The 71,650-nt window shown below is 42.6% G+C and overlaps 2 protein-coding genes and 1 long non-coding RNA gene across 6 annotated transcripts; 1 reads left to right on the top strand and 2 right to left on the bottom strand.

Annotated features, from left to right (window-relative positions):
• Positions 1 to 13,744: 13,744 nt before the first annotated feature.
• Positions 13,745 to 46,164, bottom strand: Spmip4 (sperm microtubule inner protein 4). Of its 4 annotated transcripts, none has more exons than XM_085691079.2 (10): positions 46,146 to 46,164; positions 44,787 to 44,944; positions 37,728 to 37,904; positions 33,524 to 33,595; positions 31,658 to 31,687; positions 28,831 to 29,012; positions 28,431 to 28,519; positions 18,598 to 18,772; positions 18,175 to 18,266; positions 13,745 to 14,976 (listed from the first exon to the last, which is right to left on the bottom strand). In XM_085691079.2, exons 2-10 carry the CDS (start codon positions 44,918 to 44,920, stop codon positions 14,158 to 14,160), a joined length of 1,770 nt encoding a protein of 589 aa, XP_085547205.1. In that variant the 5' UTR covers positions 44,921 to 44,944; positions 46,146 to 46,164; the 3' UTR covers positions 13,745 to 14,157. The 4 variants fall into 4 exon arrangements, with proteins under 4 accessions (XP_085547205.1, XP_048296289.2, XP_048296290.2 ...); XM_048440332.3 differs by lacking the exon at positions 46,146 to 46,164 and adding an exon at positions 45,643 to 45,974; XM_048440333.3 differs by lacking the exons at positions 31,658 to 31,687; positions 46,146 to 46,164 and adding an exon at positions 45,643 to 45,974.
• On the top strand, positions 45,929 to 46,894 carry LOC125404436 (uncharacterized). The gene is made up of 2 exons (XR_007233274.3): positions 45,929 to 46,025; positions 46,373 to 46,894. It is a non-coding gene; the product is annotated as an uncharacterized LOC125404436 (long non-coding RNA).
• An 18,680-nt stretch (positions 46,895 to 65,574) lies between these two features.
• Positions 65,575 to 69,099, bottom strand: Npvf (neuropeptide VF precursor). The gene is given in 4 exon segments (XM_048440140.3): positions 65,575 to 65,770; positions 65,772 to 65,819; positions 67,121 to 67,500; positions 68,929 to 69,099. Coding segments are annotated over 4 exon segments (609 nt in total). The 5' UTR covers positions 69,067 to 69,099; the 3' UTR covers positions 65,575 to 65,727.
• Positions 69,100 to 71,650: the final 2,551 nt, after the last annotated feature.

Genomic DNA, 71,650 nt, shown 5'->3' with positions numbered 1-71,650 from the left:
AAATATAGTGCTATATAAGGTCATTTAGGGACAAATGACAGAAATTCCAAAGTCACTCAATATTCCTGAGAGTATTGGAAGTTCAGTTACATAGTATGTGGTGATCTGATCTGCTGGTGTTTTTGACCCACAGATGTGGAATCCGTAGGTAGAGAGATCTGACTGCATTTTCAGTTTTTGAACTGTCCTAACTTACAATTCCTCTTTCTCTGACACAACACCATACACCCACATCTTCCTATATAATGGTAGAACTCTCAAGCCGGGCAGTGGTGGCACACACCTTTAATCCCAGCACTGGGGAGGCAGAGGCAGAGGCAGGCGGATCTCTGTGAGTTCAAGGCCAGCCTGGTCTATGAAGAGTTAGTTCTAGTTCCAGAACAGGCTTCAAAGCTACAGAGAAACCCTGTCTCAAAAACAAAACAAAATAGGTAGAACTCTCAACATATTCAATACTTTTTGTAGCTTTTCGGGGAACTCATTAAGCATTCAAATATAGTCCTCACATTCCTTATTTAAATTATCCATCTGGGTTAATATAGGGTTATTTGGCAAACTCTCAGAAGTTTTTTAAATTCATGTCACAGCAAATCCATAGACATTCAATATGTCCTCATACCAAGTCCTGATATTTATTGCCTTCCGGATTCTTCCAAAGAAGTCATGGTTCTCCTAGTATCTTTTCTTTGTGTCTCAGAAGTGACTATTCTTGGTCTATAAAGGAGTTGGCCGACCACATGATTTCCAGGAACACCCTACTACAGATTTTGTACACCAGTGACTCAGTTGACCAAGCGAAGGGATTGACATCATACATGTTATCCCTTAACACTGCATTAGTAGGATGGTGGTGCACACCAGTAACCCCGGCACTGGGAAGGAGGGAAGGAAGACTGGGAAGACCAGAGTCATCCTTGGTGAGTTCAAGGCCAGACTGGGTGGCATAAGGAGACCTTGTCTCAAACAAATAAATTTATTCCCACAAGAAAGAGGATAGAAGGGGCTGGAGAGATGGCTCAGTGGTTAAGAGCATTGCCTGCTCTTCCAAAGGTCCTGAGTTCAATTCCCAGCAACCACATGGTGGCTCACAATCATCTGTAATGAGGTGTGGTGCCCTCTTCTGGTCTTCAAGCATACACACAGACAGAATATTGTATACATAATAAATAAATAAATATTTTTTAAAAAAGAAAGAGGATAGAAAATAGACAATGCAATATTTCTTTAGCTGAAGAAATTGTGGATAAGAATCTTGTTTCTGAAAATTGTGGAGAGATAAGGGAAAAGCAGCAGTTGGGAGACAGAGGCAGGTGGATCTCTGAGTTCAAGGCCAGCCTGGTCTACAGAGCAAGTTCTGGGACAGCCAGGGCTACACAGAGAAACCCTGTCTTGGTGTGGGGAGCAAAAACAAACCAAACCAACAGTATCACTCCTTCCTGTGGTAAAGAAGATACGGTAGATTCTGTGCTGCTATAGTCTCACTACTTTTAGCCTATGAAGAGCCATAGCATTTACTGTTTACTCAGTATGCTCAAGAGAAGACTGGATGCGCAGCTTAGTGGAGGGCTGGTCTGGCATTAGGAAACTTTTGGGAGGGAGAGGCAGAAGGCTCAGCTCAAGATCATCCTGGAGTACACAGTAAATTCAAGATCCACTTGAGACATAAGAAGTCCTATCTCAAAAGACCAAACCAAACCAAATCCCCCTCATATACATAAAGCACAAACAACAGCAACAAAAAGCCAGCGGAATTGAATTATTTGAGTAGGAGAAAGAAAGTGCCTATTGCTTTATGTCTATAGCTCTATCTACTCTATCCCTTAGGAAGGATAGAGGCTGGTAAGAGCTATAACTGTTTTAAAGAGATATCTCTCTTTCTAACCATATAATGGATTACAGATTCTCAAGAATATAAAAAAATTGCTATTAAAATCCCCCTCTCCTCAGCTGGGCAGTGGTGGTGCACACCTTTAATCCCAGCACTCAGGAGGCAGAGACAGTTGGATCTCTGTGAATTCGAGGTCAGCTTAGTCTACAGAGTGAGTTCTAGACAGGCTCCAAATCAACGGGGAAACCCTGTCTTGAAAAACAAAACAATAAAATCCCCCTCTCCTCAATCAAAGTATGCAACTGAGGTGCAAGAAATCTGCTGGTTGAAAGCAGATAATGTGCTCAGTCTGTACTGATTATGGCTGGTTTATGGACTTGGGCTGAAATGAAAATATCTCGGGCTGTCCTAGTGGCTCAGGGAATCAGAAGTACAGCTTAGAGGAGGGGGCCAGGAGAGGTTGGAGTTCAGAGAAGGAGTCCAGGAGGGGTCAGAGCACAGAGGAGCGGGCATGAAAGGGTTAAGAGCTCAGAGGAGGAGGCAAGGAGGGGTGCGAGTAGCTTTGGCAGAAATGACTTAGGTAATGCTGCTAGACTTGGATCTAAAGTATCCAGTATAGTTCTTCACTGGCAAAGTGAAGAATCAGATTAGTTTTGTCTGCCTTGGATTTAGTAATACGTGGGATACAAAACATTTCCCTCAACTTTGAGGACGAGAAAGTGGAAAGGTTATAAGAGCCAGTGAGGATAGAGAACATCAAGGAAACTATATACGGCAGAAGACACAGCAGAACTGATATACGTACAAACTCAGAGACTGGCAGTGTACACAGGGTCTGCAGAGGTCCAAGCAAGATGGGGTCCCAGCACCCATCCCTGATAAAGACGCTATCTCCAATTGGAAACCATTTGCAAAGGAAAAGTTAGTTTTCTCTACTGGAGGCAGCAGAGTCTCACTGGGTATACAAACCACACTTCAGGCCAGACCCTATGCCCAGCAGTAGATGGAAATTCAAAACCAACTCATTTTTGGAGAATTTTGTCTCCCAATGCTTTGGGCACTTTTTACCTTATTGCTCTTTTATTTATATGTTATGGCTTCTAATTCTGTGGGGTTTTTATTTTTTGTTTTGTTTTTCAAGACAGGGGTTCTCCGTAGCTTTGGAACCTGTCCTGGAACTAGCTCTTGTAGATCAGGCTGGCCTCGAACTCATAGAGATCCGCCTGCCTCTGCCTCCCGAGTGCTGGGATTAAAAGTGTGCACCACCATTGCCCAGCTCCAGTTTTGTGTTTTTATGGGTTTTCTTTGTGTGTGTTCACTTCTCATGCTTATTCGTTCTCTCCCACCCAGCCCTGTTTGTTTTGTTCTATTCTGGCTTTTAATTTGCCTGTTTGTTTTCTAAAGAGAGAGAAGGCATGGAGTTGGAAGGGTTGGGGAAGTGGGGAGGATTTGAGAGGAGAGAACAGAGGGGAAACCGAGACCAAGATATGTTGTATGAAAAGAAATCTGTTTTCAGTAAATAAAGAGAAAAAAGAAAGAACGTTTTCCCTAAAAATTCATAGCTTCAGGTCACCATCATGCAAGTTCAAGATTTGATTTCATTGTTTCTGCAGAGTCTAAGAAAAGTCTGCCTGAAACAACAGGCCAGGTAGTTGTGACTGGACAGTGCATCTTGACGTCTAGGAGAGGGGAGCAAGGGCTCCAGGGGAATGGAAGTCTCAGCCCAGGCCCCGGAGGCTTCCAGGATCTTGGTGAAATTACAAACCATTCATCCCTCAAGGGTGTTTGTAGTTAATGGGTGTGATCAAAGCCTTATCAACAGGAGATTTGTTAATATCTGTACCATCTGTAGTGTGGAGCCTGCACTACAGGACCATTCACGAGCCGGGCAAGGGGCTGAAGATTTAAACACACAAAGACACGCAGACAGAGACATGGGTCATCCTTGAAACAAGAATTCCCCTTTTATAGTGTACCAGAGAAGCTTATATATGAACCCTTAACTGATAGCCACGCCCCAGCCAAACCCACCAGAACACTCCCCACCCCCGCCATCAGGAACTCCTGAGGGTCTCAAGCTCAGAGCAGCTGCAAGCCTAACAAGTTGTTTACAAGAAATTCAGGGTCTGGGTTCACAGCCCCCAACAAATATCACCATATAAGTAGTCACGTGGCTGAACGAGTGTGTGAGTGTTAGCTTTGTTCTTAAACTTTATTTATTGTACATGTGTGGGCACATATATTTAAAGGAAAACTAAAGGGCCTGAGCTCCTGCTCTAATCTTTGGAATGTAAATTCATCTCTCAGAAGCTCCAAATTCATCCAATGTAAATGCAAACATTTAAAAGATAGGATTTGTCTTCTGGGGTATTTGATATGGTTGGAATCATTTGATTCTGAGGAAAATAAGGGGAAAAAAACTCAAAACATCTTATTATTCCTTAGCAATCAGTTAAACAAGTGGCTCTCTCCTTAGGATTTGGACACGGTTTTGATATAGTTTCTCCTTCAAAGGTTCATGTGCTTGAAGCTTGCTCCACAGGTGGCAGTATTGGAGGGTGGCAGGACCTTTAAGAGGAAGGGGCTGATGGACGGATCACTTCTTCATCAGATCCCTGCACCTTCGTTCTATAAAACAGAAACCGAAATATAGCACACAGGTTAATGGGAAACTGAAACCAAGAATATACCTTGCAGGTTAAGTCTTCAGTTTATGGGTCTAAACAGTTCCTGTCTGTTCCTAGCCAAGAGATAAATCCTATGTCCTATGTCAAGTCCCTGCTCATTAAGGTTTCTGTCTGTAATTTCTTAAATTCCTAGTCTGATATTAACTGCTTGACAACACCCATTCACTTTATGTGAATTCTTCCTTTGGTGCGTCTTAGCCTTTGTTCCTCCCCTTTTATTGTATCATTTTAACAATAGATAACTGTTAAACTCCTCACCTTTTATGAACACCTTATCTCTCCTCAGCGATTAAGAGCACTGGCTGCTCTTCCAGAGGTCCTGAGTTCAACCATCTGTGATGAGATCTGGTGCCCTCTTCTGGCCTGTAGGGAAACATGCAGGCAGAACACTATATGCATAATAAATGGTAAATCTTTTTTTTTTTTTTTTTTTTTTTAAGGAACTTGGAGAGGCCAGTGCGGGCTGCTCTTACCCCCCACAACTTGACAAATGGTTGTGGTACATGCCTTTAATCCCAGTACTCAAAAAGCAGCTGGATCACTGTGAGTTCGAGGCCAGCCTGATCTCAGCGAATTCCAGGACAGCCAGGACTGTTTCACAGAGAAACCCTGTCTCGAAAAACCAAAGCAAAACAGAAAACCCAACTTAGGGGGAGACAGCTGGCTGGCTAGCCTAGGGAAACCCAAATACAGCTTACTTTAATTCAGACAGCTGTGATCTTGGTCTTTTCTCCTGACTTTTGGAATTAACAGTTCTCCAGGAGGAGACATCTGGGCACTAGTTGTGAGGGGTGCATTAGTTCGCTGCTGAGTGGATCAGTTCCTGAGAAAGCCAGTTATTATGAAGGAGCAAACTTGGTCCCTCTCACTTCCTTCTTTGCCATGACACTTCTTTCTTGTGCTTCCCACCATATGCTGTTTGCCTTGAGGCTCTCATCAGAAGCTGGTGTGTGTGTGCGCGCGTGTGGATTATACAAAGTAATGACAAAATGTCAGCTACTGTAACTCTGAAGGCAAGTCAAGGAGTAGAATAAGAAGAATGTCAGATGTTGGGTCTGGGGGTGTGCAAATAATGGGGACAGACTACTGAAGTCTGTGAAGCCAGAAGCAAACTTTATTCCAAAAATCACCAGGGGCACAAAAACCTTACCAGCTAGCTGGGACCACAAGCAGAACTCGGGCTTCTGAAATTGTGACAATGGGGGCTCGTTTGGGGCCCCTTTTAAAAGTAAGAAGTAAGCATTAGACACGGACAAAGGCATTTTTACCGTTCTGTTAAGCTTAGAGACATACTGCGTTTTACAATTTCCGCTTACCACGAGCTCAGTGGTGTTTACAAAGACCCTGCAGCATTATTGAAACAACTAGTGGTGCTTACAAAACCCTCAGCTTTCTTGACATAGCCTGGTTCCTGTAGCAGGGAGGTTTACAGTGTGAAGCTGAAAGTCACGTAGAAACAACTTATTAAAAGCTAACCTTGGTCCACAGCAGCTGCTGGCTGTAAAGGGTAGGGGTTTATTGTAAAAAACTGACTAATAGCTTCAGAGAGCCATTGTAAAAAAGCTAACCTTTGCTCATAGACAGAGCTGCTGGCTGTAAGCAAAGAAACCCATTGTTAAAAACTAATACCTATTTGCTGACAGTTGGTGTCTGTCTGTTCCCATTTCTTTAGGCTAATAAGTATATATTCCTATATTCCTGGACCTTTCATCAGATAGATACAAGGTTTCACTACTTAGATTCACTGTAGTTTAATTTCCTCCTTTTATTGTAAAACACAGCACATAGAGTTGGTTATATTTGGTTTATGTTTGATGGTATTAGTACAGGCATGTTACGCCGCTGGCCAACATCTGAGGATAGAACTTCTTCATTTAGCAAAACTGAAATTTCATAACCTGTTGAAATGACCAACTTTGCCAGTTTGACTGGATTCTGTAATATCCAGGTGGCCAGCCCTATTTCTAGGTATGCCAGTAAAGTACCTCCAAGAGACAGGCATTTCAGTCAGTGAATCGAGCAGGACAGAGTCTCTTTCATCCAAAATGGATGGGCACATGAGATGGTCGAGGGTTCGGAAGAAACAAAGAAGCAGGTGCTGTCTCCCAAGAGCCAGAGCGCCTTTCTTAGCTGTGGACAAGGAATTCTAGGTTCTCTGGCCTTTGGAGCTTTCCCCATTAACTCTCAGTTCTCAGCAGAATTGAGCTATTAGATTCCCTGGTTGGGGGCTCTCTGGGTTTGGAGTTAGCCTTGCTACTCACTTCTCTGGTTTTTCCAGTTTTCACAGAATTCCCATCATCCACCGTCATGTGGACAGTTCTCTGAAATCCTCTTACGTCTGTGCATGTCTTCCTCACTTTATCTCACGTCTGTGCACGTGTTACTCACTTTATCTCACGTCTGTGCACGTGTTACTCACTTTATCTCACGTCTGTGCACGTGTTACTCACTTTCTTATGCTTTGCTTTCTTCTCCCCTCCTTGTACATCCTGTGTCTTCTTCCTTTCAGATTCCAGGTTTGTGGCAACCCTGTTAGGGAACAAATCTAAAGATGCTAGTTTCTGTTTACTTGCTTGTTTTATTTTATTTTTTAAGGCATGTGCTCATGTGATGGCTATTCTTGGTTGTCAGTTTGGCTATATCTGGAATGAACTATAATCCAGAAATCAAAAGCATTCTTGTGATTTGGACCTTGAGAAAAGAAGGTAACATGCCTTTGCTCCATATCTTGAGACTGGATGACACACACCTTTAATCCAAACCTTGAGGAAGGCACATTTTTAATCTGGGTCACACTTTCTGCTGGAAGGACAGTGGAAGACGGAAGGGGATGTGTTCCTTCTTGCCCTCCTTGTCCTGCTTGCCCTCACCTTGTCAGCACATCCATTCCTGCACTGGCATCAGAGCCTACTTTTTGGGGATTCCTGCTTCTTGGGGACATACTAGGATCAGCTGAAACACCCAACCTAGTGGAACTGAGCAGCTATTACATTCTTGGACTTACTCTTTATAGCTAGCGTTTGTTGATCTGCAACCTGTAAGTCATTCCAATAAATTCATTATATATATATATATATATATATATATAATATATATATATTACACACACACACACACACAGAGAGAGAGAGAGAGAGAGAGAGAGAGAGAGAGAGAGAGAGAGAGAGATTCATTCCCTAAGTTCTGTGATCCTAGAGAACCCTGACTAATGCAACTCATTTCCTGTCTGTATGGTATATTTTAGTAGTCTCACAACGTATCAGTCTTTGTTACTATATATTTGTTAGGGTGATTTGAAATAGATGATCTTTGATGTCACTATTATAGTTATTTGAGAGAGTCAGAAAATACATACATACAATATGGCCCAATTGTGTGTTCTCACCACCGCACTGACTCACAGTTCCCCTATCTCTCTGCTTTCCAGGCCAGTTAATAACTCCACAGTGGGCTTTGAGTGTTCAAATGAGAAGCAGAGAACCACATCTCTTCCCTTAAAATTAAAGTTCAGACCTGATCAAACTTGGCAAAGCGTAATGACGGCGAAGACAGCCCAGCAGTCAGGCTTCCTGTGACAAGCGTGAGGCTGAGAATGGAAAAGGAACATTACTGAAGGAAAGAAGCTCACAGCCCTGCTCCAGCAAACACACAAGGAAGTGAAACACCTTCTCCTGGACATGGAGGCAGTTAGTGATCTAGAGCAATTCTCTTAAGCCAGGCCTAATCCCCTGTAAGTCATAACTCTTCGGGTTTATGAGTACTGAGTGGCAAGGAAGCTTCAGGTTTCCTGAAGCGAGCAGAGGAGGCTCATGAATTCAAGGGAAGTCTTTCTTAGTAGAAACTTGCAAGGTGAGGCAGCCAGTGCTGGTGTAAAGCAGCAGCCTGTCACCTAGAAGGCCTAGAGAAGTAATCAATTTCAGCGCTCTTAGCACTTTTTATGACAACCCACTCCTTACCTTTCTTTGCCTTAACCTGGTGATCTCTTGGGATTCCTTTACTCCTGATGCCCCTTGCTCCCTAAATTTTGCTTGGGTTAGGCCATTGGGAGGCACTGGAGACTTCCTTAAAGGCTGGGTTAAAGCTTCTTGCTGTTCCAAATTCTTTGGAGCCCTACTAACCCCTGGGAGTTCTCTTAACTCTGCCCAATCCCTGTGAACAGCTCTCAGCTGTACTTCCTTCAATAAAGTCCCTTGAAGATCGGTGTCCTAGGACCCTCCTGGGTATAATGCATTTTCCATTTTCAGGACAGTATCCAGTCCTCAGCCACGTCTGTTTCACGACAGAAATTCTGTTCTCCTCACTTGTCCTGCACTGTGGAGCAGTTGCTGAGAAGTTAGGATAACCAAGAGGGGTTCCAGTGAGGCCCTGCATTGATAGTGTAGCAGAAGCCAAAGGCCTCAAACCAGACCAGTGACTTTGCAATGAACACTTGCAAGTAAAGATATTTGGATAATAGGGCTTACTGCGTGACTCACTGTGTCATACTATAGCTTCCATGATGGGATTTCCATCCCCCCACCCTGTCCCCTTTTATTGTTGTTTCTTCAATTTTATTTGGGGAGGGGGAGGGCTGCAAGGGCAGAGAGCAGATACAGAGGGACAGGAAATGAATGGAATCGACATGCATGATGTGAAAGACACAAAGAGTAAATAAAAGGAAAGTTAAAAACACAAACAACAAAACTTCAAGTTTCTGGGCCTATGAGATGGCTTAGTGTGTAATGGAGCTTGCTGCAAAGTCTGATAACCAGAGTTCAATCTCCAGGACCCTTATGATGGAAGCTGTCTTTTGACTTCCATATGTACACTATGCCACATTTGTGTGTGTCACACAATGCTAAAAAGAAAAGAGATTAAACTTTTGAGTTCCTCTCTTGTGGAGTTGTGTCTTTCACCATTAGTTATTTAGAAGTTAAGTCTCACGCCACGTTCTATGACTAGATAAGAAAAGGACCAAATTACTTTAATATATTCACTGTATTGCCCATCACCTTGGACATCCCAGTGACTTTTTAAAAGGTACTTAAATGCCAGGTGGCAGTGGCATGTGCATTTAATCCCAGCACTCGGGAGCCAGAGGCAAGCTGATCTCTGTGAGTTTGAGGCCAACCTGATCTACAGACTGAGTTCCAGGACAACTAGGGCTGTTACACAGAGAAACCTAAGTGTAGGCGTATGAATGCCAGTATCATCAGGCCTGCATGTAAGTGCTTTTACTTGCTGAGTCTGCTTTTACTTGCTGAGTCATCTGTCAGCCCAAAAGCATTTTAAAAATTAAAATGTGTGTGTTATATGCCTATGTGGTGTGGGACAATTCTGTATTCTGTCAATTATGTTTTAAATAAATGCTGATTGACCAGTAGCCAGGCAGAAAGTATAGGCGGGACAACCAGACAGGAAGTAGAGGCGGGACAATGAGAACAGGATTATTCTGGGAAGAAGGAACTCTCTTCCCGAAGTCCTGTCCAGACACTGAAGAAGCAGGATGTGACCTGCCCTGCTGAAAAAGGTACTGAGCTACATGGCTAACATATACTAGAATTATGGATTAATATAAGTTATAAGAGCTAATACGAAGCCTGAGCTAATGGGCCAATCAGTTTATACTAATACATACTCTCTGTGTGATTTCTTTGGGACCTAAACAGCTGTGGGAACTAGGCAGGACAGAAATCCCAACAAGTAGGCCCTCATGTTATAAATGGCGCCAACATGTGGACAACTGCATCCATATAAAGCCTGAGACAGCTTGGGAAGTAATTCTAAACACAAAATAGCAGCATTACACATGGTTTCATGGTAGCAGCAATTTCTCAGGTCTGCTCTGCTTGCTAGAGGCAAGCAAGTGCTCTCATCTAAGAGAGGCTTCCTGACTCAGCTTTAGCTGTAAAACCTTGCAGCTCTTTTAAGAGGTTCTGCCGAGAAACACTTAAGTAGTGTTGATTAAAAGCTGACTGCATGCTTTTTGGTTTTCAGCACTAGCAGGAAAAAAGCTGTGTTGTTTTAAAATGCTGGCTTTCTGGGCCATCCTGCCAGTGCAAACTCTCTTTGAGGCAGGAGGGTTGGCTACAAAGAGAGCATTTGAGTGTTGTTTGTGGACACATTGTTGCAGCTTGCTTGCTGGCAAGGACCTTGAAAAGCCATAGAGTTGTGGCAATAAACATGGCTCTGGTCAGTACCTCCGCCATGAGCCTGGAATTTCATAAAGCCAAGGAATGTGCTGGATCCAGCTGTCAAAGCCAAGGCTTTAATCCTACCCATATTGCTTAGCAAATTAAAGACTCATGTGGTCAGAAAAAGAGAGATATACAGTAAAGATAGATTCGAAGATAAAAAAACCTCTAAATGGTTTACTATGTGTTTAAAATATATGCTGGCTTGCGAGAGAAAAGAAAAAGGTTAAAGTCCTTAAAATAAAAAAGAAAGAGAGTAGTTGGGTTTGGTGGTACACACCTTTAATCCCAACACTTAGGAGGCAGAGATAGACAGACCTCTGTGAGTTCAAGGTATGGTAGTGCACATCTTTAATCCCAGCACTTGGGAGGCAGAGGCAGGTAGAGAGGGAGTTCCAGGACAGCCAAAGATACACAGAGAACCTGCCTCAAAAAGTAAAAGTAAAAATAAAAGAAAAAGGTTAAGCCACATAAAGATGGAAAACACAGAGAATCTGGAGGCAGTATGTTATTATGCTCTCTTTGAATTGTTTGAATGTTGAGGAAGGAGCCACAGCTGCTAAAAGATATTTGCCTATAAATGCTGTTGAATTAATTCAAGATAGGTATTTTGAAAATACCTTGGCTTCAAAAGTGAAGTTAAAAGATATGTTACTTTGAAGAGGTTTTGCTATTGTTTCCACAGAAAATGAGAGGCTATGGATTTATTCTGAGTTAAGAAAAATCAGGTTTGATCAAGGAAGACCACCTGAGAAATCTCCAGTAGGAACAGATGGCCCAGATGTCTGAGTTCTACATCTAGGACAGATTCAAGACTGCTGCCTGAGATGATCAAGACTCACAGGATACTCCAGTCAGGACTTGATCGTAATTCTAGATTTTCTTTAGGTCCCTGTAAGATTATCAGCACTCCCAACCAGCAGGAAATAGCCTGGAATACTATGCCCACATTCCCCCCAAATGAACTATGGATATTTTCCTTTGTTTAAAAAAAAAAGGGGGGGAACTCTGTGAGTTCAAGGTATGGTAGCACACACCTTTAATCCCAGCACTCAGGAGGCAGAGGCAGGTGGATCTCTGTGAGTTCAAGACCAGCCTGGGTTACAAGAGCTAGTTACAGGACAGGTTCCAAAGCTACAGAGAAACCCTGTCTCAAAATAAAAGAGCTAATATGAAGCCTGAACTAATGGGATAGTCAGTTTATAACTAATGCAGACTCTCTGTGTGATTTCTTTGGGACCTAAACAGCTGTGGGAACTGGCAGGACAGAAATCACAACAAACAGGCCTTCATGTTACACGTGTGTTATACACACGTGTGTGTTATATGCATCTATGTGTTATATGCACGTGTGTGTGTGTGTGTGTGTGTGTATGTGTGTACTGAGATGCTTTCCTGTCACTCTTCACCTTATTACTTTGAGGCAAGGTCTTTCCTTGAACAAGAAACTTGGGTTTTTCAGTTGGGCTGAAGCCAGCAGGTCCCAGTGATCCTGTCTGCCCCACTGAACACTCCTGTTTATGGGTGTGGCTGGGGCCCTGGCTGGCTCATGTGTGTCCCTATGGTTGAAGAGCAAGAGCTTTTCCTGGCTGATTGGATTCTCTCCCCAGAACCTATATTTTAAACTTTCTAGTGTTAGAGATTGAACCCAGGCAAACTAGCAAAGGATTCTACCACCAAGCTACACTCCAGTCAAGTATTCTATAAAGACTATGATTTAGGAATTGTCATGTGGTTGTAATACACATGACAGTATTTCAGTATGAAATTTTTTGCTTTCCTTAAAACCCACCTACTAGTGCTGTATAAAATAAAATTTGGAAAATAATTCATAATTTTAGCTCAGAATAGGTTTAAGAAATGTACATGTTAAAAGGACAAAATAATTTAAAATACATAACTATATTGTGTGAACCAATGAGTTTTACTGTCACTACTTATAGGAATGTAGGTGAGGGGTTATTTACAGGAACAGAAATGACTCAAAGTCAGGAGCTTAACAGCCTGCCCCAGCACGGGTGACAGTTCACAAGGGCTGGGAACTCGGAGTTGTACAACTCATCATGCTGGAGGCTCTTTTGGGAAGCTCAAGTGGCTTGAACCTCTTCTAGGCATCTTAGCTGACCCCCTACTTTAATGTAGCTTGGCTGGTCTGCTTCCTCTGGGGCAGCTAGCATCATCTGAGCCCCTTGTAAGAAACTCAGCTTATCCCAACTTCTAACTTCTTCACGGTACTTAACTTGCTGTGTTAAATTATTTTATAGCTACCTCTTGGGCTAGTGAGATGCCTCAGCAGGTAAAGCAGCTTGCCATGCAAGTTTTATGACCTGAGCTAGATCCCTGGAGCCCATAATGGGAGAAGACTCATGAAGGTTACTCTCTGACACCTACACAAACACACAGAGAGTGAAAGAGAACTTTAGAAAACATAACCTTCTGGTACACTGATGTGTTGACATACATATGGGAGTTACCTACACAGTAGGCAAACACTTCAAAGATGAAGAAGTTGGACCCTGGAATAACTGGCAGCAAGCCACACTTTCCTTGCCAAAACTGGAAATCTAATAAGTTGTCTAGATTCTAACAAAATTGTTTTTTCTGTATCAAATATGTTTTCTCTCAAAAGATTAAGGCGAAGGAAACACATGTAACCTGTGATGTGTGCATGCAGAACATTCAAGATTCATGTTTTCTACTGAGTTACACATGTAACCTGTAATGTGTGCATGCAGAACATTCAAGATTCATCTTTCCACCAACTTATACATGTAACTTGTAATGTGTGCATACAGAATATTCAAGATTCATCTTCCCACCGACTTGACATACTTTTTGTTGAAGTTCTATAGTTTGGAGAGCCACTCTACCTTCAGTTAACTGGGGATTTAATTTCTATCCCAACCTCTCTCTCTCTCTCTCTCTCTCTCTCTCTCTCCTGGTCTCTCCATAGCACTGCTCTCCTACAACTCGTTATGTAGACCAGGCTGGCCTTGAATTCACAGAGATGAATTTTACCTTTTTTACCCATTATTTTGTGAAAACATTTACAGAGATTGTTGACATATCAATTTTATTAAGGCACGATATATTCTATAGTTGTCTGTCAATCTTCAATATTTGAATTTTTTTCAACTTTTCATTTCTCGCAAAATGATGATGTAAATTTTGTCTACACACTGATTTTCCTGATTTTGGGAAACTTCTTCAGAGTACAATTTGAAGATGAGACTAAAGACTAATTTTTTTTCTGGCTCTGATATTTTGTTGACAAACTGTTAAATGTTTTGAGAAGTCAGGACATTATTTTGGTCCCTCTGACCAGATCCTAACTTAACTTCTTAAAACACAAGGCTCATTAAAGTCAATATAGCTCAGTACAGAAACAGAATCCAGCCAAATGCAGGGCATTCTGTGACATATTTTATTTTCTTGCAAGAGGCTTGGTTTTGAAGGAAGAGGGAATATCTCAGTTATAGAAATAATGGGCATTGTGGCCATAGAACTGATGTCTCATTCCGCAGTTTATTTTATCCCTGAGATCTTTTTGTTCTTCTTGGATGGAGTCATGCAAATGCTTCTGTGCCATGGACTTTGAAAATGAGTTCCTAAGATCAAGTAGGTTGGTCTGAGGGTTGGGTACTCCAGCTCTAGGAATCCATCCCAAAATAGGTCTTGGTTCTTCACTGCTTTCCATGTCCATGCCCAAAATCTCTGGCTTACTTAAAAAGTTGTCAAAAGTGAAATCATCCATATCTGTTTTGTTATATAGAATATTAGACTTACTGAGACGAACAGGGTTCTGACAAGTAGTATATGGATCACGGAAAGCAGGTTTAAGTGGTTCATAGTTAATGTAATGGTTTGACTGAGAGTAGGATACAGGTAGGGGTTTCACTTCCAACTGTCTCCAGTACAAATCATCTGTCTTTTTAGTGTCTGTGATCTTTGGAAGTGATGTCAGGTCAAAAAGACTACTCATCTCTTTTCTTGGACAACGAGTTGGAGGTGTATAGGTAGACATCAAGCCTTGTTCTTTCTTAATCTTCTCTTCAATATCCTGGTTTTTATGAGTAATTCCAGGGAGGAGGTTATCATTCATTGCCATCACTTCCGCAGTACTGGGTATAAATGTATGAAAAGCACACAAAACCCTAGGGGTACAATCTGGACAGGAAGGTGGTCCTTGCTGCACCGTAGCCTCCAGAGGTCGCTGGTTTTGAATAAGTCGGGCAATTCGACCTTCCAAAGGCCTGGGAGGCTTTAAGGCAGGATGGAATTTTTCTTGCTATACCAGTGGGATAAAGAGGAGAAAAAAAAATCAACTGATTAATAAATGTAGCATTATAATGATATAGCTAAAAGTTACCCATTTTTACGATCAGGAAGTAGACTGGTGGAAGCATACACACTAAAATTCCTTGGTATTTATTTGAATACATTGAATTCTGGGCCCAAGTAAGTACATCATTCTTTTAGTGGTTTTTGGTAAATGGAAAATCTGTTTTATTTGGCTATAGACAAGCTTTCCGGTGTGGGAATTTTTGGCTTTCAAAATTTCAGAGATACAAAGGACTCACTAGACTAAAACTTAGAGAGCAGGACTGTATTAACTATCCTGTGCAAGATAAGATTTTTTATCTTTTTTTTTTTTTTTTTTTTTTTAGACAGGGTTTCTCTGTAGCTTTGGATCCTGGAACTAGCTCTTGTAGTCAGGATGGCATTGAACTCACAGAGATCCACCTGCCTCTTCAAGTGCTGGGATTAAAGGTGTGCACCCCACTGCCCGGCTTATCCTGTGCAGTTGTTTAAACCATGTAGGCAAGGCAGAGTTCTTAAGACCAGGGTAAATCAGAATCAACTTTAGAGCTGGCAGAAAGGAGTTCCTAAGCTTTAGTTCTAAGACTAGGACTTGTAAGGTCTACTGTGGGGTTCTGGGATCTGCTTGTTCTGGGAGGGTGTGTAAGAGAGAACAAACCTGTGTACTCTGAGCTATCCTCCCTACTCAAGAACACGCATTTTAACAATGCCTCAGGTGCTGCTAAGGCTGGCGGCATGCTAAATGCTTTGAGAAGCACTGTCTGAGGTGTTCAGTCAATGTCTTTTTACTGGTTTTAGGGGTTGAGCACAGTGCTTTGCACATGCCAATCACATACTTTGCCACTGAGCTGTACCCACTACCCCATCTGTGTTTAAAGATTTATTTATTTATTGTGTATACAGTATTCTGCCTGCATATATCCCTGCATGGCAGAAGAGGGCACTAGAACTCATTACAGATGGCTGTGAGCCACCATGTGGGTACTGGGAATTGAACTCAGGATTCCGGAAAGAGCTGTCAGTGCTCTTAACCTGTGAGCCATCTCTCCAGCCCCTTGAGGTGTTTTAAAAGTATGGATTCAATCAGGCTTAGAAACTACAAAAATAAAAGGCATATTTAGGATACTATTACTGGAGCTGTGTGGATAGGAGAGGAGGGAAGGGGTGGCCTGTACCAGCATGGATGGTGATGCATTCTGTATTGTGGCAGAGGCTTGAATGAAAGCTGCATGCTTTTATTTTAACAAATGTACATTTACTATTTGTACAATTTTATTGAATATATACTTCACATTGAATGAAAAACAGAAAAAATTTTAACTCTGGTAAATGGTATGAATGTGAAATCTTAATGGATAAAGTATATTAAGGTCTGTACTTCACTCTAAAATGTGCAAAAATGATAAAAATATTTGTAGATGGTTGAAGGGAATAATTATACAAAAGACTGAGTATAATGAAGTGTTGGGATAGAATATAACTGGTGAGTATACAGGTCTTAAATGAAAATTATTCCTTTATGATTGAAAAAAAATTTACAATAATATGCTAAATAAAACACCAAAAAGCAGTATATGCATGTAAATATCAGGAGGAAGGTAATAATAATGAGTGTGTGGGGGCAGGGGCTAGGGATGTGGTTCAGTTGGTTGAATACTTGCTTAGAATCTTGGGCTCAATCTACAGTACCTCATAAAACTGGCATAGGGACACAAGTCTGTAACCTAAGCATTAGGAAAATAGACACAGGATTGGATGGAGTTCAAAGTCATCTTTAGCTACTAGAAAGTCTGAAGCCAGCCTGAGCCACATGACAGCCAGTGGTGCTGAAACAGCAACAGCAGCATGGACTTAGAGCAAAGGGGCTCTGGGCATCCCTTTGGATTATGCCCTGGAGGAATTTCCATGCTGATCACTAATCCAGTACATCAGATTTTAGTGAATGTACCATGAGTCAAAGAAAGACCCCAGCCTTCTGATAGGTTTACTGTATTTGCCATTAAATAAAAGGATATTGGGTTTTAATAGTATCTGCTACATGAGCAATAGCTTTTAGTACTTTTTTCTTTTGATCTGTCACAGGTTGGCTTTGAACTTGGTGTAAAGTTGAGCATGACCTTCAACTCCTGAACCCATCACCTCCACTTTTCAAGTTCTGGAATTATAGATATGTGCCACCATGAGGTGCCGAGAAATCAGACCAGGATTTTGTGCATCCTAAGGCAGGTCATTACCAACTGAACAACATCTCTAGGCCTAGTACTTGTATTTCATTCTGAAAAAAGATTCGCAGGGATTTTTATCACCACTAAAACATGCTTTCCTGGAGTCAGTTGAGTCACACCTCAGTGTCAGAGCATATATCTAATCCAACAGAGAGTGCCTAGCGCAAGAGTAAAACCAAAGCAATGGAGAGGCCTGTGGTGGCTGATAAAGCAGTGTATGGATCCAGTTCAGGTGTTTGATTTGATATCCCTGTCACAAATGCTTAAGCTAATATAAAATTAAAGTGCTCAGTGTGATCTAAAAAAATCCCTATTTTCATATGTTTATAGTTTTATATATATTTCTACAATTTATAACTTTGAAATTAGGTTTTCAAAATTTGTATTTATAGAGGATTAACCAACACATGAATATGATATCCTTTATATAATTGATCTAGTGGATTATATATTTTATTATAGGGCTTGATAATTTCTTTCAAGACATTTTTATAATCAATTCTCTAATTGATATAGGCAAAAATTTATTGGCTTTTGATTGTAATTCAGCCAACTCTCAATTATTATGGCTACTAGGAAGAAGTTATTAATTTCCCCAAAAGTAATGGGATGTGTAAGATAAACAAATTTATTAGGAATCATGAAATTACTAGTTAAGCTTTACTCATTATAGACAAATTCTTTTCTAAATTATTTTATCAAGAGTAGCATGATAGAAAATATGTTTAAAATAAAGGACTTTGAAGAAGTTTTGTTTTTCCAATACAAACACGGGTACCCAAATCAGTTCCAATAAGTTCAGAATTATCTTTCAAAACCAATTAGATTTTATTTTTGTTTGGGTGGCCACCAATATTCAAGAGACAAAACGTGGGAAAAGCAAGGGGACAAGGGCTGGATATTCTCCCCCAAATAACTGAGAGTTGACTGCAATTACTTACAGGCTGTGGGTCAAATCCTATCTGTCCAGTTAGCTCTGCTACCTCTTTTTCATGGTAATCATCCAGCTCAAGGGAGCTCATGGGTCCTAGACCTTAATAGAAACATTGTCTTATTATTTTGAATAATTATTAAGTGTTAATTAATTATTAAGAATAATTAAATGAAGAACAGTTATTAAACTACCCGTTATGTAGGAAAACATACTCGTTCTCTTTATCATATAAATTAGAGCCAATAAAATATAAACCAGGCCCACTTCCCTGCTACGCACTTAAGAGAGAAACTGAGCTCTCCCGCTAATTTGGATTAGTTTTTATAATGAGTCTCAGGACAGAACATCAGAAGATGGAAGCTTGTGATAGAGAGTATTCATTGAGTGTTCCTTTTCTGTTCTCATTACTTGTATTAGTGTGAACTCATACCTGTAAAGTCATGAGCATATGAAGTGATCCAGTGGGATCTCTCAAGATTTCTTTGTATATTGGCTTCCTTTGCAGCGTCCACAGCATCCCATGGATTCAAAGATGTGTTAGGAGCAAAGGTTTTAGGAGGCTTGGGGTAGAATACTGGCTTGTTTTTCTCAACACATTTAGGAAACTAGAATATGAAGATAAAGATTGCTGTTATTAATTGTATCTAACTGAATAAGGGCTGGTTCACTGTCCCAACAGGCAAACAGTTAAGGTCACTTTCTGTATTCATTATCATATTCAAGCCAGGCATGGTTCTGTAATTATAACCACATTTTTTTTTTTAAGAAGATGCTAATATCTCTTCTAAAAGTCTCTGAGAACTTAGGTTGCAGTTTGTCCCTGAATATTCTACTTCTGGTATGGCCTCATTAGACATACAGAGGGTTCTGTGTGCAGCTGGCTGACTTGACTAAAAGTGATTGCTTCTTTGTCTTCTGTCCCTGACAGGAAACTGCATGATGTTAGCTACATCTTTCTGACAAAGGCTTAGGTCACTCGAATTCCAATAGGATGGCCATTCTTTACATATAACTGAAGGTTTATTTTCTGTTTTCTAATAGGTGTGCATGTAAACATGGCTAGATGCGTTTTAGTGTGGCTCTAACCGTTTAGTCAGTGCCTGGATACACACATTTGTGGTAGGAATGAAGGATCATCAAAAGTAAACATGTTCCAGGGCACATTGGCTGGTACAAGAAAGAAGGGGTAAATGCAAATGACCACAGACAGCTGTTTTTAAAAGGTTAAGACAAAACTACTTCACTGGAGGCTCTAGTTGAATGGAGAAGTGAGGCCAGGAGCAGGGTGTGGAGGAAGGAGAAGAGACTGGGGTCATATGTCATGCCACAGCAACTAGGCAGAGATATGGAGACACAAACACGTTGAAGCAGAGCTAGGGAGGAGGTGTGCAGTATGGAACATTATGAACATTATACCACTTGATGCCTGCAAGCCAAGCCTACTTTTAATGTTTGCAGGGCCTGGGGTTTAAAGTACAGGTGGAGACCTGCCATTTGTCGAAACAGTTCCGCTAAAAGCAACAAACTACTACTTACTCTGACATGCAATTTTAACCACCCAGAAAACCAGTTCCAAATTCAGACTTGTTAGTCTGTTACAAGTTTTGCACTAAGACATGGTGGCTCAGGAAGACCCAGATGCTGCACAGAGCCTCAGGTCCTGTAATGCTCTCTTATACTTGCCCCATTCCATCCAGTAGTCCTCTCGGGGTACCCTTTAGCCCAGAGCTGTATACAGGCTGGGGATGTATCAACCTTTAAGACGGGAACAAAGGAGAGTCCCTAGACTAGTGTGTGGTGGGAAACAAGAACACGTGTTGCAGATGGATACAGTCTCCTTATTCTGTTAAGTCCCAGCCCCACAGGAAGGAACACAGCAAGAGGAAGGGAAAAGAATAATCATGAAAAGTTCCTAGGCCTAGGGGTGACAATGTTGTTAGCATTCTTGTAATGTTGAAGTGACTCTCATTTTAGGTAAGTGGAGGACTCATTTAAAAGGCACTTGTGAATGGGCCTCGAGAAATATTAAATAATTACGTTTACATACCATTAATTAACCTATGGCTTGCTTACTCAGGGGCAAAGAAAGTCCCCTTTAAAAGTATCTACTTGAAGGCTGGAGAGATGGCTCAGCAGTAAAGAACACTGACTGCTCTTGCAGAGGTCTGAGTTCAATTCCTAGCAATCACATGGTGGCTCACAACCATCTACTATGAGATCAAGCATACATGCAGGCAGAATACTGTATACATAATAAATAAATAAATAAATCTTTAAAAAAAATCTATTTGAGCCGGGTGTTGGTGGTGCACACCTTTAATCCCAGCACGCGAGAGGCAGAGGCAGGTGGATCTCTGAGTTCAAGGCCAGCCTGGTCTACAGAGCAAGTTCCAGGACAGCCAGAGCCACACAGAGAAACCCTATATTGAAAAACAAAAAAATCTATTTGATTTAATTATTAAATTTTATTTGTGTGTATATAAAGAATATATGTGTGTTTCTGTGAGTTTATGTATTCACCTGTGTGTAGGAGCCCACAGAAGCCAGAAGGGAGTGTTGGATCATCTGGAACTGGAGTTGCAGGCAGTTGCAGATGCTGGGAAACAAAGCCCTCTGTGTGTCCTTATCTTTTCCATCATTTGCAGAGCTAGCTTATCTGATAAAGCATGGACCTTATTCAAGTACTGTCCTAAGAGGCGAGGTTAATGCACTTTATGCTGAAATACAGTCTAGGACACTAGAAATCAAATAAGAAATGCAAGACAAAGTGTCATCTGTGCGGTCTTGGCAGGGGTTTAATAACCAGGAAACATTTGAGTCAGAGTCTGTTAAGGTGATGCTGTTCTGAGGGGGTGGTGAGAGAGGAGCTGATAGCAGTCATGACAGGTGTTCACTAGGGAAGAATACACCCAGTGTAGAACGTGTACCTGACAAAGGTAAGCACAAGCAGGAAGGGCTCCAGTTCTGGCCCATTTCATTCTAGGACGACACTTCAGTTTACAAGAGTGATGTTATGTTTTCAGCAGAGCCCACAAAAATAGATATAACTTAGTAATTTGTGTGTGCATGTGACCAGAAAAGATCATGTGACTTGTTTGTCACCCTTGAGATGGGTCTCTCATGAGCCTGGAGCTAGGCCAGCAGCTAGAGCCTTAGCAACCTTCCTGTCTCTGTCCCATTCTCTGCATAGATACAGGCTTGCACATACCACATCTGGTCACCCCCCCACCAACAGGGTTTCTCTGTGTAACACCTCTGGCTGTCCTGGAACTCACTCTGTAGACCAGGCTGGCCTCCACACAGGCTTTTATGTGAGCGTTGGGATATGAACTCAGTCCTCATGTGCGTGCAGCAAGTCTCTCACCCACTTAGCCATCTTCCCAGGACCATAGCTCAGTAATTTTTAATAAACACTTATTAAGTTGATACTTATTAAATTTAGAATTATGTGCAAAGTTCTTAGGGCTCTGTACTAGGCACTAAAACTTTGTAAATCTTCATTAAAACATTAGTAAATCATATAGTGGTGATACAATAAACGAAATTTTAAATCATTTCATTTGCTTGTGCTTTAGTGTAGAATCATGGGGCTTACTCAGGTTTAGCAAGGGAGTAAGAGAAGGCTTATTGTAGATATCAGATCACCCTCTGGAGGGCCTTTAGCATTTTCAGACACTAGTTTTTTATTGGATCCTATTTCATTTAATTACACTATCACACTAATAACTTATGATTGTGAACTTTGATTATTTAAATATGGAATGAAAAAAGACACAAATGGGAATAAATAAAGTGGCAGACTTTTCTGGCATCTAGTCAGGACATTAGAAGAAAGGCTTGAAGGGAAGAGTGTTTGCAGGGTGTGGAAGGGCACTGCTGGTCCAGTGAGGATGACGGGTACTCCAGCTTGTTTCACTTCTCAGTACCCTGGTGTCACTCAGACTAAGCAGGTGGGAGGCGGGTGCAAGGCAACATGGAGAGGAATACTCGTAGGCATCCAGTTGTTCAAGTGACATTTATTTAAATGTCACTTAAATTTACTTAAATTGCTTGTGTGCTTGCCAATTGTTTTTATGGCCCTTTAAGCATGAGTGTAGATTCGAGGTCTATAGTGGAGTGACAGCTGCCCCAGGAATGAGGCTACTGGAGTAGGTGAGCAGTTTCAGTTAGAAAGAGCAAGACAGAATCTTCATATGGTGAAGTAAGCGAACTCTCTTTCAAAGAGAAGCCAAGGCTTTGTCTAGATACTTAGATTTAAGGAAAGATGTTTTGTAACGGACATTAAGTTAAATAGCCTTGGAGAGGCTTTGAAAATGGTTTAAATTAAGTTTAAAGTTAGGGAAGTGTATGGAACCTCCTTCTGGGATCATATCTCATTTTACTCAAAAGATGATTACAAATTACATTTCATCCTAAAGGCATTTTATATCACAAACCTAATGTTAAATTCACTCTGCTCTTGAGAAACAAAAGGGCAAAGAAATTTAGGCACCTCAGCAAATAGTGACATGAAACAGCTCCGAATAATCAAATATTAAAACTTGTTTATGTTTACCAATTGTTAAAAAAAAGGAATGTGTAGTGGCTGGAAATAGCTAGAGAGATCTCAGAAAGAGGAGAGAAGTAGCAAGAGACAACCTGGTTTGAGCAACAAGTACTCAGGAATGATTCGGTGGAGAATGGAGTCAGATCTAATGGGGTCTGGGTGGGAATGAGGTACCTGGAGCTCTTTGATCCTGACAGAGTAAGTTTCACGTGTGTATCACGGAGAACGAGGACAAGATGGCATTCAAACCTTCTGTTAAAAATTGAGTCCTACAATGGCACTGGGTTTTGATTCTACTGTATGAACTGGCTTTGTGGGAGCCTAGTCTGTTTGGATGCTCACCTTCCTAGACCTGGATGGAGGGGGAGGACCTTGGTCTTCCCACAGGGCAGGGAACCCTGACTGCTCTTAGGACTGGAGAGGGAGGGGGAGGGAAATGGGAGGAGATGGAAATTTTAAATAAATAAATAAATAAATAAAATTAAAAAAAAAAAAACTGAGTCCTAGGGGCCAGTGAGACGGCTCAGTGGGCAACAGTGCTTGCCATGACGCCTAACAACCTGAGTCTCATCTTAGAATCCCTGGAAGAAGGAGAGAACTGACACCTAGAGGTTGTTCTCTGACCTCCACATGCATTTATACCCAACACACATGCATGCACGCGTGTGCCCGCGCACACACACATACACACACACACACACACACTATAGTAATTTAAACATTAAGAAGTTAAGTCCTTGATCATTTACAAGATTAAGCCTTCTTTCCAATGTCACCATTTAAAAAATGTTTCCAGGTAAGCAAAGCATACAGTCTCGGGAATATTGCCCAAAGTAGCTACAGCTACATTGATTATGATCTCACTATGCACTGATATGGTGCTGGGGGCTTTCATTTGCATCTCCTTCTTGGGACAGACCTTTCAAGTACATTTTATCATTGTTCTGTCTTCATTTATTAGGACACTGAGGCACTGAAGAACTAAATGTACTCGTTACCCAGGTCATAGAACTGGTAGGTTTTAGAGTCAAAAACTGGCTGCTTTAGATGGTTACCAATGTTAATCACACTTTCTTGATGGTTTCTGGAGTTTCCTCCTTGTGGTAGGTAACATGGTAGAAAAGGCTTATCTGATTATCACCATCATTTCCATGCATGTGGTGCAGAGAAAGACAATTATTATTCTACAGTTTGAGTCCTTGAACGGCCTTCCTGCTATGGATCCAACCCCAGAGAATGACTAAGTGTTTCAGATGTGCAGCAGAGAGTGAGAGCCACTGCTCCAGTGATAGGAAGGGGCCGTACTGTATAAACTTTGTTACTACAAACAAAATGCAGGGGAGAAAAATGTTGCCTTTGATCTATCCTAGTCAGGTGGTGAGAGAAGGGAAATGGGAGGGGATTGGTTCAGGGGATTACTCTGAGTTCACAAAAAGTAAAAGACAAGGACTGGACAGGTGGCTCAGAGGTTAAAATCACAGGCTGCTCTTGCAGAGGACCAGATAGTGGCTCAAAGCCATCTGTACTCCAGTTCCAGGGTATACAATGCACTTTTCTGACCTCTGTAGGCACCAGGCATGCACATGGCACACATGCATGCAAGTAAACACTCATACACATAAAACCAAAAGTAAAATAAAAAGGGCCTGGGTGTACTTAAAGGGACTCTGGCCAGCTTGAGTGTGGCAGGCACAGCTCTAGCAGGCCGTGTCCTTCTGTCTGTTTCCCTGTGCCTTGCTAAAAAACTGATAGATTACATTCTTAAAGCAAGCCATTAAGATCTAGTCCCTTATTTGGCCACTCCTTCCTCCTAAGGCTGACTACCAAGGTCCAGCTATTGAAGTACTGAAGTCCAGAAATCAGAATTCCCCTTTGGGTCTCCTAATTAACAAACATGCCCAATTAAAATTAAACAACTCATCCGAACATAGGGTTCCCCCTTTTACCTTTATAAGCTCCCATTTTCCTATGTGCCACGTCTGTCTCTTCTATCCAGAGACAGCTCTTTGTCCCTTCAGGACAAGTACCCCTTCCCCTTTCTCTTGTCCCCTGTTCCCTAACTCCTTTACCACCACATCCTAGCCCATTCCAACACAGACCTCCCCCCCTTCTTCTCCTTTTAAAAACCACACCTGCAAGCTCATTTGCTGCTAATTTTCTGCCGGAGTCAGAAAGCAGCCACTTTAACTTTTCTTTCCCGCTTAATAAAGGATCTCTGTGAAAACAGTGTTTGGGTGTGGTTTGCGCCTAATCTGGGGTCTGGGAGGAAGCCCCTGCTGTGCGGGGGGGGGTCTCTTTCAGTAACCCCCGATCTAAGTCAGTATCAGTTTTATTTTTGTCAATGCAAAACTTGATTAAAGTTAGGAATGAGCCTGAAGAATGACCAAAAAGTTGAAAATTAAGACTAGTTAGATCACAAAGTGAGATTAAGCATTAGAGACATGAACAAGAATAAAGGCAGTGGAAAATATATGTATAAAGACTGTGTGTGAGTGATGTAGTTCAGTTGCTAGTGTGATTGTCTAGTGTGAACAGTGCCCTGGGTTCCATTCCCAGCACTGCATAAAACCACTGTGGTGGCACATACCTGTAATCCTAGCAGGAGGATCATGAGTTTGAGGTCATTCTTGGCTCCTTACCAAGAACAATGTCAGTCTGGGCTATGGGAGATTCTGTAACAGATTTTGTAACAAACAAACAATCCCCCTGGAAAACATCATAGAAGATATAAATACAAAATACTCTCTTCTTAAAGAAGAGTCATTTAGTTGTTGAGCTATAAAATCAATTGTGGGAAGTTACTGACTATAGAGTACGGGAGGTGTTAGCAGAGAAGAAAATAAGTCCTGCTGGACCAACAATAATCTCTTATCTAGTATTTCCAGTTTTTATATTATTCCCCAAACTTTCCATGTTTGTAGGCCAGCTTTATTGAAATCATACAGATATTTAATCAGAGCTCAAAAAGAACAATACAGATACAGATGCCTCCTGTATCACTGAGACAGCAGATGCCATCAAAGGACAACTAATAGCTAGAACAGCAGTCTCCTGACTTGGATCCCAGCTATGACTGTTAGCTGAGACCTGGAAAATGAACAAATTTTAGACAGGCAGAAAGAGCCTGGAAGGGGGGCTGGACAGATGGCTCAGCAGTTAAGAGCTGCTTTTCCAGAGATCCTGAGTTCAATTCCCATGATGGTTCACAGTCATCTATAGTGGGCTCAGATGCTCTCTGGCACATACAGAAAGAGCACTCTCATACATAAAGTAAATCTTAAGAAGAAAGAAAGAAAGAAAAATAGAAAGAAAGAGAGAGAGAGAGAGAGAGAGAGAGAGAGAGAGAGAGAGAGAGAAAGAAAACAAGGCAGGCCGTGGAAAAGGGCATTCCATGGTTTGAGTCTACTCAGGGGGAAGAAGTAAAGTTGCCTCCAGAAGACCTTCCTGACTCACTACACTGCTGGGCTTTATTGCCACTTGGGCAAAGAGGAACCCACAGAGGAGTGATAGGAAGGAAGCACATGTAGAGACTTGGGCTATGAGAGCATGAAATAATGGGGCAGTTGCAAGAATAACTTCTCATATTTCTGTTACTTAGGTAATAGATATTACCTGAAACAGAGACCCTTAATATTTTTATTTACTTGCAAGATTTTTAAATATATTAGTTTATTTTTTAAGAAATAATTTTAAAAGATAGAAAAAAGTCAGAGATCCAGTTAAAATGATTGTGTAAAGGGTTCTTTTAGACATACTTTAAAACACAACAGGGCCAGGTGGTGGTGGCACATGCCTTTAATTCCAGCGCTCGGGAGGCAGAGGCAGATGGATCTCTGTGAGTTCAAAGTCAGCCTGGTCTACAAGAGCTAGTTCCAGGACAGGCTCGAAAGCTACTGAGAAACCCTGTTTTGAAAAACAAAACAAAACAAAAACTACACAACAGGAATTGTTTACTTTGTTGACAGTTGTCTGTCACTATTGTGACCACATGTGGCCTGCCACAATGATTTTCCAGGTAAAACTCAGATGTTTCCAATCTTCATTATTAATTGCTTACCTAACTCACAAATTCTTGGGTTCAAGGAGCTACTATCTGGAAGGACCTGACATTGCCTTTTAGAAACCACTCGATCAATACGTGGTAGCTATTATTATTTTCAAATGTCTAGATATGTTCTCTCACGACTGATAATTTCCCTCTTTTCTATGTGGAGCTCTGGTACAGAGGTGAAAGTGGAGACAAGCCTCACAAACCTGGACTCTAACCATTACATAGTCATAAACTTGAGTCTCAGTGTGCCCTTCTATGAAATGGGCTTGGTGATAGTAATCTCAGAAAATTACTTTAAGGATTAAATGATATAGAAGTGAATGCTTTTAATCCCAGCACTCGGGAGGCAGAACCTGGTCTACAGAGCTAGTTCCAGGACAGGCAGGGCTGTACACAGAGAAACTCTGTCTCCAAAAAAAAAAGTTAAAATATAGTGTATTTTGAAGTGGCTTGTACACAGCAATTTAACATATCATGCTTTCTTTTAGACTTTGATACAAGTGTATTAATAATGACTGGAATAAAAATGGCTCATGAACTCGGGAGGCAGAGGCAGGCAGATCTCTGTGAGTTTGAAGCCAGCCTGGTCTATAAGAGCTAGTTCCAGGACAGTCTCCAAGCTACCTCAGAGAAACCCTCTGAAAAAAACCAAAAAAAAAAAAAAAAAAAAGACAAAGACACTTGTATGTGTTTCCTTCACACTACATACCGTCTTTGTCTTATAACTCTGGAAATGCCCATAACTGTCACAAGTATATGAAATCAGCTGATAAAATAGAAGATGTGGAAGTTAAACTGCAGACTTTTCCTCTAAATATAAACAGCCCATTGCTGGGGAATATTATTTTCAGGCATGTTGCTTTTGTTTATGCTCCATTTGATTAACTGTGAAGCTGTGATTCTTTGCCTGTGTAACACACTTGATGGTCCTAATAAAGAGATGAATGGCCAATAGTGAAGCAGAAGAAAGAATAGACTGGCTAGCAGGCAGAGCATATAAAGAGAGAAAGAGGAGCAAGAGAACAAGAAGAGGAAGAAGAGGAGGACATCAGGGGCCAGTCACCCAGCTACACAGCAAACCATGGAGGAAGAGGTAAAGAAAGATATATAGAAATAGAGAAATATAAAGCCCAGAGGAAAAAGGCAGTTGGGATAACTTAAGAAAAACTGGCAAGAAAAACACCAAACTAAGGCTGGGCATTCATAAGTAATAATAAGCCTCTGTGTGATCTATTTGAGAGCTGGGAGGTGAGTTCCTCAAAAGCCAAAAGAATAAAACATCCTACAACAGTCCACCATGTGTACTTTAGTGTGTTTGACATATGCAGTGTGTATGTACGTGTGTGATGACTGGCATGTATATGTGAAGAAGCGCATGCGTACATTCCTGTGGAGGCCAGATTAACACTGGGCAGCTTCCTCTATCATTATCCATGTTAGAATCATATGACAGGGTCTCACTAAATTTGGAGATCACTGATTCAGCAAGGCTGGCTGGCCAGGGTCGACTTGCATCCCAGCTTTTTGTGTAGGCACTGAAGATCTGAACCAGGTTCTCACGCTTGCATAGCAAATTCTTTACCCACTGAGCCATCTCCCCAGCCTCCATCTTGAATATTTTATAAGTGTATTAGGTTAAAAGGTATTAATTTTGAAGGATACTTACATCATAATATACACCCTGACCTGGCCAAGTCAATGCTTTTTTCTTTGAATCCATAGGAAAATCAAGCAGTTCGTATCTGTAAGGGTTACCTGAAAATCGAAGCAAGAGTAGTTATTCTGAAGAGATCAGAGCAACCCAAACCTGTGGGTGAGTAAAAAATGAGTCCAGGAAGAGATATTCTGTTTCTACTACAGAGGCTGTGCTTGCAGTGCAGCCACGAGTGTCTGCAGTCTGATTTAACCAGTGTATAGTGCGCTCTTGGCTGACTGCTGGGGCATCTTTCTGAACAGTGGGGCAAGGTTACTAAGACCCTCTGCTCTCCTTGCCTTCTTTGATTGTACTACAGAGTTCCTGCCAATGATAAGAAGTCATACAGTTTTGATTTCACGTCACATCTTACCTCTTGTCTTCAAAACAGTTGTGTCATAGGCCTTGGTTGGCACTGTAGGAGGGAAGGGCTGCTGCGTGCGGGCTTTAATGCCAGTGTAGAGGTCCTTAGGTGAGGTGAAGGTCGGAAACATGGCACCACGGCTTGTGTGTGTATGGTAGGGATGTTCAATTGGATATGGTGAGCAGATTTCTCTAAGATTTATTGAGTAAATAAGAAAAGAGAAAGAAGTTAATAAAAATCCATCAAATATTTACTGGGGTCTTTTGCTGTGGCAGATGCTGTTCTGTCCACTGTGGAGATGGCCCAGACCATTCCTATACTTACACAGCTAGCATTCTGTAGAATTTACTATAAACAATGAATTTTCTTAATTTTGATAGATAAATCAAAACTAATTTAAAAATAATCATACCTAATTAATTATTAGTGAGTAGTTTTCCTAAATGGCTAATATAAAGCAGAGAATGTATTAATTTTACAGTTTGGAGGAAGTATAGGAAGAATTTTTTGTGCTTTTAACTTCCACATCATGTTTTAAGAAGATCCAAATATTTGATTTTATGGAATCACTTTGACCATCTACTCCAGTAAGGCAACACATTAGGCTGGACTTCCAACCCAGGCCGTTTGTTCTTTGAGCAGTCAGCAAAACACACACACACACACACACACACACACACACACACACACACACTGAAGGAAAAGGTTAAGAAAGTAGAGGGATCTAATTTTGCTATTGCTGGAGAACTGGCACGGACTAAGGGAGAGTGTAGAAGCTGTGTTAGAGCCACAGAGTACAGAATGGTATTTACAGTTAGAATTCAAGAAAACAAGACTGGTGTTAGAGGTTGAACTGTGTTTCCTCCCAAAATTTGTGGGTTGAAATCCTAACCCCAAAGGCCTTCTATTGTAAACTAATTTGGAAATAGTTGTACCTGTAATTAGACAAGAGGGGTCATACTAATGTGGGGTGGGTCCCTAATTTGAAGGCTGTGTGCTTAAAAGAGAGTTAAACTTGTACACAGGGAGGCCTACACCGAGAATGCCACGTGAAGACAGAACTGCAAGGACAGATCTTTGTGCTAATGACTGCCAGCAGACCCGGGCTAGAGAGCAGATTCCCTCACAGCTCCTAGAAGGAGCGGACCCTCCACATCATAATACTCTACTTCTCGCCTGCCACTTTGAAGCTCACACTCAAGAAAGATGAACCCAAGAAATAAACCCCAAACAGGAATTCTTCACAGGTTGTTTTTTAATACCCACTCCCAACCTTAACCCGGATTCTGACAGCTCTTTGAGTAGCTCTTTGCTTTAACTGAAACACAATTCTAAGATGTTAGCTTAACATTCTCAGCTGGTGTGAGAGAACGTCGGTGGCCCAAGAGTACCTACTGCTCAGATCTGGCTTTTATGCCAGTTCCTAGTAAAAGGAACTCATGTTTCTTGAAGTTCTGGCTGATTCTTGGAGCAGACAGGAAATAAATAAGATGACTCAGAAATATCTTATAGTGTCAGAAAGTAAGTGACTAATAAAGGTTAAAAAAAGAGAAAAGAACAGAAACAACCCTCTCCACAGCCCCACCACATTGTGGGAAATGTTAAAGAGTGCAGGACAGATTCAAAGAGTGGCTTATGGCAATTCAAAACACCAAAGTAAGTGACCCTGGATTACTTCATGAGTTCCTAAACCAAAACAAACATCCACAAGGGTGAAATAAGTGATTAAAGAAAAACCACCAAAACCATCATTCAAAAGAGTATGTAAAACTCCCATGCAGAATACCAGAAAAAAAAACCACCAAATTTTATACAGAGACTAACATAGCTCAGCCTGGCCTCAAACTCATTCTGTAGCTGAGGCTGACCTTAAACTTATGATCTTCCTGTCTCTGTCTTCAGAGCTCTGGGCTTATAGGCATGTACTGGGAATCAAACCCACAGCCTTGGACATACTAGGCAAATGCTCTACCATCTGAGCTCCATCCCAGCCCTAAATTAATTTGTGAAAGTGCTTTGCTCTTAAAAGGTAGTGCAGAATTCCAGACGTCTTCTGCACACCTCAACTTTCTTCTTAAAAGCACAATGTGGAAGGAAGGACAAAGAGTAACCGCAGTGGGGAAGCTGTAAACACTCCCGACCAGTGGTGGAGTCACATCAGCAACAACCGAGTGGTCGTCCTCGAGTGGAGCAGGATGGTGTATACACAGCACTTTATCTGTGTGGCCTTCCTCCCCAAAACATACCACTCCAGTCTTACCATAAACAAAACAAAACAAAACAGAACAAAAACAAACAAAAAACCCACAGTCAAATTCCATTTGCAGCCATTCTACAAATATTCTATAACCCTTAGAACTGTTAAGAATATGAAACAAGTGAAGTCTAAGGTGCTGTCCCAGCTGAGAGGCACCTGAAGAAACATGCCACTAAATGCAATATTGTGTTCTAGGTGCAATCCTGGAACAGAAAAAGGACAGCATGCAAAAAATGATCAGATCTGAAGTGTAGACTTGTTACGGCACATTGTTCTTGGTTCTTTTGCTATGAAAAGCACACTGCTTGAATGTAAGAGGCTCACGGGAGGGAGAGTAGGAGTATATGAAGAAATCTCTGTTCTAAATTCTAATATGTCTATAATCCTAAAACTCTGCTGTACTAAAACTGCATTTAAGAGGACTGACTGAATACAAGTGAAATAGAAATATCAGTGCCATGGACTGCACCAGACTGTTCTCCAGCAGCTATGTGTGTGGAGCTTTCTGTGCTCATACACACCTAAGTCATAAGCATCATTTTTATTATAATGGAGAGGGAAATAAATGTATATACTTACCCTACTGCTGAATTGGGTGGTTTGGGTAACCTAGAATAAATGCAGGACAAAAGTCCTAATTTAAGTTGGGGCTTTTAAAGGCTTGGATTCCTATTAGAAACATAAGAATAGTAAGATATATTCTGTCTTTAATCCACATTGACATGTAGGCAAATTTTTATTGCCTTGCACAATGGTAAGACACAGACATAGTATTTTTATATCCAAGTTGTCTATTGATTGATTTTTAAAATTGATTCTAACTTAGTCCTGGTCACCAAACCTTCCGCATTTTTTATTTGCAGAGAAGGTTCAGGGGCTGAGACTCCTGTTCCTACCTCCTCTGTCATAATCAGGCAGTAGCCAGAGAGTCCTGAGAGCCTGACACCCCATGTGATGCTATTATGTGTCCTAAAGCGACCTGAGAGGCCTGGCTGGGGAGTGTATAAATACTGGGTGTGCTTTGTCCCTTTGCCCACAGCTGCTGATATCTCATGACAGTAAATATTGTGCAATCATCAGATGGTAGAGAACAAAACCAGCCAACTTGCCAGAGGCGTGGATTTTCTGAATCAGTTCACTTTGATGTGGTGTACCTACTAACTACTCTGAACCCGCAGGCCAAGAGGTAATACCGTAGTCCTGGAAACAAGCTTCCTGCAGAGGGAGAGTTATCCACTGACATTTGACATCAGCAATTATTTCAGCCTATGCTCATAAGACTCAAAGACTTCAGGTGTGGAAAATAATCAGAATGTTATCATTTCACCATAAAGTAAGCCAGAAAATTTGAACATACTGCTGAGTGTTTTTGATATCTTCCATGCTGGATATGTTAATAAGAAAGCAGCAAGCTATATAGCTGCATTATTCTGTAGTGTTTTATAAATACACAATTCACATGAACCATAACTTTTTAAAAATCTTTATTTGGATTCTGTGGGCCTGTCTCCCAGATATGTTGCTGAGGCAGAAATATGGGGGTGCAGGAAGTGATGAAGATGTGACTCCAAAAGATTAGTGTTGCTGGACTGGCTACTACATATGAATAAAACATAAGTTGGCATCCAAAATGTCTCATGTGACAAAATTTGCTATACTTCATGACTAAAACAGGCTTGATTTAAAATGAAAAAATAGACAAAATATTTTTTAAAATTAAAAATTTAAAAAGATACAAATAAAATTACCAGATGTTCAGAGACACTATTTTCTTGATATCAATCCATTAATTTTGCATGTTTGAGTTGAATTAATGAAACTCCAACGGGCAAACACAAATTTTGGCTCCCTCTTGTGGCTCAGTTCTATACTGAATTAGCTTCTTGTAACTAACCTTAAGGGTTCAGTGTTACTTCAGTGTTTCTGTAATTTGCTGTATGTTCATTGTACACGGAGCTAGGTTTTGAAAGGTCATGTTATGTTATTTTTATTTGAAAATAAAGGCCTGATTTTTAAGTATACATAAGAAACAATTTTAAAACAATTTAATATGATAGAAGACATTACCTTACATGAAGGTGAGTTAACAAATATACCCTTATCCATAAAGAGACAGCGATTTTATCAAGAGTAAGTACTTATAATCACCCCTCTCCGTATAATATTCCAATTTTTTGAGGACCCTTGTCATTTTCAGTGAATCTTTAAAAACATCTAACATACCCTTACTAGACTGAGGAGAAGGCAGAGGTGTGGTCCACAGTAACTGCCCCACTCTCCAGTCCAGTAGTCTTTAGCTTGTTTCCATCTGTTAAGTGCTGATTTCTGGTGCTGGTGATCTTTAATATGGCAGAAAGCATTTTTTTTCTCTGAAAACGCTTCTAAATTTCTCACATAATTCTATTTTACTTAAAATACATAAAACAGCCCCTGCCCAGGACTTACAAAGAATCGTTTCCATAGACATCACTTTTCTTGTTCTGTGTCAGATAGTAGAACTGCTCAATAGGAAGGTTTCTGAAGAGACAACAAATGAACTTGAACATATTTGTACATGACAGAGCATATCCATGAACGGCAAAGGGCAAATAGATGAACACAGACACAAGTATATAGAAATTCTATACAGAATATATAAAAAGTAGTGCTTTAAATTAGTTGAAAAGTAAGAATTTTTTTTTTAGTAAACAGGATGGGAACACTTAACCATCTCCACTTAGTGATTCAAAGAAGATTATTTCAGTTAGAGTAAAACCTAAACAGCAAAGGAATGGGGCAGGGGCCTGTAAGTCCACAAGCGGAATGCCGAGGTGGAAAGACTGCAAGTCCAGCTTGAGTTACCTAAACATTCCTTCTTTGAAAAGCTAAAAATAAAAAAAGAGGGCTAGAGATATGGCTCAACAGTTAAGAATATGTACTACTTGCAGTACAAGGGTTTGGTTCCCAGCATCCAAGGGTGGCTCACAACACTTTTGACCTCTGTGGACAATTGCCTTCGTGTGCACATATCTACAGACAGACATGCACCGTATATAATCTAAACAACACCCAAGAAGGGGGAAAATCTGTACAAATGTTTACAATTTTCCACTGCTAAATAGATCTTGTCTTGTTTTGGAGGGTTTGTGTGTGCGTGTTCAGTATGTCTGAGACAGGGTGTCTTGTTCACTGCTGAGATCAGCAGGACAGCTGGCCCATGAGCTCCAGGGATTCTCCTGCTCCTGCCTCCTCTCTTGCCACAGTAGTGCAAGGATGTCAGACGCACAACACTGTGTCTGCTTCGGGACACCTCAACTCAGGGCCTTACACTTATGTGACAGGTGCTTAATTACTGAGTCACGTCCCTTACACAGATTTTTGATATCCAATACTTCGACTATAAAGAACAAAAATAAGATATAAATAAAATAAGAACCAAATAAAGAAAAAATAAGAGCTGAAGAGGAAATACAAAAGTTGCTATGTAAAACACAAACAAAAACATATCTAAATAACTAGTAATCAAATAAGTTCAAATCCATCATTAATGGAAGTCAGGGGAGGAGCTCAAGCAAGAACCCAGAGGGAGGAAGTGAGGCAGAGACCACACCACAGAAGAGGAGTGCAGTCTTGCTCTCCCTGGCTCACACTTGGCTTTCTTTTTTAAAATTTATTTATTTTTATTTTATACGTATTGGTGTTTTGTGAGGAACTGGAGTTACAGACAGCTACCATGTGGGTACTGGGAATTGAACCCAGGTCCTTTGGAAGATCAGCCAGTGCTCTTAACCACTGAACTATCTCTCCAGGCTGCTCTCTTATATGACCCAGGACAATCTGTCTAGAGTGACACTGCCCAATGGGCTGGGCCATCCCACATCAATCATGAATCAATGAAATGCTTACTCACACTCTCACAGGCCAACTGGATAGAAACAATTCCTTAACTGGAGTTCCCCCTCACAGGTGTTAAGTTGACAAAAAATAACCAGCACACATCCCTACGTGGAGGGGGTGAGGTGTGGCATCCCAGACCCCAACTGAAATGCCCTCCCCACCCAGGGAAGGTGACATGTGGTTTCAAGAGTAATATTTTTATGAAATTATCGAGGCTTGACCCATCAAAGAGCTGGAAAATATTTTGTATAAAAGGCTCTTTTTAGAGAGAAAGAAAAGTACTATAACAAAGAAAAAAGTCTTTGTTATAGAAGATAAACCATATTCTATAGTTGCTTGCCAAGCTATCTGCAGTGTGCCAGAAGACAGTCAGAAAGATGTTTTCAGGAGAAAAGTATGTTAAAATGACAACTCTGACATAAAAGGGCACAAGGAAACTGATATAGTAACACAGACTCGGGGGCAGGGAAGAGTGATGGTTCTAGCAGGAATACTGCTCCCTCTCCAGGGTCTTAGGGCTGAGTGCTCCCTCTCCAGGGTCTTAGGGCTGAGTGCTCCCTCTCCAGGGTCTTAGGGCTGTGTCCAACCAGAATGAGGGACCTCTTCATTTAAACTGGATTACTCCGAATGTTTAAAACTAGTCTTTTTGGCTCTCCTTTAGCACACATTTTTTTTTTCTTTTTGAGACAGGGTTTCTGTGTGACAGCACTAGCTGTGCTGGAACTCAATTTGTAAACCAGGCTGGCCTTTAACTCAGAGATCCGCCTGCCTCTGCCTCCCTAGTGCTGGGATTAAAGGTGTGCACCATTATGCTAGGCATATTGTGCATATTTAACATACAAATGTTGGGGGCTACAGCTGTGCATTCCTCAAAGAGCTGTAACCCGGTTGCTAAGCCAATACTTGCTATATGCAAGTTCTAGAACAGATAGGGAATAAATGGGTGAATCAATAAAATGCACAGGTGGAAGCACCTGGGGCTTTAGCAGCAAACAAACCTGGGGTCAAATCCCTGTTCTACAGATTTACAATATCTAGCTCAAGGAAAGAGTGATAGCCTAGAGTTTACAAAGGCATAACCAACTATAGCATAGTTAAGAATTTCTCTGAGAGTGGAGTCTTTAAAGAAAGTCTGTTGAACAAGTATTCCAACGTGAGGTCCTCACTATCTGTAATGTGTGTTGAGTCTCTGCAGGGCCTTGTTCTTATTTTGTTGATGCTTACAGAAGGTCACTGGCTGCACATGGCCCTGTTATTGACATTTCATTGTCTATCTGTGGTTTATCTTCCCAAATTTATTTCTTTTACATGCTTTAGAACAGCAATAAGCTAGTTACCTAGACTGTTAGTAAACCAGGCAACTGGGAGTGTTAGATAAGGCAGGAAAGGAAGTGGGTGCTGTGCCACGATTTTATGGATTCCATTCCGGGTAAATATAATAACCTTTAGCAAATATAATAACCATTACCAAATAATGAGGGATTTAATTTAATTTCCTAAGTTGCTGCTTGCCTCTCCCTTTTTAACCTAGAACCTTGTGCATGCTAGGCAGATTTTTCACCACTGAACATTGAACTATATCCTGAGTCCTTTTTTTCTTTTTCTTTTTTTTTATGTTCCATTTTGAGGCAGGGTCTTTCTTACCAAGTTGCCTAGGCCCTGAATTTCTGATCCTCCTGCCTCGGTCTCTTAGTCAGCTTGGATTACATACCTTGCCACCAGACCCAGGCTCCTTTAGTTTTGTGTTTTGAATACTCTTGCTGAAGGAATGACATTACAGTTCATCACCTGAAAATATGGGCTGGCCAGTTAGTTCAGTGGGTAAAAGAGCCTGCTGCCAAGCCTGGCCAATTCCTGGAATCCATATAGCAGAAGAGAACTAACTTTCAAGTTGTCCTCTGACTTCTATGCATCCTACCCCAGACTCATATGGGAAAAAAAAATCAGTCTAAAAATAGTGTCCTGCAGGTTCAAATACTTTAATAAAGATGGTCAACAAACTAAAAAACAGAGTCTCAAACCAAGGACACATGTACAAATCGGGGTGAACTTTTTTGCTCAAGCAAAAAAAATTTTTTAAAAGATTTATTTATTTATTATGTATTCAGTGTTGTGCCTGCATGTATCCCTGCAGGCCAGAAGAGGACACCAAATCTCATTACAGATGGTTGTGAGCTCATGTGGTTGCTAGGAATTGAACTCAGGACCTTTGGAAGAGCAGGCAAAGCTCTTAACCACTGAGCCATTTCTCCAGTCCTAGCAAAAACATTTTTAACTTAATCTCCTCCTTCTGCCTTTCATCATATTTAGTTTTCATTTTTATTTTATGTATATAGTTGTATGTGCTTGCATGTATATCTGCACATTATGCATGTAAAATATCTGTGTAGTCCAGAAGAGAATGTCAGATCTCCCAGAACTGTAGTTACAGATGATTGTGAACTGCCATGTGGGTACTGAGAAGCGAACCCAGGTTCTCTGGAAGCGTATCCAGTGCTCTTAGCTTCTGAGACACTGCTCCAGCCTTCATTTGGTTTTAAATAAGTGAGGAATTAATCAAAATTTCTAATCAGAATACTTTAATATCTCAAATGGCAGCAACATAAAACAAAACCTACAGACTTACCACTGACTCTACAGAATTAGTTTTCTGTCTGTGTATTCATAAAGAGTAAAAGAAGTCCATAAGCAGATATGTTAAGAACTAATAAGGAAAACGAGAAATGGTTAGTACAGACCTTTTGTGAATATGAATGCTGGAAAGGTCACTTACTTTGGCCAGATCTCTCCTCCAAATCCATAATGCTGATGTCCTTTGCCCATGACACAGGGAGGCTCGCATTTTGGCCTGTGTTCTTCAGGCAGAGCAACTGGAATAATGCCACCATATTCCCTTTCAGCACCCCATGGAAGCCTGCATTGTGGCCGTGATTCCCGCAGCTCCTGATACCTGTGAGAAATGACAGACCTCTGACACTGCTCGGCTGTACCTTAAATCCCTTTCACATCATTAGCAGTCTAGGCCATGTTTTCAGAATATAGAATTCTAAGATTATGATACACTCTGACTGTTAGAGGAATGAGGTTAACCCTTCCCACAAATGTATTAATTTTGTAAAAAAAGCTTGAGATGAAATTCACATACCATAGAATTCAACAGTTTTAGTTGACTCCCAAGTGTGTACAGCAGCTACCAGAGTCAATTTTCTATTTTCATGACTTCAAAAAGAAGCCCTGTATTCTTTGGCTGTGCTATACTAAGGAAACCACCTTTATTCCACCCCAAGCACCTACTTTCTTTATAGACTTGTCTGTTTCAGACACTTCATATAAACAGAACTATATACTATGTTGTCTTGTGTTGGCTTCTATCATTCAAAACATAATGCTTTCAAAGCTGATGCTTAATATAGCATGAATCAGGACTTCATTCCTCTAATGGCTGCATAAGTCTACCAATGGATATCCATTTTGCTCAACCAGCCATCAGTTGGTAAGATATTTGACTCTTACTAATATTGCTGTACTAAATATTAGTATTTTTGAGAACTTGATTTAATTTTTCAGAGAACACTACCAAAGAATGGATAGCTGGATCATATGTGAATTTGAATTTAATTTCTTGGGAAACTGCTATAGCAGATGATTCATTTTACACTCCTGAAAGATTGGGAAAAGGGTTTAGCATTTGTCATGTGTGTTTGAAAAAGAATTATAGCCATTTTAAAGGAAGTAAAGGAGTACATCACTGTAATTTTGTTTTGTATTCTTTTAATGACAACAGTACTTTTTGTTACTATTTCTTCTTTGGAAAATGTCTATTTGATTTTGTGTTTTTAAATTTTATTTCGTAGTTACAAGTTCTTTTTAAGTCCCAGATACAAGTCTTTTATTGGCAGAACTAAGCAAATATGCCCTCCTGTTCTGTACACTTTCTTCTCACTTACTTGAAAGTATCTTTTGAAATATCAAAGTTTCTAATTTTTTTGGTGGTTTTTTTTTTTTTTTGAGACAGGGTTTCTCTGTAGCGTTGGAGCCTGTCCTGGAAGTAGCTCTTGTAGACCAGGTTGGCCTCGAACTCACAGAGATTCACCTACCTCTGCCTCCCGAGTGCTTTAGGACTCGCTTTTACACCTGTCTCTGAGTCATATGAGTAAATTTTATGTATGGTATAAGGTAAGGGTCAAACTTACTCCTTTGCATTTGGATGTTCCTGGCATTGTCTGCTGAGAGATTTGGAACACTGTGAAGGAATGGTGCTACTACTGTCAAGTCATTACTTGCTTCCCAACAGTTCAGTGGGGGTCCCTAGGTTGGCAAATGCTGTGCAACAATGGGTTCTCTGGAGGGAACAGAGGAATGACTGGGGGAACTGAGGAACTGAGTTCTCTGTGTGGGTCAATGTGTTGATGAACAAAAACAGCCTAAGTCTCAAGTCAGAGGCTTAAAAGCACTACACCATACTAAGAATATTTGGATAAGTTTGGGAGATTTGTAAAGACTTGAGCAGAACTTAGTTGATTGCATGGACCATAAAAATGGTTTTGTGTTTCTCTATTTAGAGCTGGTTTAGGGGTCAGGAATTTGTGGGCACAGTGGAAGAGGGCCATGGTGAGAAGGAAAGTATGAGAGGAGATTGGGCTCCTCAGTCCCGTGGACTCTCCTGTGAGGATAGGGGAGGTAGTCAGAGTCATGGAAGAGAGCTCAGAGAGGCACGAGCTGATGGGTACTTCTGTCGGCACAGTACATGCCTTAGAGGACCCCTCCCCAATAGTAGCTGCTAAGTACAATGGAGAATTAACACAGGATGGAACACAGGATCCGTCTTACAGATGGAACTGAATATCACATGAAATTGCTAGATAAACAACTACTAAATCATGGACTACTAACTGTCGTGCAACTAGTATTTTACTGGAATACTGCCTTTCATTTATGTTTTTTAAAAAATATTTATTTATTTATTTACTTATTTATTATGTATACAATATGCTGTCTGTGTGTATGCCTTCAGGCCAGAAGAGGGCACTCAGGACCTTTGGAAGAGCAGGCAATGCTCTTAACCGCTGAGCCATCTCTCCAGCTCCATGCCTTTCATTTATGTATGACTATTCTGTGGCTGCCTTCACCCTCAACAGCAGAACTGAGTATTTATAATGAAACTGTAAAGAACAAAATATTTTGTCTGGTTTCTTGCAGACAACATGTCCTAAGCTCTATACAAACCAATTTAGGAAAGCTTGGTGATTGTTGCTTTCGGGTTCTGGTAATCAGCTTCCAGATCTTTCCCCTTCTCCCAGCTCTGACTATGATCAATGCACATGGTTTAGGGGACATGACAAGTGAAAAATATTAAACACTTGTGATTAATGACAGACTAAGCTTTAATTTTTAAGTTTGTAAAGTTACATTTAAATCACAAATGAGTCAATTTCTCAATATCTGGCCCTAGTAAAATACATTGTCCCAGAAGATGAGCCAAAAAATGTTAATCAATCATGTGTATTAGCACTCTGTGAAGTTGCAAAATTGAAAAAAAAACATATAAAATAAGAGGTAATGCCTAAATCACCCTTTACCCTTTCAATCCCTTGCTGTCTTTCTCTCTGGCACAGCTGGCGAGGAACTCATGGCAGTTCAACTGCCTTAGTCTACTGGGTGCTAGGATTAACAGGTGGGAACTACCACACCCAGCATGTTTCTTTTTATTTTAAATACTCAAGTCTACTCAACCCTCACCCTGCGGTATTAGTATTCATAACACTGTAGAGAAGGAACTGTTTGAAATGTAAGCTAAGGTTTTAGGATGAAATAATTATTTTAAGTAAAACACCTCTCCTTAACAAAGAATAATCATGAAGTTACCGGTGCTTCAATCTGTAGCCACAGAAAAATGTTTACTTTGTTTTAGGGAAGGTTATGGATGGACCAAAATCTATTAAAGTCACTGTGAAGAATCTGGAGTATCAATCCCCAAATTGGAGGGCTCAATTTGATTAGTAATGATTGGAAGGCACGGTTATAAGACAGCTCACACAAATCTTAATTTTTTTTAAGCTGGCAGAGAATCTCTCTCTCTCTCTCTCTCTTTCTCTCTCTCTCTCTCTCTCTCTCTCTCTCTCTGTGTGTGTGTGTGTGTGTGGTTTCAGGAATCAGAAAGCAATGAACTTAGAAGTAAAACGTGAACCTATACTGACATCCTAATCAATTCTCAAGATGATTCTTCTATTGATGCATTTCTTTGGCTGATGAGTTACAGAACAAGTAGTCAGCTGACTGGGAAGAGGAGATAGGGCTAGTGATTCTAGGTGCTGTCTCAGTCACAAGTACATTTATTTAGTGTGTGTGTGTGAGTGTGTGCATGTGTTTATGTACATGTGTGTGCAATGGAAATTGAACCTAGAGCCTCATACATGCTGGCAAGAATTCTGCCACTGAACTATTCCTAGTCTCTGAACTTTCAATGGAGAAAATACAAAAAAATACAGTGTCTATTAATTTACTTAACATTCTCAAAAGAGAACAAATGAGGTTGTTATAAAACAGTGGCTACTATAATTGCTCTGGAACACACAAGTGAATAAAGTTGAGGCACAGATATAAAGATTAGCTTGTTCTTGATCACTGGGTAAGCCAGAACCCTATTTCTGGTTCTCTGTTTACAGTGCTTTCTGCTAACCCAGTCTTCCCCAGGTTCTTCTGACCACCCTCCAACTTAGTGTGCCAGAATATGTATAGGTTAAACCTGGAAATGTATATTTTTACGAAGCTTCTCAGGTGATTTTTTTTTTTTTTTTGAGACAGGGTTTTACTTGGTAGCTCAGGTTGGCCTGGAACTAACTATATAGCCCAGGATGCCCTTAAATTCACAGCAATAGTCTTAGTTCAATAGTTCTTCTGTCTTAGCCTCCCAAAGGCTTAAATTACAGGGATAAGCTGATATGATTATCCTTAGGTGATTTTAATGTACTGTCTGACTGCCTTACACTACAAGAAGAACAAAGTAGGCTGGTGTAAGGAAGTAATTGTATATTATCATCATAGTTGCCACATTAACTCAAAATCTGTCACACTTGGCAAGGGTGTGCCTATCTCTATACCTAGAAAACTAAGCTTCTGAAAGCTAATATATGCCAAGGACAGGATGTATCTTTACCATCAGGAAGAATGATTTCCTGGAAGGTTGGGGCCTTTTGCTTCCTATTGTTTTGCTCTGGGTTTGGGTTGAGAGCCACTGACCCAGAACTTTTCTGGAATCAAGTCTCAGGTATGACAGAGTAGAGATGCTGCTCTTGTCTGGTGACACTATCAGAGCATCTCAGAACAGTGAGGGGAAGAGAATATTTTCTAAGCTGCTTGGGGCTTCTTCCGAAGGAATTAACAGGAAGGGCTGTAAAACACATGGTCATCCTGACTTTCTGTCTGGAGACTATAGTAAAAAAGCCCACATGAAATAAAAGGGAAAGCAGTTTAGTTACTAGAAGCCAGGGATGGTTGTTCTCAGACAGTGCTTAAACAGCCTCTCATATTTTACGGATAGCTGACCATATGGGCACTTAATTTTCTCAAATTTAGAAAACACTGATCATGTCAAACAGTTATTTACATATTATAAATAAGAGTATATTTTCCTGCATGTATGCATACCACATGTGTGCCTGGTGCTTGAAGAGATCAGAAGAGGGCATCAGATTCCAAATAGCTGGAGTTACAGAAGACTGTGAACTAGCAACCAAATCTGGATCCTCTGTGAGCTGCAAATACTCTTAACCCTGAGCCATCTCTCCAGTCCCCCTTTATCTTTTGCAAAGAACACGTTTATAAATTGAAATAGATCCATGAAGTCTGATCAAGATGACAAGAACCTAAATAAGAGCACAGTCTGGAAGAACCAGTGTTGGGGCTGAGAAAGAGACTCTTAGGGAGACTGGAGAAACTTTAAAATGATGAAGTGCTCCTGGCCTAGGGATAATCACTTCTTACTATTCACATTTCCAGATGAAAGAATGGGAACCAGTAGATAGAAGTCACAAGGAAGAAAAAGTGTTCTTAGAAACTTCTCAAAGAAAATGATCCAAACTGGGGCAGTCAGAATTGGAATGGACTGCCTGTGTGTAGCAATGGAACACTTTGGAAGGTTTGTTTTTACTACTGCTTTATGAGTGTGTGTTTATGCCACTTGTGCACAGGTGCCCTTCGAGGCCAGGAAAGGGCGCTGGATGTTCAGAACTGGAGTTACTGATGTGCTGTGGAACAATGGTCTTTTATCCTATCACTTGTATTTTAAATAAACTCTGACTGGCCAGTAGCCAGGCAGGAAGTATAAGCAGGGTAAGGAGAACAGGAGAATCCTGGGAAGAGAAAGACACAGTCTGCAGTTGTCATCCAGTCACAGAGGAAGTAAGATGTAACTGTCTTACTGAAAAAGGTTCCAAGTCATGCAGCTAACACAGACAAGAATGTATTATGTACATTATGTTAATATATGATGTAAGAAAGAGTTAATATGAAGCCTGAGCTAATAGGCCAACCAGTTTATAATTAATGTAGACCTCTGTGTATTTCTTTGGGACTGAACGGCTACGGGACCAGGTGGGACAGAAACCTCAGTCCACACTGGTGGTTGTGAGCTGCCTGATGTAGGCGATGAGAGCCAAACCTGGGCTCCTAGGACCAATCTTAGATCCTCTGGAAGAGCAACAAGTACTCTTAACTGCTGAATGAGCTTCCCAGTACCATTTTTGAAGTGTTTAAACTGAGGGAATGTGTTTTCCTGTCTAACTTCCCAAAAGTAATTTTTTTTAAAAAAAAAAAAGCTTGTGTATGTGATCTATACAAATGTATGAGGCCAGAAAGTGACATTAACTGCCTTCCTCAGTCACTCCCCACTTTACTTTTGAGACAGGGTTTCTCACTGAATCTGGTGCTTACTGATTTTACTTGACTAGCTGGTTATTAAGCCCCAGGGATCCCAGGGATTCTGTCTCTGCCTCCCCAGCACTGGGATAACAGGTTCTTACTGCGGCACATGGCTTTTTTATGTATGGGCTGGGGATCAAACTCACATTTTCATGCTTGTGTGATTAGCACTTTACCAGTTGACCCATCACCTATTCTCTCCTTAGAAAGAATTTTTAGGGATTTGGCCAAGTGAAATTAGAAATGTACAAAACAAGAACACAACCACACAAGGTAATTAAAAACAAACTTATTCTCTTCCTCTCGAAATGATTCCAGTAAACCAAGCCAAGCCAGAGATTCCAGCAAAGTATCTGCCTATACCGTACACAGGTGCAAGGACAGCAATGCTCCCCGACATGGCTATCGTGAGCAGCGAAAGAGTTACAGCCAAACTCAGTGCAGGGTTTACATAGCAACCGTTGTTGGTGACAGATTCCGGGAGTCTTTCTGGGCAGAGGGTGCTGGTGAATACACACACACACACACACACACACACTTCTAGAATGTAGTGGAAATATTTGATGTCTTTTTTTTTGTTTTTTTAAGACAGGGTTTTTTCTATAGTTTTGGTACTTGCTCTGGAACCCACACTGTATACCAGGCTGGCCCTGAACTCACAGAGATCCTCTGGCTTCTGGCTCCTAGTGCTGGGATTAAAGGTGTGCCCTACCGCTGCCTAGCATGTTTTGTTTTTTTAAAAAAAATAGGATACAGCAATATACTACAGTTTTAACTGATTAACCATGCAAAGTTTAGTCTTGTTTCGTTTTTCTTTTCCATATGATAAATGGGAGAGCTGAAGTGCTTGTGTGTTATAAAGTCACTAATGTAATGAAATCTCTCTTTTGCATTTTTCTGATTTTTGTTTTACCTGTCGTCTGAAGCGGTTGGGCGAGTAGTTATTTCGAACGGAGTGTGCAGCTGATTAGAGTAAAAGGTGTCTGACAGGATGTCAGCTCCTTCAAGATCCCTGCAGCAGTGGCCCCTGCCGTGAATTACCTCCATGCTTCTTGCATAAATTTAGGCCGTCTGGAGAGTAAACAGAAATGAAAGATGAGGGTGCATTTGGTTTTGGAAGCTGTCTTAGTTATCATTACAATGACTTTGCCTTAGATAGGAAAGGAAACATTGATACACAAAAATCAGTGGCTTGCTTGCTGCCTGTGAGGGTCTGTGGACTCTGTCAAACCTGCAATCCTCAGCAACTTCTGTAATAAAAGTAAACTTCGTGGAAATTAACTTCAAATGAAGCAAACCCGAAAAGTGGGAATGAACACATGGAGAACCTGTAACGAACCCCTACAATTCACTTCTTGCCTCAAATTTAACACTATTCAAGAACAATCAGCTGACTTTCTACCGTGGTGGCCTTTCTAAGGCGCCGGGAGCCTTCCTCTAAAGCTGCAGTTCTCAACCTGTGTTTCACAGGGGTCGCCTAAGACCCTCAAAAACCAGATATTTATGAGTCATAATAGCAGCAACGAAAATAATATTATGGTGGGGGGCGGTCATCACAACATGAGGAGCTGTATTAAAGGGTTATGGAATTAGGAAGGTTGAGAACCACTGCTCTAAAGGCGTTGTGGATTCGAGACAAGGACTCCTTCGTCGACAGCTAAAGCAGGTGGCCCCAGTGGAGGACACTGGGTTCCCCACAGCGCTGGAGCGAAGCCCGCCCCGTGGGAGGACCGGCGAGCCCGCTCAGTGCCACCAGAGGTCGCACGCACCTGACACATCTGCCCGGGAGCTCCGCCCGACCGCGCCACCCCTTCTTGTCACAGGAGCTGGCGGGTGTCCGCGGGGCGTGGAATTTCGCTGTCTTCCGCACCTGCGGGCCCCGGGAGCGTGCGGGCAGGTGCGGGGGAAGAAGGCCGGAGAGACGCGGGCTGGCCGGGGGCGGGGTTGAGGCTGCCTGTGACGGCGACGGTGACCGCGCACTTAGGTAACACATCCTGAGGGTGGGGCACCCGGCAGCGGGCCCGGAGCGCAGGCCGAGGAGCGGCGGGAAGCTCCCTCGGGATGTTAGGCCGCCCTCCCGGAGGTCCCGGGCCACCAGGATCGGAAACGGGGGCCGGAAGTGAGACGAGAGGGCTTTGCGGCAAACGAGAAGGTGCGACAGCGGGCTTTTCCGCCCTCGCCCGGAGTCTTGGCGCCTTCAACCTCAGGCTCCGCCCCCAGTCTCAGACCCCGCCCCGGTCTCAGGCTCCGCCCCCAGCCTCTCCCTCTTTACCTAGGGCCGCGCCGCCTTTAACAGGCTTCATCCTCGCCCCTCCATCGTAGGCTCCGCCTACACGCCTGTCTCTCCACCTTCTCTGGGCCTGGCCTCCTTCAGCCCCGCCCCCTCCGCGCCTCGGCTTCCAAGGCTTCACCCCAGCCCCGGCCCTCAGGCCTCAGGCGGACTCCAGGCGCCCTCTGGTGGCGTCTGCCTGACAATCCTCCTTTCCTTCCTGCACTGAGGTCTACTAGGACTCCGTCTACAATCGTCCTAGAGCTTCTGATGTGCTTTCTCAGTCCGAGCTGAGCAGAAGCTCCGGCCCTGGGGAGGAGAGCCGGGAGGTCTTGGGGTGAGGAACACTGATATAGTCCATTTGCAGTGGGAGCTGTGGTTTAAGATCTTCAGAGTTACCCGAGGCGCTAGGTGCCCCTTCTCCTAGGGCGGCTGACTCAGCCCATCTCACAGCTCGGAAGAGTTGCAGAGCTCCTTCCTGGAAGCCCGCTGAGCGCGCCATCAAAGAACCGGGCAGACAGGCTAAAGGCTCAAATTATGGATAGGGTTCTTGTCCTAAACCAACAGGGTGGGGAATTTGGGACATGAGCAAGTTCTGGTCGATGGAAGAGAGGGGGAAGTTTCTCGACATCAAGGGAATTTAAAAACCATGTATCGTCTTGCTTCAAATCTGTACGCCAGCCCTGTTTGGGTTTTCTCAACGCCGCCATTGCTTTCCGTAAAACTGAGTATTAAAAACGACTTTGTTTTCACCGCGTTTGAATCTATTTTTATTTCCATCCCTGTCTAGCTCCAAGGTGGGATCCGTGGGATTATACGAGCTGAGCCCTGAGCCTCTTCTATTTTCCTGACCACGGGCTGAATGGGAAGGTGGAATATGGAGACAGTTTATCTGCCTGTCTCAAAGGCCCAGTTCCTCCTGCATTTCCTCAGTTCTGGCTGCAACTTTGAGAGGAACTAAAAAAACACAAAACAGTAAACAAAACAAACTGGAGTGGTGGTGTGCACACCTGTAATCCCGCCCATAGGTGGACCACGAGTCTCAGGAAGTTCAAGGTTAGCTGCAGTGACTTTGAGGCTGACCTGGACTGCATTAAGACCCTGTCCAAGAAAGAGAAAGGGGAGGTCGGAATAAAGATGCCAACCAGACTTCGGTTTCTGAGTTTGGGCCTTTGACAAACAACCTGAAAGAAACCGAAGGCAGAAAGGTGACATTTTGGCAGTGGGGACTGAAACTGAGGCAAGAATGGATTCCTCTGGAACTGTAAGCAAGCCCCCAATTAGATGCTCGCTTTCTTAAACCGCCTTTGTTGTGATGTCCCTTCAGAGCAAGAGAACAAGGCCTCCCCCCCCCCCCCCCCCCCCCCCCCCCCCGCCCCCGACCTGGAAGACTAGACCCTGCTGGAGATGGGGTGGTGGGTGAGGGAAAGTTGGCTTTGACAGTCACCCATCGGTTTCGTTTTTCTGATGGAACTCCATCCTGATCTTTTAATATTTTGCAGATCCTCTGCGTAGGACCTCCCACTTAACTCCCTGTCTGCCCATCTCGTTCCATGTCCCCGTCTGAATTACTCTTTTCCCTTGCTCTTGACAAAACGCCTGCCAGGGTTTCAGAGGGCAGCTCCCAGCAGGGACGACAGTGGCTGAAGACTCTGTCTGAGGTGGAGAGAGCCCGAGGGCCACTCGTTCACGTCCCAGGTGGATCAGCAAGCAGAGAACAGGACCCAAAGCAGCCCTGAGTGTACTAACCCGCAAGACCTGCCCTGGGTGGTCTACATTTGCCAGCTAGGCCCTTGTCCCAAAGGTTACATAAAGTCCCAAAACAGTGCCACCAGCTGAGGATCAAACACTCAGAAACAGAGCCTGTTGGGGGCCATTGCACATTTGCATCATAACACCAGCCTTCTAGTACTTTCCATATTCAGTTTCTCTGAGTTGGGCTTTGGTTTCATTTAGTCATGGCTTGAGTGTTCCTAGGAAGAAATTGGACCTGATAGACGAGTGAGATATATTTGATGAAGATTCATCGTTGGTTCATACCTGTGGATGGTGGTGGCACTAGCGAAGTTGTGGCAACTCTAGGTTTAATGTATGATAAATATAATTTTAAAAGGGGAAATAATGCATAGTCGGTTCACCAGAGGAAGCTGGCATATAATTCCCTTCCAAGAATGAAAGAGAAAGTTCATTAGGAGAAAGGGCCTTGAGGTCATGCTGCAGCCTCAATCTGGGAGAACATTCAAAAGAATATATCAGCGTTTGAAATGGATGGACTGAAGCCTCTCTTTCAAACCTGGAGGGAAAACTCATTGAGAGAGAACAAAAGCCAGGAGGCAAAAAAAAAAACCACCATCCAGAAGATGACTGTGTAGGTGTGGATGCACAGACTCAGGCCAGAGCAGTCTCCAGAGAAATCCTAAACGAGAGACATACCCAGCTTCTATAACCTGTCAGGGTAACTGGACCTTTTACATCATGTGACTTAGTTCAACATCACACACGTGACAGTGACTTCTATAACCTGTCAGGGTAGCCGGGCAATCTACATCATGTGACTTAGTTCAACATCACACACGTGACAGTGACTTCTATAACCTGTCAGGGTATCTGGGCAATCTGCATCATGTGACTTAGCTCAACATCACACATGTGACAGTAAGAATGGGAGAGTCAGATACTGATTAGGGGCATAAACTAGGAGCTGTAAAAGCACAGCAAGCATGGCACAGCACGGCACAGCACGGCACAGCACGGCACAGCACAGCACAACACGGCATAGCACAGCACAGCACAGCACAATATAGCACGGCACAGCACAGCACAACACGGCATGGCACAGCACAGCACAGCACAACACGGCATGGCACGACATAGCACAGCTCTTTGCTTTCTGTTGGGGAATAGAATGGCAAGGGTGATGATCTGATCCCCCCAGCCCAGGCCGAGGGATTTGTCTCTTAAGAACAATCACTGTTTTAAAGGGGCAAGCCTCTAGCAATATGGCTATAACCTCCAGGTTGTAGTATATTTAAATTTTTATTTTAATTCAAATGAGTATAAAGGGTAGAGAAATGTAATTTTAAAAAATGTATTTATTTTTATTTTATGTACATTGGTATTTTGCCTGCAGGTAATGCTTGTGTGAGGGCAACAGATCCCCTGGAACAGAAGTTACAGACAGCTCTGAGCAGCCGTGTGGGTACTGGGAAATGAACCTGGGTCTTCTGGAAGAGCAGTCAGTGCTCCTAACCGCTGAGCCATCTCTGCAGCCCTGAGAAATGTAATTATTTTTACCATTGAGTTTCTCAACTAAAATTTTGAGGAAAGGGACACAGTCTTATCTTTTCAAAACAGCTGTTCTTTGGCAATGCCTCTCCTCTGAAAGGCTGTCAGAGTCAATATCAGGATTCACTTGGCATGTTTGACCAGCACTCTTGATCCCTAATACCTGTGGTTTAACTCATTCGCCTCAGCCAACAGGTAATGTGTGTGACCTACACCAGCATAAGTGACCTGCTCACGGCTAGTCACAGTGACTGGATGCTTAGATATGCAATGACTGCTGATGTCATTACCATCCTTTCGTCACCTTTCGGCTTCAGACAGTTTGATCTCTTGCTAATTTTCCTATCCTAGCAGTCCTTCACACAGGGAAGGCAAAATTTAGGAAGGGAAAGAAATATGCCTAGAGTATTGTATCTGGGTTGACAAAAATTCCAGATCATGATGAGACCATTTATCTTCACTTACAGAATTTTCAGGACATATATAATAATTTAAAGATTGAATTATAGCCTATAACCTTTCTTTTAAATCTTGTACAGACCTTTAACAAAGCGGCATTTGGAAAATGAATTAAGTTCTAGAGGGAACTTCTTGGCAGGTGGGAATATTTCTTAAATGAAGAAAAACTGGATCTCATTCCTTGCCTAGAAGATGTAAAGCCCCTGTCAGTGCTTTTTAAAAATTTACATTTAAAAGCTGAACTTTTGCACCTCATTGGTGTCGGGTGTGTGTCTCCTCACCAGGAGGACAAGTAGTGTGCCTGCCTAGTCTGCCCTGAAGATCACTCTGCGAACGAGGCAAACGCCTTTCCCTCCATTTGTGTCATTGAAGTTTAGTCATCCTCACCGCCATCCCCCTCTCTCATCCGCTCCCGGCTTCCGCTGAAACCTTTCTTCTCCCCATCAAGTCTTACCCTTCTGGAGCACAGGCAACTTGTCAGTGCCTACATCACTGAAGAAAGTGGCATCCCCTCTCCCACCCAACCACCAATTGCCAGGAGTCCCCTGGGGAGTAGCGTGGCCTCATGAGCCCCTTTGAATGACTTTTTAAAAAAATGTATGTATGTATGTATGTATGTATGTATGTATGTATGTATGTATGTATGTGTGTATGTATGTATGTATGTATGTGTGTGTATGTATGTATGTATTTATTATATACAGTGCTCTTTGTCTGCATGGGACTGCACTCCAGAAGAAGGCACCAGATCTCATTACAGATGGTTGTGAGCCACCATGTGATTTCTGCGAATTGAACTCAGGACTTCTAGAAGGGCAGGCAGTGCTCTTAACCTCCGAGCCATCTCTCCAGCCTCTTGAATGATTTCTTTTTTTTTCTTTTTCTTTTTTTTAAATTTATTTATTTGTTTATAAAAATTTCCACTTCCTCCCCTCCTCACCATACCCTCCCACTCCCCCCACTCCCTCTCCTCCTCCCTCTCCAGTCCTAAGAGCAGTCAGGGTTTCCTGCCCTGTGGAAAGTTCAAGTTCCTCCCCTCTCTCTCCAGGTCTAGGAAGGTGAACATCCAAACAGACTAGGATCCCAAAAAGCCAGTATGTGCAGACAAAACAAGACCCAGTGCCATTGTCAATGGCTTCTCAGTCAGCCCCCATGTCAGCCACATTCAGAGACTCCGGTTTGATCACATGCTCGTTCAGTCCCAGTCCAGCTGGCCTTGGTGAGCTCTCATTCGATCAGTCCCCTTGTATCAGAGGGTGAACGCACCCCTCGCGGTCCTGATTTCCTTTTTCATGTTTGAATGATTTCTTAATGAGAATATTTTTCTCTTGAGTAGTTGTTTTAGTCCATTTTTGTTATACTGAATATAACAGACTGGGTAGTTCTGTTTGTTTGTTTACTTCTGAAACGTCGTCTCTTTGTACTCTTGGCTGTCCTGGAGATCTCCTTATCGTGTCCTAAGACTCACAGAGATCCACCTGCCACTAATTTCTGAGTGCTGGGGTTAAAGGCCTGTGCCACTATGCCCAGCTGACTGGCTAATTTTTAAAGACTAGAAAGAACCCAATTTAGATTCTATATGTAAGAGTTCTTGCCATGTTTTATTTTCTGTCTGTCTGGCTTCATTCACCATAATATCTGAAGTTTGTTTTTCAAGACAGGATTCTCTGTGTAACCCCTGACTGTCCTGGAATTCATTCTGTAGCCAGGCCGGCCTCGAACTCAGAGATCCATAAGCCTCTACCTCCCGAGTGCTGGGATTAAAGGCATGTGGCACCACCACCTGGCACATTGTTGATATTTTAACATAGAAAGAACCTTGCTTGTGCTCAGGGGGTGCTAGCCTGAATTAGGCACTCTGGCTTTTCTGGAGAATGTGCTAGACTCAGAGGGACGTTCACCTTCACCTCCTATGATCTGTTAAATGGAGGAGACTATATACTAGTTTAAAGTTTAGAAGCCCCTAAGACGGCCAACATAGCATTGCATATGCAGGGTGCTGCGCACACAGGAAGACCTAAAGACCTTTTTGATGTAATGGAGACTGCAGCTTAAGAATTTAAAGTTGGTAACAAATAGATGTGGAACATCTTCTGCCCCCCAGTGGTTAAAAGTAATTTTGCAATGTTGCCTCCACTTCATTGTTTCAAATTACAAAGGGAAAAGACACAATTATTTTTGAAAGTGTGAAATCTGTGTGATGCATTGCCATAGCTAATTACTTTTATTGCATATTTTACAAAGGAGGAACAATAAATTCTGCTTTATTAACCACACTGTACCAGTGCCTAGAAATCTGGGCAAGAAGTAAAATCAATTTTGTGATATTTTTCCTTCAGGATTAAAATAATGTTTTTCGGTTTCTACAAAGAGAATGTTAATTTGACATCAATCTAGTTATAATTTAGTTCCATTCCTGATTCGAATAGTGATTTTCCTATTTGGCTCCTTTCATATTTCAGTTCCTGGATTGAGGATGAGGATATGGGTAATAATTCTTGCTGTTTCCTTAGCTGCATTTAGGATTATAGGCATCACATTCATTGTGTGCCACGAGGGGAAAATGCCAGGATGCATTCTGTATGGAATGTTCTCGTTAGTTGTCTTTGGGCATCTTTTGGCTGGTTGTTAATGCAGAGTCTCAGGTATCAAGCACAAAGTTTTTAATTTTAATTGACTTCAACATGAAGCAGATGGGAAGTAAAGCAATGAACCTTTGGGCAGAATGAGGACGAGTTCTCAAGTTCAAGGGAGAGTGTTGTGAAATGATACATGAGCGATCATGGCTTTCATTTCTTAAGGGAATTGAACTAATCAGACTCCTCACTGTCATTGGCCATTCTGAAGGGTCTCCTCACAGCCAACTGCTCCCAGAAAGCTGTGCTCTCTCGGGTATTTCCACGCCGGCCATGAGCTGGGACCCATGTCAGCTGAGTATGTCAAGAGCCATGAGTGACTAGAAGGGGAGAGAAAATATTGAGAGCATAGCCTCCTTGGAGACATGCTTAAAGACAGTGAAAGGAAAATGTTTAGGTGGAAAGTTCTAACATTTTTGGATGATGGCAGATAATAGAGTCCAGGCCTTTTGAAAACCATCAGCCTTGTTGTTTTCATGGGATGATTGTTTGTTTGTTAGTTTTTTAAATTTTTTTTGCATACGCTCTTATTGTATCAGCATGCATGTAAAGAATAGAATCAGACTCCAGAAAAAGACTGTTGAAATATACTAATTGTAAACTTATAGGAGGTTAAGATGATAAATGTTATGTTATATGAATATTTTTCACAATAAAAATTTATTTCAAAAGGTAAGCAAAATCTTCGCACTTTATTTATTTATTTGTTTGTTTATTTATTCATTTATTTATTTTATATACTCTGCCTGCATGTGTGCCTGCAGGCCAGAAGAGGGCACCAGATCTCATTACAGATGGTTGTGAGCCACCATGAATTTGCTGGGAATTGAACTCAGGACCTCTGGAAGAGCAGCCAGTGCTTTTAATCTACGAACCAGCTCTCCAGCCCCCAGAAACTCCCTCAATTTAAAGAACACAACAGTGAATGAAACATACACCATCTGATAAGCATTCCAGATGCTGCATCAGTTAATAAATGGGAAGTTGATGTGGACTGGGAATAATGAAGAGGGACTGGTGCTTGCGGGGTACTCCTTCCTAACTGAATCCTCCTGAACTTAGAGCTACAGCCGTCCATCTGTGGGAAGCTGTGGGGACGTCTACTACAGTTCATGCTGGACAGTCAGGGCGCGCTGCTGACTTACTTTAATTGCTTTAATGTCTTGTTCCATTTCCTGAATAAGATCTGTGATAGACTGCAAATCGTCAGAGGAGCACAAGACCTCTGTAGGTAAAATGCACCTCTGGCCACCGCTCCCCAGTTCCACTTGATGGTTGTCACTGAGATTTCCTGTACCTCTCTGGCCCAGCTCTCCTGCTGAAGCATTAAGGGATGTTTGAGTTCATCAACCAGAGAGCCCTTTGGGAGCTGGGAGACAGCTTAGTTGGTAAAGTGCTTGCCTTGCAGACATAAGGACTTGAATTTCACGGTAGCCCACTTGTCATCTTGGTGTCAAGGGTGGAGAAACAAGTGCATCACTGGGGTTTAACCTCCCTGATGAGTTTCTTAAAAAAGAAAAAGAAAAGAAAAGAAAAAAACAAACAAAAAACAGCACCCGAGGCCTTTACATGCTTATGTACATGTACATGAGCATGTATACCTGTACACACACACACACACATATGAATGTGTGTGTACTTATTTACAGATAGACATGTATCCTCAAACACTTTGTCTGTTGAAGAGCAAAAAAGTATTGTTTGCTCCTTGATGGCCTAAGGTATCAGTGGTCCCCTCCTGCTTCTGTGATGCCGTACCCCTTGCCTCTTATTCCTGATGAGGTGGGTACTCCTTTCCTCTACAGTTAGATGCCTTAGGGAAGAGAGAGAGCAACATTTCCCCACAATCTGTAGTCCATCCCCTCCTTTCCTCCCTCCTGCTCCGCTCCTTCCCTTCTTTCCTCTCTCCCTTTTCTCCCTCCCTTCCACATCTGTGTGTGGTGTTTTGAAACATTAAGGATTTAGTCCTGGGCTTTTGTATTTTTTCGTATCGGTGCTTAATTCAGCAGATGTTTTCTGCATGCTTAATATGTCAGAGAGCTGGAGGGCCTGCCATTGCATGCTGGTGGACAGGGCAGTGGATGGAGGAAAGAGTGTGACCTTTAAGGTAGGTTGATATCAGTTGTCTCCTGTTTATTCAGACCATTCTTTTTAAGGCCTGTTCTTGTGTACAGAAATTAGCATTGACAGACTAGCGCTAAATGTTAAAACAGATATAATCACTATAACAATAAAGAGTCACAAGTTTTAGGAAGGAATAATTAAGTGGTTCCTAATAAGGAACTTTTTGGACCTCCGGGGAACGTTTGTTAGTGTCTAGAGACATTTTGATTTGTCGCAATTGTAGAGTGGTCCCATTGGTATGTAGTAGGCGCCACTATAGATAGAAACTATTGGTATTGCCGGACAACCTGCCATGCACAAATAGTCCCCAACCAAACTCAATGGCTCGCTGTTGTCTAGTGAATGAGACAATTAAAATGGGCTGCGTGTTTTATGCAGCAAGGAACTGAGCTTACAGAGGTTGCCCATCTGACAGCCATGTCTCGCCTTTTTCTCTCACAGTAATAAAGGTTGGGTAGGGACTTATCCCAGAGTGGAAGGCCTGCAATATTTCCTGTTTGCAGATGAGAGCGGCTGTTTGCACAAAAGGAGAAACCACTGGTTAGTGCTTGAAGAAAAGTTTCTCTGAAATAGAGAATTCCTTTGCCTTTGCTCTGTTTGTGCTCCTCAGGAAGAGGCCTAGTCACTTGCTGAGGCCCAGTGGAGGGAAAGACAGAGATTGGATTCCCTGGTGATAGCATAGAGTTCTCACACTGTGAGAGGTAGTTATATTGCAAGTTTGAATTACTATGCCTAAGAGATCCATGAAACAAAAATGCCTCTGATCGGCAAGCCCCTTTGTAGTGATATTTTGTTTGTGTTTTAACAAATAAAGCTTGCCTGAAAGTCTCAGCCACTAGAGGCCAGGCAGTGACGGCATACACTTTAGTCCCAGCATTTGGGAGACAGAGACAGACAGACCTCTATTAGTTCAAGGCCACCCTGGGCTACAGGAAATTGATCAAGTCTAAAAGAAAAACAGGGCTCACACAAAGGTGATCACTTGGAATCACACGCCTTTAATCTCAGTACTAGGGAGGTGGAGACAGGAGTGGTATGGCTGGGCAGAGAGAGGAATGCAAGACGGAAGGAGACAGGAATTCTATGTAGTCTTAGGAGTCTGACTCTGGGTTTTTATTATTAATTCCAATTATAACTCGTGCTACACCCCTTGCTTAAGGACAGACAGTTCCTGAAATGCTGGAGGCTATTACAGGAGATAACAAGTCAGGTGTTGGTTTTTCACTCCACTAAACAAGTTTATTTGACCCATCTGCGCTGGATGTATTTGGTCACATGTGGGCGGTTGGTTCACAGGCACGAAATACACCAGGATGTATGCTTGCTTCTGATCCGGCCTGATGGGAAATACTTAAGCTGCTGCAAAACTTGATTTGGGGCCATTTTTTTCTGGGGAAACAGATAGACCCTGGCCAGAACCCATCCACCTGGCCAGTATCTAATTAAAGCTTGCTACAAATTTGGCTTTAAATCATGATAGTGGCCTTATTTTCTACCAGTGGGATTAATAGCACCAGTTCAGGACTTTTTTTTCATACATTTTTGTGTTCTTGGTTAGAACAGTATTATTTAGGTTTTCTGTTGCATGCTCCTGTATCCAAATTTGACCTGTCTCCAGGAATTTTGGTTGTAGGAAACAGTCTTTCCTGATGAAGGAATTTACACAGACACAGGTACAGAAGCCAGAGTTTTCAGAAACTAGCTTACAGTTTGGTTCACCCACTATGCAGTGTGAAAACTTCCTGTGATAACTTCTAAAGGAGGGGGCCCATGTGATGTCCCAAGCACATCTTTAAGAAGGTAAAAAAAAAGCACACGGGTCATAGGAGCCAGGATGTTCACTTTCTGGCCTATTCCATTTCCTTGGTCACGGTTAGGTGAGCACCGGTCTTTCATTTTTCGCATGAGAAATTGCCCAGGATCAGGACGCTTTTTCCTTTTTTTTTCCTATTTTCTGAGGTCATTGTCATAGTATGATGTATGGAATGTGGTGCTGAGGCCACGCAGAAAAGTCACTTCTGTGAAGATCATCGCTGTATCAGATGGGCCAGCTTTTCCTGAAGCCCTCTACTCCCTTCCCTTCCCTGGCTGGCGGGGTTGTGGGGAGGCTCCAATCCAGGTAGGTTCCCCAGGGAAGGGAAGTGCTGGGAGAGAGAGAGAGAGAGAGAGAGAGAGAGAGAGAGAGAGAGAGAGAGAGACAGATAGGGAGGGGGGAGGGAGGGAGGGAGAGAGAGAGAGAGAGAGACAGATAGGGAGGGGGGAGGGAGGCAGGGAGGGAGAGAGAGAGAGAGAGAGAGAGAGAGAGAGAGAGAGAGAGAGAGAGAGAGCGAGCCTTTACTATGTTTTTTCTGCTGTAAAAAGCCAGTGTTTTGAGGAAATCCAGGCTGGACCATTTGAGAGATTGTGAATATTTAGGAATCACCTCTTCAAACATCAACCATCTATAAACTGAATTAGATGCTCACTTACTCTAGAAGAAGAATCTGTTGCCATGTTTCTTTTTGGGATCAAAATCTTTCCTGATAGGGCTGGAGAGAAGGTGCAGTGGTTATGAGCGCTTGTTCTTGCAGAGGGTCCGGGTTCTTCTGATCTCCACGGGTAACAGGGATGCACAAGGCACACATACATACAACCAGAGCACTCATACTTAAAACAAAAAGATCTCCAAGAACTCTGAACTCTCCAGGAAAATCTTTATTGAGGAAATGTGTTTCCTGTGGTTTAGAGAAACAAAGGCTCCAAATGCTAAAGGCCTGGTGGTGGGGGGGTAGGGGTAGGAGGTAAGAGTCACCTTGAAATCCTGCCTAAGACGGAGGGTGAACAGGGCCTGGCAAGCTGCGGACTTCCGGAGAGAAAGTGACTCAAGTCCTTCCTACTCAGGGGTCCCGGAGGAGAAATAGGTGTGTATGAAGTGGGAATCCAGGCTCCAGGACTCTGCCCAGGGCAGCCTGGAATGGGATTATAGGAGACACTAGGGTTGCAGGCAAAGGTCTAGCCTCTGGTTTTGAGAATCCATCCAGCCTGCCCAGAACCATCTTCTCAGCCTGACTGAGAAGAAGCACAGAGGCTGGAAGGAAGCTGCTAGCTCACCCACACTGTGGTCTCCAAACTCAGGTCTCAAGAGGGCGAGGATGGGGTGAGGTGGCGGGGGTGATTAATAGACTCTGAATACCAGCTGAGGCACTAATTACCATAGGATCAAGGCATTGTATGTGTGTATGCATGCTTAGTTTTTCTATTTTGAGTCTCTTTTTTATTATACATAGAAAAATTATGGTTGAGTATATTTGTAGGGTACAATGAGATGTTATTGTTTTTTATTTATTTTTTATAATAAATCAAGTTAATTAAGTGTGGTGTATCTTTTACTTAGAAAGGTCAAAGAGGGCTGGAGAGATGGCTCAGTGGTTAAGAGAACTTGCTATTCTTCAGAGCACCCAGGTTCGATTCCCAGCACCTACATGGTGACCCAAAACAGTAACTCCACTTTCAGGGCATCTGATGTCCTCTTCTGGTCTCTGTCAGTGCCAGGCATGCTTGTGGTACACAGACATACATGTAAACACACATATAAAATAAAAAATAGTAGCGATGATGGCAGACAAATGCTGTGGGATATTTTTACTCTGTGTGAAAATGTATGGCTGTGATTGTAATAAAAACTGAATGGCCAGTAGCTAGAAAGAGGGTCGGCAGGACTTCAGGGGACAGAGAGGACTCTGGGAAGAAAGCCGGAGTCTCAAATCAGACATGGAGAGGAGACAGGAAGTGCAAGATGAAAGAGAGGTAATAACACATGGTAGAACATGGATTAAAAATATGGGTTAATTTAAGTTATAAGAGTTAATTGACACAAGCCTAAGCTAAAGGCCAAGCTTTCATTAATTAATAATAAGTCTCCGGGTCATTATTTGTGGACTGGCTGCCCAAAGATAGTTCGATAAGAAAACTTGCTACAGACTGACTTTTTTTGTTCTTTTCTTTTCTTTTCTTTCCTTTCTTTCTTTCTTTCTTCTTCTTTTTTTTCCTTGAGACAGGGTTTCTCAGTAGCTTTGGATTCTGTCCTGGAACCAACTTTTGTAGACCAAGTTGGCCTCAGACTCACAGAGACCTGCCTGCCTCTGCCTCCGGAGTGCTGGGATTAAAGGCATGCACCACCACCACCCGACTTTTTGTTCTTTTTTTAAGTTAAATTTTTTTTCATTTATTTAACATAGCAACCACAGTTTTCTTTCCCTCTACTCCTCCCATTCCATCTACCCACCTCCTGCCTCTCTACCTCCATCTACTCCTCTCTTCAGAAGGGGCCAGACCTCCCATGGGAGTCATTAAAGCATGGCACATCAAGTTGAGGCAGGACCAAGATTCTCCCCCTGCATCAAGGCTGGGCGAGACAACCCAGAATGGGGAACAGGTTCCAAAAAAGCCAGCTCATGCGCCAGGGACAAGTCCTGATCCCACTGTAGGAACCCCTAGCTTTTGGTTCAGAGTCCATGAGCTCCCATAAACTCAGGTCAGCTATCTCTGTGGGTTCCTCCATCATGATCTTGACCCCTCCCCCACCTTGCTCGTACAATCCCTGCTCCCTCTCGGCAACTGGACTCCAAGACTTGGCCCAGTGCTTGGCTGTGCATCTTTTCATCTGTTTCCATCAGTTACTGGATGAAGGCTCTCTGATGACAAGTAGATTACTCACCAGAAAAATGCCATAGCATTTAGGCACCCTCTCTATTATAGCTAGGAGTCTTAGTCTTAGTCTTGTGGATTCCTGGGAGTTTCCCTGGCATCAAGTTTCTCCCTAATCCCAAAATGGCCTCCTCTATCAAGATGTCTCTTTCTCCCTCTCCATTCTGCCCCCAACTCAACCAACCAAATCCCTCATGTTTCCATCCCCCATCCCCTTCTTTCCACCTCCCTCCCAGTTTACGCTGGAGATCTCATTTATTTCCCCTTCTCAGGGAAATCCATGTGTCCCTCTTAGAGTCCTACTTGTTACCTAGCTTCTCTGGGGCTATTGATTGTAGCTTGGTTATCCTTTGCTTTACATCTAATATCCACTTATGAGTGAGTACACACCATGTTTGTCTTTCTGGGTCTAGGGTACCTCATTCAGAATGATTTTTTTTTCCTAGTTCTATCCATTTGGCTAGAAATTTCAAGATGTCATTGCTTTTTACCATTGAGTAATACTTCATTGTGTAAATGTACCACATTTTCTTTGTCCATTCTTCGGTTGAGGGGCATCTAGGTTGTTTCCATGTTCTGGCTATTACAAATAATGGTGCTATGAACACAGTTGAGCAAATGTACTTGTGGTATGAATGTGCATCCTTTGGATATATGTCCAAGATTGGTATATCTGAGCCTTGAGGTAGATTGATAACCAATTTTCTGAAAAACCCCCATACTGATTTCCAAAGTGGCTGTACAAGTTTGCATTCCCACCAGCAATGGAGGAGTGTTTCCCTTACTCCATATCCTCTCCAACATAGGCTATCATTAGCATTTTTGATCTTAGCCATTCTGACAGGTGTAATCAGAGTCATTTTGATTTGCATTTCCCTGATAGTTGAACAATTCTTTAGGCGATTCTTGGCCATTTGATATTATTCTGTTGAGAATTCTCTGTTTAAGTCTGTACCCCATTTTAAATTGGATTATTTGGTATTTTGGTGTCTAGTTTCTTGAGTTCTTTATATGTTTTGGAGATCAGTCCTCTGTCTGATGTGGGGTTGGTGAATATCCTTTCCTATTCTGTAGGCTGCTATTTTGCCTTGTTGACTGTGTCCTTTGCCTTCAGAAGCTTTTCGGTTTCAGGAGGTCCCATGTATTCATTGCTCATCTCAGTCAGACTGATGGTTCTTAAGGAGCAAAGTCCACGGCATCTGGTAGATTTCCAGCCAGGGCCAGGGGACGGACACAGGTTTTTGTACACCTTCTTCTCCATCCTACTTCCTTGATGTAGTCGAACAGGAAAGTGCCAGGCCCTGAGTTTGTTTTTCAGTACCACAAAATAAAAAAGAATATACATAGAGGAACTGGGAATTGACTCTCACAGAAGTTCACAGGCCAAGTTTAAAGGAAGCAGAATAGGCTGTAATAATAAACAGGGGCCCAGGCTCAGAATTTTTGAGAATTTCAAGACAGTGAGAGCAGAGCATTTAGCCAACTCTATTTGTCACCTGTAGCTTTCTGGCCTGTTCTGAAAGCTGCTTGTTCTTTCCCAGGTTCAGCCTCGAAATAACCACACAGAAACTGTGTGGCTAAATCATTGCTTGGCCTATTAGCTCTAGCTTCTTATTGGCTAACTCTTACATAAGAATTTAGCCCATTTCTATTAACCCGTGTATTGTCTCATTTACCGGCTGAAGTTCTGGTGTCTGTCTCTGGCAGGGCTACATGGCATCTCTCTGACTCTGCCTCCTTTCTCCCAGCATTCCATTTAGTTTTCCCTGCCTAGCTCCTATAGCTTGCTATAGGTCCAAAGCAGTTCCTTTATTAACCAATGATATTCACAGCATACAGAGGGGAATCCCACATCCCTGGCCCGTGTGGCATGTTTGCTGTGGCTCTACTCCTATGCCATGCTCCTCATTACTGCTCTGGGCAGTGACCTTCTGCCTGGCTGCCTGAGATTGCTCTTGAAATCTCAGTGAAAGCTGCCATATCCCCATAGCTCCTGCATTCTGTGCACCCACAAAGTCAGCACAGTGTGGAAACTGCTCTGTCACCTGCCTGACGCTGTTGACTATGGCTGCAATCACGGAGTCCTTTCCTAGCTGAGAGGAGGGGACTGGATTCTAAGACACACTGGGCAGGGAGTCCAGGGAGGACCCTGTGCCTTTTCCTGACACAATTCTCCCTTGCAATGCCTCAAGGTCCATGGTGGGATGGGGCTTCAAGCCTTCATAGATACCCTTGAGGCCTTTCCTGTGTGTTCTGATAAAATGTTCCTTACTTCCTTTTCTCTGTATAAATCTCTCTCACACCCCAACACACACACACACACACACACACACACACACACACACACACACACACTACGACTCTGTTCCACAGCACCAGTTTCTGTACTAAACTGTTGCCTGTTACCGTAGCAAATCTCTGAGGCTGGTTCCTTTAAGAGTAAAAATGGCCACAGTTCTGGAGGTTACCTGGTATAAGCTCGGCTCTGGTGAGGACCAACTGAAAGGGAGGGAAGGCTTTATTCTGACTAACGGTTTCAGAGGGGTTAGCTGGTTCAGAGCTGGCTCTATTCATTCAGCTGGGGACAGGGAAACAGTGAGAGAAAGGGGCTGGAGGCGAGACACACCCTTCCCTTCCAAGACACAGCACCATGATAAACTAGGCCTCACTCCCTAAGGGCCATCAGGCTATGAACTCATTAATGGATGTCTTAGTTAGGGTTACTATTGCTGAGATGAAACACCAGGACCAAAAAACAAGTAGGAGAGGAAAGGGTTTCTTTGGCTCACACTCCCACATCACTGTTTATCATTGAAGGAAGTCAGGACAGGAACTCAAACAGGGCAGGAGCCTGGAGGCAGGAGCTGATGCAGAGGCCATGGCTTTCTTCTCAAGTTTTGCTCAGTCTGCTTGCTTGCTTTCTTCCTTCCTTCCTTCCTTCCTTCCTTCCTTCCTTCCTTCCTTCCTTTCTTTCTTTCTTTCTTTCTTTCTTTCTTTCTTTCTTTTCTCCCCCTCCCCACCTCACAAGGTTTCTCTGTGTAACAGCCCAGAGAGGCAGGTGGATCTCTATGAGTTCAAGGCCAGCCTGGTCTACAAAACGAGTTCCAGGACAGCTAAAGGTGTTACACAGAGAAACTCTGTCTTGAAAAACAAAACAAAGAAAATGCCTTACAGCTAGATCTTATGGAGGCATTTTCTTAATTTTGGTTCCCTCCTTTCAGATGACTCTACCTTGTGTCAGCTTGACACAAAACTATTCCTCACAGTGGATTAAGTCACTGATGAGCAGTGACTTACGATCCTCATGACGCCATCACTGCTCAAACATGAGTTTTGGGGGCACATTTTATATCAAAGCCGTAATGACATGCAATGGTGGGAGCCTGTTAGTGCAGGAGTGATCGAATTTTGAGACAGAAGTCAAGGAGGCAATCAGAAGTCTTGGGTCTGTGTGACCTAAAGTTATGAAGACTCACCCAGGAGTTTCATGACTATGTCTCTAAATGCCCTTTGGATGTGATACTCCAGTGACCTATGACCGCCCCCGGCCCCGCCAGGCTCAAGCTCAGATCTCCATACACTCACAATGGGGGCTAAGCCTCCAACACATGAACCCTTGAGGATCACATTCAAATCATTTCCAAACTTTAGCATCAAGCCTGGGACCCTGTGAAACTGCACAGGTTACAGGTCCATGAAGCCACTCTGGGGTGAGCAACAAAAGCCCGCAGACGGGAGACCTGGAGGGTCCCTGCTGTAGCTCCCTCTGCCTGGAAGCCAAGAGCCACGGTCTGAATAGCTTAGGCTTGTTTATGGGCTGGATATTTGGCAGTAGTTTTGGAGCGTTGTAGGAGATAATAGGGGTCATGACCTTTGGAAGGGGCAGGACTCATTTTCTATTGCTATGACAGCATCTTCAAACTGGGTGCCGTATTTTAAAAAGAGATGACTTAACCCACAGTTCTGGAGGCTCAAGAGCACAATGCTGTAATCTGCTCAGCCCTGATAAGGACTCGTGGAAGTGCGGGCACAGGAGAGAATGGCTATTGGGAAGAACGCAGTGAATCCAAGGAGGCTGCCCTGAGATCTGAGTGATGTGCTACACAAACAAGTAAAGTCGTCCAAGACACATGCGGGAGTAGACGTTAACCCGCAGGAAAGAGGGGTAACCGCTACGTTCTCAGATCATCCTGGCGCTCAGATTCAACATGGTGCTGTGTAGCAGGAAGGAGAATGGCAGCCTTTGGTCTCTCCAACCTCAGTGTTGTTCATGGGTCTCTCTCTCTCTCTCTCTCTCTCTCTCTCTCTCTCTCTCGCTCGCTCGCTCTCTCTCTCTCTCTCTCTCTTTCTCTCTCTCTCTGTGTCGTTGTAAGACTTCCGGGCAATTCCCTGGGACACGGAAGCGCCACAGAAACCTTTCCTGTTCTCCGGTGACCAGTGTGTGCACCACGTTTTTACTGGAAAGGTGCCCAGGCCTTTCTGGCAACACTAGGGTACAGGAGAACAAATGGGAAGCAGTAGGAAGAAAGCGAGTGGCATCTAGGCCCCCAGCTCGGCGACTTAGGCAGTGTGGAAGCCTGGTCCTGCTTCCTGAATAATTCACTGGAGACGCTGCAACCTCACACAGCTGGATGAGCACCTGGCACCCTGGATTCCCTTCACCCTCTGTCCACCGGAACATTCTGGAGAACAGGACAGACTGTTTCCCAGGTTACCATTTTTCCTCCCACCACACCGCCACTGAGGTAGTTTCCCATCAAATCAGAGGCTTACATCTTTAAATGAAGTGCTAAGGGATACATTAGAGTTGAGTTTCCGGATATAGATACAAGGGCATTAAACGTGTCCCCTATCGCGGTCTCCCTTTTATCCAGCTGTGATCTCAGGGTTCCTCTGTCCAATAAAATTACACAGAGAGCTAGCTGTCTGGCTTTTAATTCCAGTCTGTCACAGACTCCCTAACGGTGACACGGAGGAGAGAAATCATTTTAAAACACGTTCACAAGCGATTTGTTACTTGGTCCACTTCCTTGTCGATCATCAATTTTCCCCATGTTATCTGTCAGGTGATCCTTCTATTTAATTTTTATTTATTTATTTATTTATTTATTTATTTATTTATTATGTAAACAATATTCTGTCTGTGTGTGTGCCTGCAGGCCAGAAGAGGGCACCAGACCCCATTACAGATGGTTGTGAGCCACCATGTGGTTGCTGGGAATTGAACTCAGGACCTTTGGAAGAGCAGGCAATGCTCTTAACCTCTGAGCCATCTCTCCAGCCCCCTCTATTTAATTTTTTTAAGAAGTGTAATCATGCACATGATTTTTTTTGTGTGTGTCTAATTAGGAAGTTTCCTTTCATGCAGGAAGAATCCCCATGTCGTACAGAGATGTGTGTTTGTACAAGACATGTTTTTCCTTTTTCGAGTAGGATTTTCTCCGTGTGTGAGAGCAGCGAGGGAAGACGCAACCTCCTCTCATCTGTACTGCTTGCAATGCAGCCCAGGCTTGACCCCTGAGGGCGCCAGATTGTCTGATGGGGCTCTGCAGACCTGAGAGTATGGACTGCAGAAACAGACCCAGGGAGCTGAGCAGGGGCTCTGCCCAGGGGTGTCCTAGCCAGGCCTCATAGACTCAGGGGAGAACAGGAGCTGGCAGGGAGCCAAGGCTGATTGCATCTCTGCACTCTTGGGAGGTTTTTCTTCAAATGAATATAGAAAAGAGCCCCCCCTTCCGTAGCTCCATACCCATAATCCCAGCGGCTGGATGGCTGAGCTGGAGGTGGAGGTGGGTCTTGGAGAGTAAGCGCTCAGCTGGACTCATCAGGTTCCCACAGACCTACTGAGACAGAGGCAGGAAGTGCTCAATACTGGATGGGGGCATGGGGAGGAAGGGACATGCTCGAGATTTTATAATGTGTGGCCATGTAGGTCAGTTTCTCTCTCATTCTCTTCTCCCCCCTCCCTCTCTGTCTTCTTCTCCCTCTCCTCCCTCCTCTTCTACTTCCTCCCTCCCTTCCTCCCTTCTCTTCTCCTCCCTTCCTTGCTCCCTCCCTCTCCTCCTCCAACCCTCCTTCCCTCTCTCTTCTCTCCTTTTCTTCTTCCCTCCCTTTTTCTTCATCCCTCCTTTCCTACTTCCTTCCCTCCCTCCTTTTCTCCCCTCCCTCCTTCCCTCCCTCCCTCCCTCCCTCCCTTTCTCTCTTCCTCCTTCCCTCCCTCCCTCTCATTAGACAGAAGCATCTTTATTTGCAATATTGTTTTATTCTGATAAAAGTTACTTCAACTTTACATTACAAATATTCTTGACTTAGTTGATAACCGTCAGCATAACCTGTACTGACAGGAAAAATCGGCGCTCTTCCTTGTCAACACCACAGAGCTGCTTAGGCTACAGTCACAACTTCATAGCATCTTGAAGGATGGGGTCCAGGTTTCTATTTCTCGTGTTTCCCTTCTGCATCATCTGTTGCCGTGAATGCTTGTCTCCTTAAATATAACAGGAGAGAGTGTTCTCATCTATCAGAGCACTAGCAAGCAATGTACATAAAGATACAGCCTGTCCTGGGTGTGCAGGTACACTAGTCTCAACAGTTGAGAGCCGGGGTCAGGAGGATCTCTGTGAGTTCGAGCCCAGTGCGGTCTCTAGCCAGTTCCAGGCCAGTCAGATCTACACCGTGAGATGACGTCTCAAAGGAGAAAGCAGTTTTAGGATTACTTAGTTATGCTTTAGCTGTAGTGGATTGCGGTTGAAATGAATGAGATCCTGGTGGATTTTGAATTTGTGATGGGCTCTTATCATTGACTTGGCTGTCCAAGTCTATCTCGTATTATAACCCAGGGCTTCAGCAAAAATGACAGTAATTCTCCATCTCCCATGACTGAGGCCCCAACCCACGTCTGGGCCCCATTTGTCTGTGTTTTGTTCACTCTCTACCCTCTGCCCTTGTCCCGATCTCTTCCCTTGCTTTTGATCCTGCAAAAGGGATCCCAGCTCTCTCTGGCCCATCTTGCTTCAGGGTCTTCACTTAACGCTCAGCCTTCAGCCTGGAAATGACCTCTCTCCTCCCCACAGTCTGCACATTCAGAGGCACGGGATTCCCTCCCACAGATGCACCTCCATAATGCCGCTCTTAAAACAGTCATTCACTCTCTCCAATCCCCAAGGCTTGCTAGGGGCAGTCACAGGTTTAGGCCCTAGGAATATGGCAGCAGATAAGATGATGGGATTTATAGAAATGCAAGTCTATTCAAGGTAACTGATCTTAAACATCGAAGTCAGAAGGCAGTAAGAATGGTCATAGGAGGATTCATTTATAAAAGGAGATTCAGAGCACCTGCCTGGCCAGCATGGTGGCAGCTCCATGGCAGAGCACCTGCCTGGCATCCATAAGGCCCACATTCCAGCTCCCACACCATCCCAATGTACTTGGGGGGAAAAAATCCCTGCACTTGCCATTTGATGGTGGTGTCTTCTGGGGAACAATGGTCTCACATGGGACTTTTATTTTAGAGAGCTGGAACATTGAACAATATGTCAGAGCCTAAATCTGCAGTCCTGTCATTGCACGCACTTAATGTGTGGCTTACAGAGTTGCCAGCCTGATGGCAACATGTGACAGGTCTTCCTACACCTGCCCTTGAAGAGCTCAGGATGTATGGGTGTTTGTTTACTTGGGATGTTGCCTTTGTCCCTCTGAGAAGCTGGCTTTCTTAGCACTCCGCTGTGACAGTATGAGATACTCATCCGGTTCTCTGACCATGGAGCTGACCAGTGTTCCTACACTTACCTCGGTTGCTTCCCACCAGGACTCTGGATTTCTTGATGCTGGCAAGTCATGGCATGGAGCAGCTCACTGGCAGCCAGTGGATGCAAGGATCTCTGTAGCCAGCCACTCAGTGTCTTGGGGATGCTTCGAGCTGTTGTTCTCCCAAATCTTTGGGGCAGGCTGGGAACACGGTTCAAGGTTCCTGCCTCCATGTTGGCCCATGACCTGGGGCTTCTCCCCTCTTCCATGGTCCTCCCAAATCTCAGGGGCAGGTTGGCTGCCGAGTGGGGCACTTTGTTGGCAGGGGCTGGACTCATCTTAATAACATTCTTTGCCCCCGAATCTTTTAGTTCTTGAAAATTGACACTTCTTTCCTTCCCCCCTTTTGGGATTCCTCTAGGCTATAATTAGAAACGGCAATTAAAATAATTTATTATTATTACAAGCCATAGATTAAATCCTAAATTAACTTAAATCCAGACTTTAATCTGCAGACTTGCTGTAGCTATAAACAAAGTTTGTGTTCCTATATGCAGAATTTTTAAATAAATAATTTGTATTAAGCTTCTTAAAGCAATCTAGTTTCTCTGTCCCTTGACTATTGTAAGACAACTATAAAATATTAATAAAAATATACATAGTGAGAGCAGCAGTATGTTCAAGCAGCAAGAATATAATGAAGTATTGAAATGAGGTGAACATTTATTTTATTGCAGTTATTTTCTTCCAGGTTTTTGATTCATATTGTTTATGGAATATTTTATATGTTTATATTATGACTTTGGAGAACACTATTCCCTTTACAGGCCATGTGTTTCGCCTCTCTCTTTAAAGGTCAAATGACACACAGAATTGTATCTAGCCTGGCCAGAGCCTGACTCTAGGCAGTCCCATTGAGTTTCTTTCTCTACTCTGTCATATTCCAAGTTCCACTCTAAAACCATGTTTCAAAAAACCAGTTGCATTTTAATTAGACTACAAATTACATTTTTAGTGACAAGTCCAACTTTGTGTGTGAGTTACTGTATGTCCAGGAAACCTACTCATTGGGCTCAGAAAAAAAGTGCAGTGAATATTTAGTCAGACTTAATTTTACCTTTAACATTGAACCACATTAAAGAATTAATAATTACTTTCTGCTTGTAACCTGAGTGATAATACTAACCAGAAGCTTTGCAGAATATAGAAACACTGAGAATAAATATGACCTGTAGTTTCCTGATGCAGGGAAGGACGGCTTAACTAGATTTAAAGATCCCACAAACTTACCAGCTTGTAATTGCTAAGGAGAAAACACAAGTGCTGTGCTTGTCATGCAAGCTTCCAGGTGGGATGCATCCAGATCTTATTTCTAAAGCTCTCTGTTACAAGCATGCATCTTTGAGTCAACTGATATGGATCGATTCACCTTTTCCTTGCTAAGTATCCCACGCTGGGTTCAGTACACTTGTCATTGGAGAGAGGTCAGGTTGATCGCTATTGTGCTGAATTTTACAAAGTGACATCATATATTGTCACAGAAAAGCTGAAGTGTGACAGAAAGCCCAAATCAAAATAAAACAAATCATAAACTTTTTTTTTTTTGCTTACTCTCTGCAAAAGCATTAGGTTCAGGACAAATAGTGTGTGCATGTACATATGTACAGAATGTCATTTATATTAGTGTGTATACATAGAATGCCAGTTACATTAGTGTGTGTGTATAGATTGTCAGTTATATTAGTGTGTTTATAGAATGTCAGTTATGTTGGTGTGCACATATAGAATATCAGTTATATTAGTGTTGATGTTTATAATGTTCATTATATTAGGTAGATTTTAAGACTTACCTGGGGATATTTGTCATCCTTTTCTTGGCTGTGAAAATGGGGCATCATTAATTCATCTGTACAGAAGATGTTTGGTGTTAGTAAGCTTAGAGTGGCTAAAGTCAATAAGATGAATCGTTTTGATGAAATAATTTCCATTTTGTCTAAATCCAAAATTGAGTTAGTCTGTTCAGCCTGGTGCCTATGAGCCTATGAGAAGGGGACTACGGTGTTTTTATACTGGAACAGATGAATTCCACACATTGCAAGTAGTAATATTAATTAGAGTGTGTAACTAAAATATGCATGTAAGGAATGTGCTTAATTCATTCTAGGGGGACAGCAATGTTTGTGTTTGCAAATCCATTGACTTTGAAAAGAATTTTCCTCATTATGAAGGCCCTCCTAATTAGGTAAGATTGGGGCAACAGTCATTAGGATTCCAAACAAACAGGATGTTTTATTTCTCTGAGCTTAAACAAGAAATCTTTTGTTTTTGATGCCTTTGTTAGTTTTTGAGCGATTCTTTAAAAGGAAAAGAAAAAGGATTCAATACATGCAAGCTGCACTTTAAAAGCATTCGGACAAAAGAGTTAGGCATAATGTTTTCAAAATGTCAAATAAAATTAAGAATGTGAAAAAAATTGTAAGCCACATAGTACCCCACGAATTAATTATTTTTGTTAAATGTTGTTCCGTTATTACAAAGTTTCAAGAGTAAATGTCAGCTGTCAGGAGGATGGGCAGCAGAGAAAATGTTCAGTAGGCGTTCTGGGAGGCCATTCAGCCACTTTGTGATTTGCCCTAAGGGTCTAATTTGGCAAATGTGTATAAATCACCAGAATTTTATTTCTGTAAAGACTCCGCACCCTACCTTCCTGCTCACAGTCCTTAAGGTAAAGCATCTAGCAAGGGGATGAGTTAGTCACACACGTGCCCTATTTGTTGCTCCCAGGGCCCGTATTATTTAGCTAATCTCACTTTGCCACAGGCATACTGACATCACGGCATTAAAAGAGAATTTATAGAAATAAATGTGTATTTGCTGAAATGCCAGAGAGTCCCTTTTGAAATAGTTGACTGGTATTCTGAAAGACTTGCCTTATCACAAGACCCGCTGCTCCAGAGAAGCCACTACAGGTTTGGTCAGCCCTTCTGTCCTCCTGAGAGAGCTAGACCTCACGTGGAGATCCACCCACTTCCAAACAGAGGCACTCTGCCTTTGCTCTGTGTTCTCTCTCTCTCTCTCTCTCTCTCTCTCTCTCTCTCTCTCTCTCTCTCTTTCTCTCTCTCTGCTTTCTTTAACCTCAGTACATAACTTGAGGCCAGGGGATGGCAGAAGTGAAGATCTTTCTCTATCTTAAGGATAAGAGCAAGGCAGGAAGTTGGAAAGCATCGGGACGCTCTCCTGTGACCTCTCGAGGCAGTTGACTTATCGGGCTTCATTTGTTTTGGTCTGTGGTAGCCAAGAGTCCCCACACTAGGAGGCAATTAATTCAATTCATAGTCTTGTGTTAATTTTGTAATGCTGTTATTGGATTATTTGAGTTTAATTTCCCTTAGGATTTAATATACTTCTCTTCCAAATTGTTCTTTTGTAAACTGCTGATGGAACTTCCCTTTTTGTGGTCAGTAGATCCAAACTTTTGAGAAATGGATGAAGCAATGGAGATTTATTTATTTATTTATTTATTTATTTTTGACCAAGTTCACACCCTGGAAAAAGTGGATGGCACCACCCATGGTCTCTAAAATTTGGTTTGCGTCTAGTCCCTTTCAAAGAGTGTAGAGCTTCTAAGCAGGCCACCAGTTTCAGTGGTGTTGAGGGTTATTAGGTTACTAGGTTATTCTAGTTGACATCTGGGGGGTGGGGCTGTGACTAACTACCTTCCACTCCACCAGGTTAGGTCTTCATGTTTGGAATACAATTATAATAATCCTATTAAATTGGAAGTTGGTTGTTTTCCACCATCTTTTTTTTTTTTTTGCTTAGCAATGAGAAGTTTAACAAATAGAGGACCACACTGTAGGACATACACAGCAGGGAACAGTCGTCAGCCTCTGGGAAATGTGCCGCTGCAAGCAAGCCTGCATGTGGATTTCGAAGTCTGGGACGTCTTGGTGAGCTATCCAGACACACAGATGTATTTGTTTCTTGCTGGCTTGAGCTATTCATGTGCATGCCTTGCTTTTAAGTTCTATTTAATGATTAAAACAATTTTTTGTGTGTGTGTGTGTGTGTGTTCATGCTGTGGCACATGTATGGTGGTCAGAGGACACCTCAGCTGCAGTCAGCCCTTTGCTTTGCCCATCTTGGTTCTAGGGACCCAACTCCTTTACCCACTGACCCATTTGCCCACCCCAGATGATTAATTTTAAAGGGGAAAAGGCATACACTAGAGGCGAAATAGACTATCTAGGGAGAAAGCAAACTGCCCAGGATCCAGGTCATGTTGGAGAAGCTATGGATGACAGAGAAATTTGCCATTGTCTCCAGGTCAGTGCTTGTCCATGCCACAGGCGTGAGACGGTCTCAATACAGGTGGAAACCTGGGCTCTCTGTGACACTCCTGGGACGTTTCCACCAGATTTGATGGAGGTGTGCACCATGGTGTCCCTCACAGGCACCAAAGGCAGCCTTGTATAAGAGAACAAAGAAGCAAGTGACCTTGAAGCCAGAGTCCTTTCTAGCACAGTGTGCCTCCTTCAGGAGAGAGACCCTTACTCCTTACTGGGTCGGCTC

This window comes from Myodes glareolus, chromosome 6 (genome assembly GCF_982192425.1).
Source record: "Myodes glareolus chromosome 6, mMyoGla1.1, whole genome shotgun sequence".
In the NCBI taxonomy this organism is placed as follows: Eukaryota; Metazoa; Chordata; class Mammalia; order Rodentia; family Cricetidae; genus Myodes; species Myodes glareolus.
The sequence above is the reverse complement of the archived record's forward strand: the minus strand, read 5'-3'. Positions and strand labels throughout refer to the sequence as shown.

Excerpts from the sequence above, each read along its gene's own strand:
- Spmip4 (XM_085691079.2), bottom strand. The coding sequence starts at position 44,920 with ATGGAGGTAATTCACGGCAGGGGCCACTGCTGCAGGGATCTTGAAGGA. Across the intron at positions 33,596-37,727 it reads GGAGGAGAGATCTGGCCAAA|AAACCTTCCTATTGAGCAGT; the intron begins GTAAGTGACCTT and ends TTGTCTCTTCAG. Across the intron at positions 28,520-28,830 it reads AACTGTTTTGAAGACAAGAG|GTAACCCTTACAGATACGAA; the intron begins GTAAGATGTGAC and ends TTCGATTTTCAG.